General features: G+C 42.9%; 1 protein-coding gene across 1 annotated transcript; it reads right to left on the reverse strand.

The window, feature by feature from the left end:
• Positions 1-39213: 39213 nt before the first annotated feature.
• Positions 39214-41757, reverse strand: LOC124657213 (inositol 3-kinase). Its single transcript, XM_047195798.1, is given in 3 exon segments — positions 39214-39412; positions 39414-39590; positions 40861-41757. Coding segments are annotated over 3 exon segments (1233 nt in total). The 3' UTR covers positions 39214-39253.
• Between the last annotated feature and the right edge of the window lie 30332 nt (positions 41758-72089).

Consider the following 72089-nt stretch of genomic DNA (forward strand, 5'->3'; position numbering starts at 1 on the left):
CAGCTACCGGCGAAGGAGTTTGGTTAACGAGTCCCAAACCGTTGTCGTGGTCGGGGTCCATCCTTAATTGGTATAAGAGGACCGACGAGGACCCAGTGGTCGGGGTATGCAACAAAGGGTGGGTGTGCGAGGTAGCGGAGGAACATGATTGGCTAGACCTTATACCGGGCCTCACACCGAAGGAAGTGTGGACGGGAAAGCTGCCCGGTTGGCACCAAGGTTAAGATCTCTTATGGGTAAAGCAACACACCTCTCGCGAGTGTAAAGAACTGTGACCTGTCACTCCCTGTTCCGGGATAAGGAACTGCGAACGCGGCCGGAAAGGAGCTCCATGAAGTTCTAGTAAACCGGTGAAGGCTGACGGACATAGCTTTTTGAAATAAAAGCAATCACTTGAAGAAATGTTTACCAAAACCTGCATTGGTGTTAGACTTTCTGGTCTAATATCGTAGCTAGTGCATAAAACACCTCTTATCTATAATGAACTTGTTGAGTACGCTCGTACTCATACCACTCTTAAATCTCATGCTTAGATTGTCTGAATCGTCTGGAGGAGGACTACGACAACAATGAAGGAGCCGAGATCATCGGCTACGAGGAACCAGACCTCTCAGGAGGTGTTGAAGGCGTAGACTACATCATCGTCTACGGATCCGGGGAGGCTTCCGGAGGAGAACAAGCCTAGAGATATCCGATAGTAGTAGTAACCGAGCAGCCCGAACTCTTAGTATTTAGCTGCTCGAGGAAATAAATGTTTAGTTTAATGCGACTCTTATATTGTAAATTAAGTTGGGTTCGCTCGAACCCAGGAGTATTCCTCTTAGGACCCAAGAGGAGCTCCAAGATGACATGTGTATGATAGTTGTAATAATCAATGACCGAGTTATGGACCCCGCTATGTTCCGTTGTACTACTCTGAGGGATGTAATATTTGCGGAATGGTACTTCGTGAATGTTATATCAACGACTGGCATACTACAACATGCAGTGGTATGCAGGGTCACCACACTTGTCAGGGTTGTCGAAGGTTTCCTTGAGATCCTCGATCAGCGTTGCCCCCTTTTTTGATGTTATGACGACATCATCGATGTATACTTGCACGTTTTTCCCAACTCGTGTCGCCAAACACTTCGCATCATCCTCTCGATATGTTGCTCCCGTATTTTTCAGACCAAAGGGCATTGTTCTCAGTAGCAAAACACGCCGTATGGTGTAATAAACGCGGTCTTTACTTCATCTTCTTCTTTCAATCTGATCTGGTTATAGCCGAATATGCATCCAGGAAGGAAAGACGTTCGCATCCAGCCGTGGAGTCGATAATTTGATCGATCCTCGGAGGGGAAAGTGATCCTTTGGACAATGTTTATTGAGACACGTAAAGTCGACGCACATGCGAAGGACTGTCGTGTGTTTCTTCGGCACCATCACCGGGTTAGCTACCCATGTGGCTTCGTAGATATCTCTTTGATAAAACCAGCATCCTTCGCCGATTTATTTCTGATAACATAGCTTTGCGGTTTGGTTCCGAAAACGCCGCAAGGGTTGTTTGATTGGTCTCGCGAGAGGATCTAAGTTGAGGTGGTGCTCGGCAAGTTCCCTGGGTACTCCTGGCATGTCAGCTGGACACCATGCGAAGATTTTCCAGTGCTCACGGAGGAACTTGACGAGCGCGCTTTCCTATGCGATATCCATATTTGTTGCAATGGACGTCGTCTTTTTCGGGTCTGTCGGGTGAATCTGCACCTCCTTAGAATTTTTCTCGGTATTGAAAGTTGATTCTTTATTTGGCCTTCCAACGTCCGGCAGCACGTCGTAGTCAGTCATGCTTTTTGACGCCAAATACTCAGCTTTGCATCCCGAAAGTTTCGATAGCCGATGAAAATCCTTGTCGCACTTATCGGCTAAGGCGAAGCTTCCTTTGACCGTGATTGGTCCCTTTGGTCCAGTGCAATCTCCACAACAGGTATGTATAGTGTGGCACCGCCATAAATCTAGCATATGCTGGTCGTCCCAACAAAGCGTGGTATTGCGACGGAAAATCCACGACTTCAAATTCCAGCCTCTCGATTCTATAATTTTCTCGGTTCCAAACCGAACGTCGAGATTGATTTTCCCCAATGGATAACTTGGTTTCTCCGGTGTGATGCCGTGGAACCTTGTGTCCGTTGGCTTCAAGTTTGCTAAGGATATGTTCATCTTCCTCAATGTATCCGCATACATAAGGTTTAGGCTGCCGCCACCGTCTATGAACACTCGAGAGACATCAAATCCCGCGATAACCGCCGGCGAATAAGTGCCGACCGCCCCGGTCGAGGAACTTGCTGCGGATGATCCGCTATGGTGAAGCCAATATCTTGTCCCGACCAATTAAGATACTCAACCGTTGGTGGAGGCATTTTTTCTGCCATAAACACCTGTCGTGAGATTACTTTCCGAGCTCTATTGGACGGCCTTCCCTTCCGAATCATCGACACCGCTCCGTTGGAGTTAGGATCAACATAAGGTGGTGGTGGAGGTGCTGCCGCTATTCCGAGCCGATGCCGATTGTCGTCTCGTAATCGCGGGAGGAGGCGGCAAGTGAATCTCGCTCCCGGGTTCTCGAGGATTTCTCTGTGTTGCCCGCGCATTAGCGTGCTCCGCATACCTTAGCATTGCCCTGAAAATTTCGACAGTCTTTCTGCAGGTGCCCTGACTGTCTTTTACCGTTGCTGTCGGGGAAAAAGTGCATTTGACACGGCCCATTCATCATCTCTTCAGGGGACACGAAAGGCCTTGGGAACCTAGGGCCGCTATTTTTCCTGTTATTGCGAGAATCATCCCTGTTATCACCTCTCTGTTCACTGCTTCTCTGATAATCATCTCTGTTGTTTCCTCCTGTGTTTGCCCGAAAACCTGCCGAAATTTGCCCTGGAGCGTCATAGTTCGGGTACTGCCGAGGAAATCGTCGCCTCGGTTGATAGTTTCGACCACGGTCCTCCTCAGGCGACCTGTGCCGTTTGTTGTGGACATCGTCTTCTCCATCTGCCCATCTGTTTGCTATCTCCATTAACGCGGATACTGTCTTTGGATTGGTCCTTCCCAAGTCTTCGACAAAATCTCCACGCCTGATTCCTGCGACAAACGCATCTATTGCTCTCTCATCAGATATATTTTCTGCCGAGTTTTTGATGATATTCCACCTTTGGATGTACTTTCTCATTGGCTCATCTGGCTTTTGTCGACATGCTCTCAACTCCTCTAACGATGCAGGTTTTTTGCACGTGGATCTGAAGTTCTTGACGAACACGTCCTCGAAACTTTCCCAGCTGTCGATAGATCCTGGAGTGAGTTTTTTTATCCAAGATCGTGCGGCTCCACTCAAATGCACCTGGATGCTTTGCATAGCTGTTGCCCCGGTTCCTCCCGTGAGCTTCACCTGTCTCGAGATAATCAACTAGCCAATCCTCTCGGATCTTGAAGGCCGTCGAACTTCTTGAAGTTGTCGGGTAACTTGAATCCTGAGGGGACTCGAGTTTTTCGGACTCTCCTTGTGAAGCATGGCAAGCCGCACATATCTTCGTCATTAAGCTCCGGAGATTGCCGATGATCCCTCTCGCTTTGCCGCGCTCTCGTCGACCCTTGCTTGTGCTGCTGTGTCTCTTGCTCCACTTGGTCCTTCAGTGCCGCCGCCGTTGCTACCGCAGGTCGTGGACTATTTTGCCTTGCCGCTCCTTCGGGAGGCGTTGATACAAACGCCGTCCCCATAGCTCCAACTCCTGCTACCGCCATATTGTATAGTGTTTCCCTTGGATCACCTGGAGGTGGTTTAGATGCAAGGATAAAAGCATGTGTCGCCATATACCCAGCCTCTGGTGTCTTAGGGATGATGTTTCCTCTTGTATCTATCGACATAAAGGACATGTCGAGGTTTTGGACTAAGTGCTCTCTTTCTGCTTCGGGTATATGTTGCAACCTTGATCTTGCTCTCGTTCCGCGCCTCCCCGTGGCTATCACCCGAAGTTCTAGATTGTCGACTTAGATCTGCCCTTCTCCTCGCTAGATGCGAAGCTGCCTCCTTTCTTCTCGTTTAACTCAGCCGTCCGTTTTTCTAATTCTCTTGCAGCTCGTGCGAGCCTATATTGATATGCTTGCAATTCCTCTGGTGTGGCTGTGGTGGCCATTGGTTCTGAACCGTTCATAGCTCTCGCGGCTCTATCCCACGCTGCTTGCGAAAGTTGAACTCTATCTCACGGCTGTGGCCCGACGTATTTATTGCCTAGGCCTTGTCGCAGATTGGAGGGATCGACGTATGGATTTCCCAGATCGTCGAAAGCCTCAGATGTTTCCTCTTGATCTTCAATGGCATAAATCTGATGATATTTTGTATTCAGATCTATGTTGGGTTTGGTGACATCATCGTTGAGATTGATGAAGACCTTGCCCACCGTGATAGATTTGTCGATGAAGTCGTAATCGTCGACATCGCTTGAGCCATCGCTTATATATGAGTCCGCAGATGACTCAAACGACATGTCGTTGAAGATTTTGGCGAGTTTCTCTCTTGCTCGGTGTCGACGTAGCGTGTCGACGAAGTTTCTTCTTCTCCCGACTCGGTTGACGATGTATAGCTTGAAAATCGGAATCGACCGCCGACGATCCCGACAAAATCGGAATTTCGACACGATACGATCCTTCCTTCTCGACGCGAAAGTGAAACCTTCCGAACGTCATCTCCATGGGCTCCGCCGCATACGCATATGCATCCAAACGGGAGGGTGGGTGAGGAACAAAATCGACAGACCAGCGAGCCGATCCGTTTACGTCGATCCATTGCGTTGCTTGCGGTTGACGATGTCGAAGATCTTGAACGTGCCATCGAGATCGGATCCTTACGCCTCTAGTTCCCACGAGACGGCGCCAATTGACAAGGTATCAACTTGTCAATGCCTATGGATTGTAGGCTAGGGTTTAGTTTGAAGTAGAGGGCAAGTAGATCTCGAAGGTTTCAGCCGAAAAGTACTCGACGATTATGAAAACTAGGGTTTGTAAACAATGATTCGATGATCTCTTCGTCCCTCGACTCCCCCTTTATATAGGAGGCGGAGCCGAGGGTTTCGTTTTGTACAAGTTATAGAGTCCGGGACGGTTTCTAACTCATCTCGCCAGATTACAAATAACACTTTCTATTACAACTCTAACTTTCCTTAATATATCTTGGGCTCCCGAATCTTCTTATTCTTCGGATAATGGGCCTTCAGTAAACCCCGGGTACTATCTTCGGCAGGCCCATTTGGGATGCCTATATCATCGGTGGCGGACCAGAGGGTGCGGGCGTGAGCTCCTGCCTCTGCTCAACGTCCCATGCTCTTGCTCGGCCGTCGGGAGAGGAGAAGGGCGGGAGGAGGGCCGGCACGGGAGCTTCTCATCGGCGGAGGTGGGTTGGAGCGAGAGGACAATGGGGGGATGGGGAGAGATTGAGGTGGGGGTGGAGGTCTGGGGGGCGCGTGCGGGGCCTGCTACAGTGTTCCGTCGCTGAGTTCGGCTCGGTCGGGCTGTGAAGCTCGATTTGAGCTTCTCCACCCGGCCTGGGAAATATTCTCATCTCAACCTAGCTGGAGTGTCTATTTCTTGTTTGTTAGCCCGGGTCGGGCTATCTCAGTAGTGCTGAACGCATACGGAAAACGCCTCTCAGCCAGGCCGGGTGGAGAAGCTCAAATCGAGCTTCACAGCCCGACCGAGCTGAACTCAACCCGCAGAACACTGTAGCAGGCCCCGCACGCGCCCCCAGACCTCCACCGACGTGAGGACCCTCGCCGACGAGAGGAGCGCCCTCCAGAAGCCCGAGACCCTCCTGCTCGCGCGCGGCGAGGCCGAGCTGTGCATCCTGCTCGGTTGCTCAGTCGGCGAAGGAGGCTCGAGTCATCGGTGGTGGACCAGAAGGTGCTGGCGCGAGCTCCTTCCTTTGCTCGACGTCCCAACAAACTTTATAGATAGACTAATCATAATGTATCATCCATCGGATCCCAACAAACACAACACCGATTACATCAGATGGATCTCAATCATGTAAGGCAGCTCATGAGATCATTATATTGAAGTACATGGGAGAGAGAGTACCAACTAGCTACTGCTAGAACCCGTAGTCCATGGGGGAACTACTCACGGAGCATGATGGAGGCGATGGCGTCGATGGAGATGGCTTCCGGGGGCACTTCCCCGTCCCGGCGGGGTGCCGGAACAGAGAGTTCTATCCCCCGAATTGGAGTTTCGCGATGGCGGCGGCGCCCCTGGAGTCTTTCTGGAGTTTCGTCAATTCGTATCGAGTTTTTAGGTCAAAAGGGCTTATATAGGCGAAGAGGCGGCGCAGGAGGGGCAACAGGGTGCCCTCCCCATAGGCCGGCGCGGCCAGGGGCTGGCCCGCGTGGCCCTATGGTGTGGGGGCCCCGGGCCTCCCCTCCGACTCCCCTTCGGTGTCCTCGGTCCGTCTCGGTGAATTATGATGTTTGGTCTTCGTTTCGTCGAATTCCGAGAATATTGCCCGAACAGCCTTTCCGGAACCAAAAACAGCAGTAAAACAGAGAACTGGCACTGTGGCATCTTGTTAATAGGTTAGTTCCGGAAAATGCATGAAATCATCATAAAGTGCAAGCAAAACATGTAAGTATTGTCATAAAACAAGCATGGAACATCATAAATTATGGATACGTTGGAGACGTATCATTAGGCAGCTCACAAGATCTAACAATGATAGCACAATTAGGAGAAGACGACCATCTAGCTACTGCTATGGACCCATAGTCCAGGGGTGAACTACTCACACATCACTCCGGAGGCAACCATGGCGGTGAAGAGTCCTCCGGGAGATGATTCCCCTCTCCGGCAGGGTGCCGGAGGCGATCTCCTGAATCCCCCGAGATGGGAAGGGCGGCGGCGGCTTCTCTGGAAGGTTTTCCGTATCGTGGCTCTCGGTACTGGGGTATTCGCGACGAAGATTTTAAGTAGGCGGAAGGGCGGAGTCGGAGGGCTGACAAGGGGGCCACACACTAGGGCCGTGCGAGCCCCTCCTGGGCCGCGCCGCCCTAGTGTGGCGGCGCCTCGTCGCACCACTTCGGTTCCCTTTCGGTGTTCTGGAAGCTTCATGGAAAAATAGGCCCCTGGGCGTTGATTTCGTCCAATTCCGAGAATATTTCCTTACTAGGATTTCTGAAACCAAAAACAGCAGAAAACAACAACTGGCTCTTCGGCATCTCGTTAATAGGTTAGTGCCGGAAAATGCATAAATATGACATAAAGTATGTATAAAACATGTGAGTATCATCATAAAAGTAGCATGGAACATAAGAAATTATCGATACGTTGGAGACGTATCAGCGTGAGGGAGCGCCGTGGCCCTCCTCCGCCGATGAGAGGAGCGCCCTCCAGATGCCCGAGCCCCTCCTGCTCGTGCGCGGCGAGGCCGACCTGCGCATCCTGCTTGGTTGCTCCGCCAGCGAAGGAGGCTCGAGTCGTCGGTGGCGGACCAGAGGGTGCGGGCGCGAGCTCCTGCCTCTGCTCAACGTCCCATGCTCCTGCTCGGCCGTCGGGAGAGGAGAAGGGCGGGAGGAGGGCCGGCGCGGGAGCTTCTCATCGGCGGAGGTGGGTTGGAGCGAGAGGACAATGGGGGTGATGGGGAGAGATTGAGGTGGGGGTGGAGGTCTGGGGGGCGCGTGCGGGGCCTGCTACAGTGTTCTGCTGCTTGAGTTCAGCTCGGTCGGGCTGTGAAGCTCGATTTGAGCTTCTCCACCCGGCCTGGCAAATATTCTCATCTCAACCTAGCTGGAGTGTCTATTTCTTGTTTGTTAGCCCGGGTCGGGCTATCTCAGCAGTGCTGAACGCATACGGAAAACGCCTCTCAGCCAGGCCGGGTGGAGAAGCTCAAATCGAGCTTCACAACCCGACCGAGCTGAACTCAACCCGCAGAACACTGTAGCAGGCCCCGCATGCGCCCCCAGACCTCCACCCTGTGGTGACCCGGCATACCACTGCATGGTGTAGTATGCAAGTCTGATATAACACCAATAAAACACCGTTCCACTAGTATTATATCGCTCAGAGTGGTACAACAGAAACATATGCGGGTCCAAGGCATGTCTATAGAATTACAACATTGACTCTTTACAAAAGATCCACACAGACCTCCTACTTTACAATGAGGTAACACTCGCAAATAAACTCCAGAAGAACGACTCGTGATCTAATCCTATCACGAACTCTATTTGTAGAGTATTTAACTAGCTATAGAGGTTATGAATAGATTCTAGCTAAATAAGAGCTAGGTTTAGGAAGCTAGTTCCCTTCTATGGATAATCTAGGTTTTATCCTTGTGTATTGTGATATCTGACTCCTCTGACAGGTCCTGTCTCCTGAAGTAGTTGATGACTCCTCGATCCTCGAGTTGCACTCGTAGATCCTCCTTTGATGCCTCCATATCTAAGCAGGGGATTTAAGAGTGGGATGAGTACGAGCGTACTCAACAAGTTCATTATAGGAAAGAGGTGTTTAATGCACTAGCTACAGCATTAGACCGGAAAGTCTAATACCAATGCAAGTTTTCATAACCATTTCTTCAAAAGGTTGCTTTTATTCGGAAGAACTATGTCCGTCAGCCTTCACCGGTTTACTAGAACTTCATGGAGCTCCTTTCCGGCCGCGTTCGCAGTTCCATATCCCGGAACAGGGAGTGACATGTCACGGTTCTTTACACTCTGCAGAGGTGTGTTGCTTTACCCATAAGAGATCTTAACCTTGGTGCCAACCGGGTGATCTTCCCGTCCACACTTCCTATGGTGTGAGGCCCGATATAAGGTTTAGCCAATCATGTTCCTCCGCTACCTCGAACACCCACCCGTTGTTGCATGCGCCGACCTTGGGTCCACGTCGGTCCCATTATTCCTGTAGATTTCAAGGTGGACCCCGACCACGACGACAGTGTTGGGCTCTACCATACACTCCTACGCCGGTGGCTGCAACCCATCATAGACCGCAATACCGTGGGGACTTAAGGCTTCCCCAGCCTACCGCTTGTTCTTCGAGCGACAAGTGTCTACGGACTATGCCGTGGGGACTTAAGGCTTCCCCAGCCTACCGCTTGCCACCGACGGATACAAGTGTCTACGGTAAAGCGCATCCGTTGATGAACGAGAGGTGGAAACACTTTTGACTACTCCGTCCCACTCCGGATCTTATGGTTAACACGGGTATTACGGCACAAGAATCACTCGGTGACATTTGTTGTTTAATCCTAGATGGATATAAACCCGTGCAATGGAACCTCCACCATATCAACACAATCCATGGTTCCATTGCCCACCACATAGTCATATTCATAGTTATGAAAGTAGTGGTTTTGAATTTTATGCAATAGTGATAACCATAATACTTTGCAAGTAATTTGCTAGAAATACTCAAATGACATGAGCAAGTGATGAACTTGCCTTTCTTGACTCGCAAGATTATGCAGCAAGGTCTTCGATACGCAATAACTCCAAATTCTGAAATAGCAGCATCGTCCGGTAAGGACGATGTTTAAAAGATTGGCAAGGATGCAATAATGCATAAGTATGAGATGCAATTGCTCTTAGCGTGACCTAACCCCGATGATTTAGGATTAGTGAGTTGTAATAATTGATTCAGGGTGTGTTGCACTTTTAGAGTGATTCACAAACAAGGTTCTTATTCAGGTGTGATTACTTGGTATCATGAACAGGTAGATAATAAAGCACAGTAATCAATTGAGCATACAAAGAATGATAATTGGCATAATGTTAACATGTAAAGAACAGTTGTCAGTTTTAGTACTATATGGCATGGTTAATGATTACTTGTTATATTCTTTAAAAGAATAACTTTTGAAGAACATGTTCTTTAATAAAGAACAAGTATGACAATTGGGTTTGTGGTTTGTTATAATTTATTCTGGTTTCAAGTAGTTTCTGGAGTAAGTATAAGATGGATCACAACATAGTTGGATTCATTAGCAACTAGGCTTGATTGGTCTTGTTTAAGCATAAGCAACTTAAGCAATTAATTATTCATGGTTGCTATCATGGTTGGTATACCTTGCTGGTGATAGCTGGTCATTGGCTATAGGTTCTATTAGGCAGGATTGTTGATGATTCCTTATTTTCTTCAAAAGAATAACTTTTGAAGAACATACTTCTTAAGTAATAATAAGTATTGCAATTAGGTTGAGGTTGTCTAGGGTTTGGCTATTGGATCTACTAAGTAAGGAATGATTGGCTCCTAAGTAAGATGGTTCATAATTATGAACTACTTGTAGGGTTCAGTGGACTATGGCTATTTAATGGTAGACATTGGGTATATATACTATTGGAGTTCATCACAATGGTGTGATGCTAAGCATGGATAATTAAAGATGATGGTTTTGGTAATGGAAGCTAGGGTTTAGATTTGGTTGATCCTACTTGAGCAACTAGGTTGAATAGGTATGCATACATTAAATTATTGATAATAGGACTCCTAGATTTTATGTGAACATAGTAAGTATTAATTTGCTAATTATGGTTCTATGAATCAAGAGGAAGTACATGATCTCATGTTATATCTAGTGTTTAGGTTTTGGAAACAATTTAGGGTTCACACATACAATAGTGGAACTAGGGTTTCTAATTAAATTAGGGTTTTGGTCTTACCCATGAAATGATGAGTTCCAAGTTTTCTTCCTTATGGAACCAGGGTTTACTATTTACCATGAAATTTTATGATTAATAACTTCATTTTGAATTTGAAGTTATTAATAACTTCTAAATAAAAATAATATTGAATTTGGCATTTATCATTTTTTTAAATAATTAATAATTAAGGTAATTATTAATTAGGGTTTGAATTCCACTAATAAAGATTTAACAATTAACAAATAAAGAAAATTAGCTTTAATGTTTTCTTTATTTTCTTACTGGTTTTTATTTATTTTAGAAGGTTTTCTTAATTATTGAATTTTAATTCAATTTTAGAATTAAAGAAAAGGCTTATTTAATAAGTACTAATTAATTAAATTTTATTATAAATAAAATTTTCATTTTATATTTTTATTGGGTAGATTTTTCGTTTATAAGATTTGTGGTATCTCATTTGTATTTTTATGAGCTTTTATGAATTTTCTACAATTATCTAAAGTTGCAGCAATTTATTGAATTGAAATTAAAATGAAAAGAACTGTTAAACGTACCCTGCTGGTTCTACCCGCGGTCACTGACCTGTGGGCCTTGGTCCACGTCGGCTGCCACCGTGGCCTTGACCAGTCAAAATTGGTTACGAGGCCAGGGGAGGTTCTGGCCGGCGGCCAGTGGCGAGGATCGCCGGCGTTTCGAGGCGCGAGAGGGCAGGTGACCATGTTCATACGATCCGGCACGCGAAATCGAGCTAACTGGTGGCGGCGCCGCTCCGGTATGGTCACCGGAGCGTGCTCGCCGGCGAGGCCAAGCGGCGGGGCTCGCGGACGTGCGACGCGACGGCGATGCAGGGGTTAATCGAGGGAAGCGAGGGTACTGGAAGGTTCGTGTGCTCACCAGGAGCATGATGCGCATGACGGCAAGGCTTGGGGAGGCTTCAGTCGACGGTGAACGTCGACATCTGGTGGTCACCGGCGCGGACTTGAGGTCGCGATTCGACGACCTCGAGACTTCCCGGCATGCGCGCGTCGACGAGGTGGTTGCTGGAGACGAGACGGAGCTCTGGGGCTTCACGGCGGTGCTCGGGGAGGCCCCTAACGGCGGCGACGAGCAAGACCGGCGAGCTAGGGTTTGCGTCTGGGAAGAAGTAGAGCAGAGGAGGAAGAAATTCGAGGATTAGGGTTCGTTGCGGCCTTTATATGGCTCGAGACGAGCCTCGTCACGCTGCCGGTGAAGGAGAGCTCGCCAGCGCCGCGACGAAGACGATCACGACATCGCGCTGTCGACCATGCGCGGGGAGAGGATGAGGACGACCCCCCTCACCTCTGTTCTTTTTTTTAAATGAAGGGTTATGGTGGGCTGGTCTGGGCCGTGTTGGGCTGAGATTTGTTGGGCTGCTGGTGGGCTCGGCCGAACAGGTAAGGTCTAGTAAGGTTTTTCTCTCCCCTTTTCTGTTTTTCTTTTTCTTTCTTGTTTTACAATTTCATTTATTGAATTCTGTTTTGAATCTAATTTGTTTTCAAAATTTTCTTGCAGGTTTCTTATCATGTTAATTCAATTAAGAGGTAGTGTGATGTATCACACCACACTCCAATATGAAGCAAGTATTTTATATTTGTTTACATGTCATGCTTGTTGGTTTATTAAAAATAAATATGCATGAGCTTATATTCTTATTTTTAATTTTCTTTTTCCTTGTGAATCCAATTATTTGGATTATTATTGTTGATACTTTCAATTCAAAGTATTTTAAAGGTTGTGTTAAGACTTGGTTTCAATTTAGGGAATTGGTCACTTGCACAAGATTTTATGTGAGCACCAATGTATTAGGGTTTCATAGTATCTATGATAAACCACTTGTTAAAGTTAATACTTATCCTTATCTTTGAAAGTATTTATGTAGGTATTGTTTCAATCATGGTTGATCTTGGTTACCAAGATAAATAGTTGATCACTTCACATATGGTCTTAACCATATATTGTAGCACAAGGTTTTTCTTATGCTCAAGCATTGAAGCATAAGATTTATTTGATGTGCAATTATAGGGTTCAAATGCTATTTACCTAATGACACATGGGTTGAATCTTAATGGTGGTTTAAGTTTTATTTGTGATAACCCAGGTGATACTCAAACTAGGGTTGAGATTTAATTCTAGGGTGTAGAATTGGGATGACATCATATTGCATTTGTTAGGGTTTACTCTCCTCTATACATGATGAAATGGTTGTTTACTTAACATTTTATGTTCTCCTCTAGTTACTATGATATTGAGAATTAGTTTTATCTTCTACCAATTGGCTTCTATTATTAACCTCAATTTATCATTTAATGAACTAAATTGGTTATAGTTCTTTTTATAGTTAACTTTGGTTATAATGATGGATGGTTTCCCACCATATAGAGTATGGAGTTTGACTCTAAGGTTTGCTTAGGTTCTTTAATTCATGAAATATAGATGTGGTAGGATTCCACTTATGATCACCAAGTGGTCACAAGTTAAGGTTAGGGTTTTAGCCTAGGTTTGCTTACTAGTTACCTCCCTATAATTGCATGTGGTGAATGATATCTAGTTATCCTATTAGGGTTTAACTTATCCTCACATAGCTCAAGAGCATGATCATGGATTAGGCATGATCAACTTGTTCTTAATATCTTTACCTCAAGTTCTTAGGGTTTATGATCATTACACAATTTATAATGATCAAGGTTTGGCTTCCTAAGGTATCTTTCATGAATTGGGTTTCTCACTTCTAAGATCAAGTATTTTCTTGATCAACTAAGATATAGAACTTCTTTTTATAGCTTCTTGGATGCCCATGGTTATGGTTGTCTCAATAGATTATATCCCAGGAGAATGCCTGAGATATTATGTTAGGGTTCTATTTAAACCATGATGATATAATCATCCGGGTTTATATGGATAGTTCTCTCCCTCACATTCAATTGTTGGCTTAACTTTCTTGAGTGTAATACCTTAGCTTGAGCTCTCTTACAAAGGTATGGTTTATTCTAGGGTTTATGGTGTATTCCCATATCTCAATGAATATCAAGTCTAAACTCCACTTGGCTATCTTGGTTGAATTAATCTCCTCCTTACTTTATCAATTAATGGATATGTTATTATTCCATGTGATATTAGGTTATCTCACCACTCCAAGGGAAATGGTTTGCAAGCTATTACTTTAGCTCAAGGTTGTTATTGCTTCTCTAGTAATTAATAGAACTCTCACCTCTCTAGGTTTGATGCTTAATAATTTGGAATAGAGAAGAGTTATATTCCTTAGTTGGATCTCCTTGTCTTGTTCCCAAGATTAAAGTAGAATGGATATCATAGGGTTTATGATAAGAGCATGGATTAGTTTAAGACATGGAGGAGATGAGTGAAGAATAGTTTCTCCAATTATTGTTACTGGATTTACAATTGAATTGGTGTTCATGTGTTGTGGCAATGATTACCATATTATGATCTGTTATAAGATCAAGTAATTGTTCATTGAGTAAAGTGTTGTTGTGTTGATTATTAGTTCCATTTGATCTAACCCCTTAGATCAAATCATCTCTTCCCAAAACAAAGTTTTAACAAAGTCACATTGAAGTTTATAGCGCTTGACTTGATGAGCTACTTCAATTCCACCAAGGTCAAGTGAAACTTCAGTTACTGTGACTGTTTTACTTTAAAGCGCGAAAATTCCCAGATTTTCTATGCATGAATGCAATGCACACATCTGTTTCCTCTATTTTTGTAACCCCATTACCTGGGATATTACAGTCTCTACCCCTTAAACTAAACTTCGTCCTCGAAGTTTGATCTCTCTCACGTTTCCGGAGTGTGGTTCTGACTTATGCAGACTTAAACTTTTCTCGAACTCTATGGTGATCTTACTGGATATAATTGAATATATCCATCATCCAGATTCTTCCTGGAATCCATTTGGGTTTGTCTCTGAACATTAGTTTCTTACTCCAGTTCTACGATACTTGTCTCTGAGCCATGGCTTCTAACTTTAATTATTTGATTTCTTTCAACTTTATATTCTTGTTTCATTTCTCATTGAAAAATCAATGATGGGACTTATTCTGATGCTGCTAGTCTCAATTGAAGACTAATTTAACAACATACTCCTAATTGGTAAATAGATCTTTGTTTTTCCTTACTACCAAAACTGCAATAATGGTACTAAGTAAGGTGCTTAACAAGGAATGGTCGTGATGGTTTATTTTCCTAAGAATGGATTAGACTCATTTAGTCCATCCAATCATGGTTTATAGTTGATACCTATAACTATTTTGGGTTATTTAGGTTCCATGAAAGGAATCATTCAAATAGACTTTAGTTTTGGTATAGTCAATCTCCTTCGGTCTTTGGCCTATTTGAGCTTTATTAGGTCTCTGATATCACCTTAATTCAACTTCTTTATCCATGACTTACTTGAGCTTCCGTACTTTTGAGTAGATATTACTCACTTTCTCAAGTTATAGTCAAATTCTTACTTCCTCGAGGTATGAACCTCGGCTTCTGGTCTGACATCTTTCTGAAAATAGTGCTCGATAATCTTATGAAAATAAGATCGAACTTCCTCTTAGTTCAGACCTTCATCAACTATCTGGCTCAAAGTATTGAGTTATTGTATATCCAACTCCATCATTACTCTACCCCTTAGAGTTTTCTTATGTTCTTCCACTCCTTTTCTTCAAACCATTGTGCTTATGGTTATAATATTGGTCTGGTTCTAACTTATGGTTTGTATTCTTCTAAGGCCTTGTGAAGAATCCTTGTGGTGTATCCACTCAATTTGTGGACATCCAAGGTTAATCCTTCGACTAAATGATTATAGGTCATTGTTAATTGGTTGACAAAATTATCTGTTCACAACTTCTTGGTACAATTAATCCAATGGTGGACTACTTGATACCAATTGTGGCTATTTGTTTTCTAAAAATGGATTCTATTATAGGTTCTGATCAACTGGACGAGACATCTTCTACTTTATCTCGCAGTTTTGATCCTATACCAATTGTGATCTTCTGATATCAACTATGGTCTTATTATATCTGCTATAGTTTCATAGGTTATCTACCTTCCTTCAGGGTTTATTTTGCAAGAAAACCACTAGCTGACACTATGAATATAGTATCCTAAATGATTTCCCATGCATTCCCTCTCCTATGTTGACTATGGATCAGCTTCAGCTTCACCATAATCACAAGATTTCTCACCTTCATGCTTCTTTCGTACTAAAGTACTCCTCTGTTGAGGCAAAGCATGAGTTTTGATTGATACTATCTTCAGAGTATTGTGGTGACTTCCCACAACTTTACTTCCTTTCTCTGATGAACCTTCATCTTGTCTTCGGAATCTTCCAGAATTCGTCGCTTCCTCACACGAATACTATTACCCTCTAGATCCTTAGCATCAAGTAAGAACTTGATATTGCAACATGCATTTGCATATCGAAGTCAAACTTCATGTATGGATCTAGTCAAACAATGAAAATCCAATAAAATCCAAGAAGATTCAGCTTTGTGCATATAATACACACCATCATAAGTCTGATTATAATAGTTGAGTAATACATCTCTGAACATCAGGCTCTGATGTGTAGTATATAACACCACATAAGATAGGTTTATATCGTGATACTTAGCACGAGTATATGGGATTCTACTATTTGTCTCAACCTTTACCTTAATTGCACATTTGCAATGAGATAAACTTGAAACAAAATGGTCTAGGATAGTTAAGGTTAACCTAATTTTCTCCGGAAGTACTAATTAACTTGCATTTTGTTGAGGACTACCTCACATGATATGTCTAGGTTCTAACATTGCTACTCTAAATACATAACTATGGAAATATAGCTCCTATACTTCCAAGTGTTTCTACAATAAGACTATAGTCATGATGTGCTTGGCACACCTCCCATATTTTTGGAACACAGTTCTTGAACTATTGTCTTGCTTCTTATTGTTCTCCTCATAAATGTTTATGATGTTCTATTCCATCACATAACGATTCTCGGTGATTCATATATGATTAACAACTCTACCATGTAAATAAACATATGTTATTCATATCTCTCTTCCTTACTTCCCATGATTGACTCATCATGGTCTATACTACTTCATATAACTCATAGTTATCACTTACTATCAATTGTTTCACATGTCTAGATAATTTTACTTACTCATTACTTAACTTGGTCTATATCTTCTGTTAGGATATCTTAATTATCTGTATCACTTGATACTACTCCTATTATAGGTCCGGATAACTTTTATTTATTCATGACAGGTGTTGGTACACATCTTCCAATAGGATATCTTCCTTATGGTTGTATCCTCTCTTTGGACTACCATGTATTGTATACCAACTGTGATCTACTCATCTATTGTTTTAAGAACTTATTGATGTTCTACATGTTTAGGATTAGCTAACTGACTTCACTTAGGAAAGATAGGTAGGTAATGTTGACTCAAGTGTGTCAGGATTATTCACAAGTGAATATCCATCTCAAGTCATAAGAAGTATTTGGTTTACCTAGGACAACTTCCTATAGACACTACCAATCCTATAGGTCTCCTTTTAAAGGGTTTTAATCCTAGGGTCAAAGCATTTGCTCTGATACCAACTGTGGTGACCCGGCATACCACTGCATGGTGTAGTATGCAAGTCTGATATAACACCAATAAAACATCGTTCCACTAGTATTATATCGCTCAGAGTGGTACAACAGAAACATATGCGGGTCCAAGGCATGTCTATAGAATTACAACATTGACTCTTTACAAAAGATCCACACAGCCTCCTACTTTACAATGAGGTAACACTGCAAATAAACTCCAGAAGAACGACTCGTGATCTAATCCTATCACGAACTCTATTTGTAGAGTATTTAACTAGCTATAGAGGTTATGAATAGATTCTAGCTAAATAAGAGCTAGGTTTAGGAAGCTAGTTCCCTTCTATGGATAATCTAGGTTTTATCCTTGTGTATTGTGATATCTGACTCCTCTGACAGGTCCTGTCTCCTGAAGTAGTTGATGACTCCTCGATCCTCGAGTTGCATTGTAGATCCTCCTTTGATGCCTCCATATCTAAGCAGGGGATTTAAGAGTGGGATGAGTACGAGCGTACTCAACAAGTTCATTATAGGAAAGAGGTGTTTAATGCACTAGCTACAGCATTAGACCGGAAAGTCTAATACCAATGCAAGTTTTCATAACCATTTCTTCAAAAGGTTGCTTTTATTCAGAAGAACTATGTCCGTCAGCCTTCACCGGTTTACTAGAACTTCATGGAGCTCCTTTCCGGCCGCGTTCGCAGTTCCATATTGTCAACACCCGGATTTTTAAGTCCGAATGCCTATTATGTCATACATCGCAATCCCAGGAATATTGTTGTTGTGAGGCATAATAGTTAAGTATCACAGTCATCATTCATTACAAACCATAAGTCTTACAAATTGGAATCACATGATCCATATTACACGAATAGTTGATCTATTGATCAACGAACAAACACAAGTTCATAGTTCAACATAGCGGAAGCGTAAGATACAAGGACTCTCTAGTCCACGAGGCCAACGCTTGACGTCGGAAGGCGCTTAGTTGTCGTAGGCGTCCTGTTGGTCATCTCCTTGGTCATCTTCATACTCTGGCCATTTGAATAGCCAGGGACAAAGCCGTGAGTACATTGAGTACTCGCAAACTAATACTAATGTAAGTGCTAGACATTCTAGTATGGTTTGCTAAGCTCTAGTTTTATTTGCATAAAGCTAGTTTTAGTTCACAAAGTTTGAGAAAAGCTTAATCAAGTGCTAACTAACTCAAGTGGGAACATTGGTGTCATTCCCACCAGTCAAGTGGTGATTTCAATTCAATTCACCACAAGTCATTTCACCATCACCCTTTTTAACATCATTTTCAAAGATATGACACCGGAAACTGTGTGGCCTTTCCAACCGTCTGTAACCGTGGACGCGGCTATTCGAATAGGTTTACACTCTGCAGAGGTTGCACACTTGTGCCACAACATTTGATTTCATCCGTCGGGATTTCCCCGAATCATCGTAACACAGTACGCGGATCATCAACCATAACCTTTCACTTACGAATCCTAGTATGAGCACCTCTCCCCATGAGCTTGGCCTCCCAGTGAAGACGAGACAGATCAGCCTGGGAACCGCACGAGGCTTGGGCCGGACATTCACCTCATTTCGCATCATACCATATCGTTTCTTTTGTTGTAGAGGCAGCTTTCGGCATAACCCCGATGACGCTTGTTTAGAGGGAACCCATACTAAGACGCATAAACTTCCAGTTAAGCCCTACCCATAATCAGGTATTGTGGGGGTACTTAAGAATTGGAAAGGTATCGCATTCAAACCAACATCATTGTTTTATCAAAAATCACCATCTTCTCTTGGTCATGTTCACCTTCAAAAATCATTCAATGGAATGCATCTTCATTCCAAGGTTTCAAAAATCCTTCAAATTCACATTGTTCCCATCTAGAGTAGTCAAGTTTTAATTCATTAGCACTAGCTCTAATTCATGAGGGGTGCTAACTTGCTTTGCTTGGAGAAGACTAACTCACTACTCTAGTAATCAACTTGTACTTTGACCAAAGTTAACTATAAAAGTAACTCATTTAGAAAACAAGTAAAAACTTGTTAAGTAAAAACTTGGGATGGGTTCATATAAGAAAAGGTAAGTAACATGGTGCCTTGCCCCAAGGGGCTTTGCACTTTGCAAGAATATTAGCTTGCCTTGGTAGTTCTCAAACTGTTCCTCCTCCTCCTCTTGGTAGCAACCTTCTTCTTCGGCGTACTCTCCGGTGCTACCGTCTAAATTTAAATACGAGTATAATTACTCACTAATCCAATGGCTATTCCATACATCACATATAACACACAAACTATTCTATGCACACAAATAAATTAACTAGGGTGCATGGGTTGTGGGGTTTAAATAGGATTCACTTCTTTGTATCTCATATGTAAATGATAGTTTCCATAGGGTTCTTGAGAAATAATTTCCTCTCATTGAAATCTTCTTAAGATTTAATTTCTCAAACAATCATGTATGAACTCATATTGACCTAAGTCAAATGTTCATCATCATCATCATTTGGGAAAATGACTTAAATGAGGTGGATCACCTCATACTATTTAAATAACACTACCTTTGATTTAAATCTCAAGTAATTCATATAAGAGAGTTTGGGACCAGGGGTCCAAACATCCCATGAATCCATGTGAGACAAGTTTAAATGAAGTGTAAGACTTCACACAATTTAACTTTAATAGTTTTGGACAATATCAACTAGTTAAACTAGTCAAACTATCCATTCATTAAACCATGGCATGATCATGCAAAGTGACCACACCATTTTATTGCATAAACAATTAGTGTAAGTCAAATGTGAGCTATTAGAGTTGGAATTAACTTAATATCTATTTTGGTTGATTTTTAAGAATTATTTGAATAGGGAAAAGTCCCTGTCTTGTTATTTTTATCATATTTATTCTACAAATAATCTGACCATGGGGCCAGTGGCATGTTGTAGAGAATTTCAGTGGCTTTCTAACAATATAAAATTCACTAAATTTGGTTTAGCCAATTTGAAAATATTCAATTTCAAAGTTTGGGCAGTATTCAAATTCATTTGCAATTTATTAAACCTAGTTTGAATTAAAAAGGCCGGCGGGAAAACTAAACGGGCCAGATTCAATTTAAACGGCCCAAGGCCAGCCCAGCCACGGTCCAGTGCCGCGCGGGCTGCCTGACAAAGGGTCCCGCATGTCAGCGGCTCATCTAACCCGAATCGGTAAGGAGACGTGTGGTGCGTTGGATTAGAACAGGATCGGACGGTGCCAGTGCATCGTCTTCTCCGGCGAGATGCCGAGGGTCTGGCGGCGAGGGTAGGGGGTCGGAGAGCTTACGGCGGCTCCAGCAAGGGTTGGCAATGTGCTCGGGGAAGGTGTGGACGACGGCGAAGCAGCTGGTAGCAGTGGTGGAGCTCGAGGTGGCCTGGATCAATGGCGATTGCTCCAGGGCTTCCGCGGCTCCGATCTTGCAATTGGCCTGGCTCCAGCGACGATCGAGGTGGCTAACGGTGCTAGGCGAAGTGGTGAAGGGTGGGGAGTGAGGTGGTGTGCTCAGTTGCTTCCAGGGAACGCTCTATTTATAGGATTGAGCAAGGGTTGCGGGGCAGGGTGGTGGTCGACATGGGCGCGGCGATTCCGGTGAGCTAGCGAGCTAGGCGAGGGTACGGCAGTGTTCTACGGTTCCTGGCGAAGCGAACGGTGGCGACAGCTTGGTCGGGCGGCGTCTGGTTTGGTCGCATTGCTTCCACGACGGCCGCGGCGTTTACGGGAATAGGTCGTCGTCTCCGGCGCCGGCGGTCACGGGTCTGGGCTGGGCGCGTGTCTGGCGGCGTCGCGGTGTCACTGCGGTGCTCAACGCGTTCACAGGGGGTCCAGGGAGGGCTCGAGGTGGTGGCGCGGCGCGTGGCCAGTGGCGTCCATGCGCGACGCGAGCGGCATCCAGGGCTGATCTTGGCGCGCGATCTCCGGCGATGGTTGGCGTCGAGCTCGACCGTGGCTTGGCTAGGGTGGTGTAGGAGTGTGCGGTGGCGAGTGTGGGCACCAGGGCCAGGGCTGAGGTGCAAGGATGAGAGGGGGAGAAGAACATGGCCGGCATGGGCCGGCATGGCCATGTCTTGCTTGTTCTCTCTCTCTCCCTAGGGTTTCTATGCTGGTGTTAGTGAGAGAGGGAACCAGGGGACCATTTAGAATAGGTTGGGGTAGGTTAGTTAGAGTAGAATCACTATTTGCAATAGTTGCAAATAGTGCCCAATTTTGGAATTTACAAAATTGTCCAAATTTGAAATAATTCAAAAGGTGAATGTGTTTGAAAAGTGAGTGTTGAAATTAGTTGTAAATGACCAGAGGTGATTTGAGGTGGTGGTGGAAAAAGTAGAATTCAAGAATTGCAAAAATTGACAAGTGTGAGATTGTTCCACTTGTTAAAATGTTGCAACTTTGGATGAGCATAGCTATTGATCAAAGGTGAATTTGGCAGGGTGATCTTCATCAAAGTTGTTCACCTTGATGTTGACTTTGAAATGGTGCAAAGAGTTAGCAAGAATTGGTTTGGGAAAATTGAATTGCAGGGGCTCAAAGTGGTGATCAGACTATAAAATTCAGTTTTGACCATTATCATATGTGAGTGGAATTTGTGTTTGAATTTCATTTGAATTGTGAAACTTTGGTTCCAAAAGTTGTAATAAGTGTTTAATAACATTATTCAACTAATGGTGAAGACCAAATAGGTCTAGGGTCAAAATTTATAAAAATGCCATAGGGCATATGTGAGGGTTTTTAGGGTTTTGCATTTTATGGATTTTCATCCTCTTTGCTTTATTTGGTTGGTGATCTTCCTATGATCACACTAGGGTTTTAGAGCATAGCAAATACAAGTAAAAGCAATCATCATGGCATATCACTCAAATGCACAAGTCCTATGCATGGTACTATATGCAAAAAGAAAAGTTTTTGTTGGTTTGAAATTTTGTTTTCTGGAATTCTCTAACTTTCTTTTTATTGAAATTTGGGGTGTTACACATATCCCGGAACAGGGAGTGACAGGTCACGGTTCTTTACACTCTGCAGAGGTGTGTTGCTTTACCCATAAGAGATCTTAACCTTGGTGCCAACCGGGTGATCTTCCCGTCCACACTTCCTATGGTGTGAGGCCCGGTATAAGGTCTAGCCAATCATGTTCCTCCGCTACCTCGAACACCCACCCGTTGTTGCATGCGCCGACCCTGGGTCCACGTCGGTCCCATTATTCCTGTAGATTTCAAGGTGGACCCCGACCACGACGACAGTGCTGGGCTCTACCATACACTCCTACGCCGGTGGCTGCAACCCATCATAGACCGCAATACCGTGGGGACTTAAGGCTTCCCCAGCCTACCGCTTGTTCTTCGAGCGACAAGTGTCTACGGACTATGCCGTGGGGACTTAAGGCTTCCCCAGCCTACCGCTTGCCACCGACGGATACAAGTGTCTACGGTAAAGCGCATCCGTTGATGAACGAGAGGTGGAAACACTTTTGACTACTCCGTCCCACTCCGGATCTTATGGTTAACACGGGTATTACGGCACAAGAATCATCGGCGACATTTGTTGTTTAATCCTAGATGGATATAAACCCGTGCAATGGAACCTCCACCATATCAACAAAATCCATGGTTCCATTGCCCACCACATAGTCATATTCATAGTTATGAAAGTAGTGGTTTTGAATTTTATGCAATAGTGATAACCATAATACTTTGCAAGTAATTTGCTAGAAATACTCAAATGACATGAGCAAGTGATGAACTTGCCCTTCTTGACTGCAAGATTATGCAGGCAAGGTCTTCGATACGCAATAACTCCAAATTCTGAAATAGCAGCATCGTCCGGTAAGGACGATGTTTAAAAGATTGGCAAGGATGCAATAATGCATAAGTATGAGATGCAATTGCTCTTAGCGTGACCTAACCCCGATGATTTAGGATTAGTGAGTTGTAATAATTGATTCAGGGTGTGTTGCACTTTTAGAGTGATTCACAAACAAGGTTCTTATTCGGGTGTGATTACTTGGTATCATGAACAGGTAGATAATAAAGCACAGTAATCAATTGAGCATACAAAGAATGATAATTGGCATAATGTTAACATGTAAAGAACAGTTGTCAGTTTTAGTACTATATGGCATGGTTAATGATTACTTGTTATATTCTTTAAAAGAATAACTTTTGAAGAACATGTTCTTTAATAAAGAACAAGTATGACAATTGGGTTTGTGGTTTGTTATAATTTATTCTGGTTTCAAGTAGTTTCTGGAGTAAGTATAAGATGGATCACAACATAGTTGGATTCATTAGCAACTAGGCTTGATTGGTCTTGTTTAAGCATAAGCAACTTAAGCAATTAATTATTCATGGTTGCTATCATGGTTGGTATACCTTGCTGGTGATAGCTGGTCATTGGCTATAGGTTCTATTAGGCAGGATTGTTGATGATTCCTTATTTTCTTCAAAAGAATAACTTTTGAAGAACATACTTCTTAAGTAATAATAAGTATTGCAATTAGGTTGAGGTTGTCTAGGGTTTGGCTATTGGATCTACTAAGTAAGGAATGATTGGCTCCTAAGTAAGATGGTTCATAATTATGAACTACTTGTAGGGTTCAGTGGACTATGGCTATTTAATGGTAGACATTGGGTATATATACTATTGGAGTTCATCACAATGGTGTGATGCTAAGCATGGATAATTAAAGATGATGGTTTTGGTAATGGAAGCTAGGGTTTTGATTTGGTTGATCCTACTTGAGCAACTAGGTTGAATAGGTATGCATACATTAAATTATTGATAATAGGACTCCTAGATTTTATGTGAACATAGTAAGTATTAATTTGCTAATTATGGTTCTATGAATCAAGAGGAAGTACATGATCTCATGTTATATCTAGTGTTTAGGTTTTGGAAACAATTTAGGGTTCACACATACAATAGTGGAACTAGGGTTTCTAATTAAATTAGGGTTTTGGTCTTACCCATGAAATGATGAGTTCCAAGTTTTCTTCCTTATGGAACCAGGGTTTACTATTTACCATGAAATTTTATGATTAATAACTTCATTTTGAATTGAAGTTATTAATAACTTCTAAATAAAAATAATATTGAATTTGGCATTTATCATTTTTTTTAAATAATTAATAATTAAGGTAATTATTAATTAGGGTTTGAATTCCACTAATAAAGATTTAACAATTAACAAATAAAGAAAATTAGCTTTAATGTTTTCTTTATTTTCTTACTGGTTTTTATTTATTTTAGAAGGTTTTCTTAATTATTGAATTTTAATTCAATTTTAGAATTAAAGAAAAGGCTTATTTAATAAGTACTAATTAATTAAATTTTTATTAAAAATAAAATTTTCATTTTATATTTTTATTGGGTAGAATTTTCGTTTATAAGATTTGTGGTATCTCATTTGTATTTTTATGAGCTTTTATGAATTTTCTACAATTATCTAAAGTTGCAGCAATTTATTGAATTGAAATTAAAATGAAAAGAACTGCTAAACGCACCCTGCTGGTTCTACCCGCGGTCACTGACCTGTGGGCCTTGGTCCACGTCGGCTGCCACCGTGGCCTTGACCAGTCAAAATTGGTTACGAGGCCAGGGGAGGTTCTGGCCGGCGGCCAGTGGCGAGGATCGCCGGCGTTTCGAGGCGCGAGAGGGCAGGTGACCATGTTCATACGATCCGGCACGCGAATTCGAGCTAACTGGTGGCGGCGCCGCTCCGGTATGGTCACCGGAGCGTGCTCGCCGGCGAGGCCAAGCGGCGGGGCTCGCGGACGTGCGACGCGACGGCGATGCAGGGGTTAATCGAGGGAAGCGAGGGTACTGGAAGGTTCGTGTGCTCACCAGGAGCATGATGCGCATGACGGCAAGGCTTGGGGAGGCCTCAGTCGACGGTGAACGTCGACATCTGGTGGTCACCGGCGCGGACTTGAGGTCGCGATTCGACGACCTCGAGACTTCCTGGCATGCGCGCGTCGACGAGGTGGTTGCTGGAGACGAGGCGGAGCTCTGGGGCTTCACGGCGGTGCTCGGGGTGTCCCCTAATGGCGGCGACGAGCAAGACCGGCGAGCTAGGGTTTGCGTCTGGGAAGAAGTAGAGCAGAGGAGGAAGAAATTCGAGGATTAGGGTTCGTTGCGGCCTTTATATGGCTCGAGACGAGCCTCGTCACGCTGCCGGTGAAGGAGAGCTCGCCAGCGCCGCGACGAAGACGATCACGACATCGCGCTGTCGACCATGCGCGGGGGAGAGGATGAGGACGACCCCCCTCACCTCTGTTCTTTTTTTTAAAAATGAAGGGTTATGGTGGGCTGGTCTGGGCCGTGTTGGGCTGAGATTTGTTGGGCTGCTGGTGGGCTCGGCCGAACAGGTAAGGTCTGGTAAGGTTTTTCTCTCCCCTTTTCTGTTTTTCTTTTTCTTTCTTGTTTTACAATTTCATTTATTGAATTCTGTTTTGAATCTAATTTGTTTTCAAAATTTTCTTGCAGGTTTCTTATCATGTTAATTCAATTAAGAGGTAGTGTGATGTATCACACCACACTCCAATATGAAGCAAGTATTTTATATTTGTTTACATGTCATGCTTGTTGGTTTATTAAAAATAAATATGCATGAGCTTATATTCTTATTTTTAATTTTCTTTTTCCTTGTGAATCCAATTATTTGGATTATTATTGTTGATACTTTCAATTCAAAGTATTTTAAAGGTTGTGTTAAGACTTGGTTTCAATTTAGGGAATTGGTCACTTGCACAAGATTTTATGTGAGCACCAATGTATTAGGGTTTCATAGTATCTATGATAAACCACTTGTTAAAGTTAATACTTATCCTTATCTTTGAAAGTATTTATGTAGGTATTGTTTCAATCATGGTTGATCTTGGTTACCAAGATAAATAGTTGATCACTTCACATATGGTCTTAACCATATATTGTAGCACAAGGTTTTTCTTATGCTCAAGCATTGAAGCATAAGATTTATTTGATGTGCAATTCTAGGGTTCAAATGCTATTTACCTAATGACACATGGGTTGAATCTTAATGGTGGTTTAAGTTTTATTTGTGATAACCCAGGTGATACTCAAACTAGGGTTGAGATTTAATTCTAGGGTGTAGAATTGGGATGACATCATATTGCATTTGTTAGGGTTTACTCTCCTCTATACATGATGAAATGGTTGTTTACTTAACATTTTATGTTCTCCTCTAGTTACTATGATATTGAGAATTAGTTTTATCTTCTACCAATTGGCTTCTATTATTAACCTCAATTTATCATTTAATGAACTAAATTGGTTATAGTTCTTTTTATAGTTAACTTTGGTTATAATGATGGATGGTTTCCCACCATATAGAGTATGGAGTTTGACTCTAAGGTTTGCTTAGGTTCTTTAATTCATGAAATATAGATGTGGTAGGATTCCACTTATGATCACCAAGTGGTCACAAGTTAAGGTTAGGGTTTTAGCCTAGGTTTGCTTACTAGTTACCTCCCTATAATTGCATGTGGTGAATGATATCTAGTTATCCTATTAGGGTTTAACTTATCCTCACATAGCTCAAGAGCATGATCATGGATTAGGCATGATCAACTTGTTATTAATATCTTTACCTCAAGTTCTTAGGGTTTATGATCATTACACAATTTATAATGATCAAGGTTTGGCTTCCTAAGGTATCTTTCATGAATTGGGTTTCTCACTTCTAAGATCAAGTATTTTCTTGATCAACTAAGATATAGAACTTCTTTTTATAGCTTCTTGGATGCCCATGGTTATGGTTGTCTCAATAGATTATATCCCAGGAGAATGCCTGAGATATTATGTTAGGGTTCTATTTAAACCATGATGATATAATCATCTGGGTTTATATGGATAGTTCTCTCCCTCACATTCAATTGTTGGCTTAACTTTCTTGAGTGTAATACCTTAGCTTGAGCTCTCTTACAAAGGTATGGTTTATTCTAGGGTTTATGGTGTATTCCCATATCTCAATGAATATCAAGTCTAAACTCCACTTGGCTATCTTGGTTGAATTAATCTCCTCCTTACTTTATCAATTAATGGATATGTTATTATTCCATGTGATATTAGGTTATCTCACCACTCCAAGGGAAATGGTTTGCAAGCTATTACTTTAGCTCAAGGTTGTTATTGCTTCTCTAGTAATTAATAGAACTCTCACCTCTCTAGGTTTGATGCTTAATAATTTGGAATAGAGAAGAGTTATATTCCTTAGTTGGATCTCCTTGTCTTGTTCCCAAGATTAAAGTAGAATGGATATCATAGGGTTTATGATAAGAGCATGGATTAGTTTAAGACATGGAGGAGATGAGTGAAGAATAGTTTCTCCAATTATTGTTACTGGATTTACAATTGAATTGGTGTTCATGTGTTGTGGCAATGATTACCATATTATGATCTGTTATAAGATCAAGTAATTGTTCATTGAGTAAAGTGTTGTTGTGTTGATTATTAGTTCCATTTGATCTAACCCCTTAGATCAAATCATCTCTTCCCAAAACAAAGTTTTAACAAAGTCACATTGAAGTTTATAGCGCTTGACTTGATGAGCTACTTCAATTCCACCAAGGTCAAGTGAAACTTCAGTTACTGTGACTGTTTTACTTTAAAGCGCGAAAATTCCCCAGATTTTCTATGCATGAATGCAATGCACACATCTGTTTCCTCTATTTTTGTAACCCCATTACCTGGGATATTACGGTCTCTACCCCTTAAACTAAACTTCGTCCTCGAAGTTTGATCTCTCTCACGTTTCCGGAGTGTGGTTCGACTTATGCGGACTTAAACTTTTCTCGAACTCTATGGTGATCTTACTTGGATATAATTGAATATATCCATCATCCAGATTCTTCCTGGAATCCATTTGGGTTTGTCTCCGAACATTAGTTTCTTACTCCGAGTTCTACGATACTTGTCTCCGAGCCATGGCTTCTAACTTTAATTATTTGATTTCTTTCAACTTTATATTCTTGTTTCATTTCTCATTGAAAAATCAATGATGGGACTTATTCTGATGCTGCTAGTCTCAATTGAAGACTAATTTAACAACAAACTCCTAATTGGTAAATAGATCTTTGTTTTTCCTTACTACCAAAACTGCAATAATGGTACTAAGTAAGGTGCTTAACAAGGAATGGTCGTGATGGTTTATTTTCCTAAGAATGGATTAGACTCATTTAGTCCATCCAATCATGGTTTATAGTTGATACCTATAACTATTTTGGGTTATTTAGGTTCCATGAAAGGAATCATTCAAATAGACTTTAGTTTTGGTATAGTCAATCTCCTTCGGTCTTTGGCCTATTTGAGCTTTATTAGGTCTACGATATCACCTTAATTCAACTTCTTTATCCATGACTTACTTGAGCTTCCGTACTTTTGAGTAGATATTACTCACTTTCTCAAGTTATAGTCAAATTCTTACTTCCTCGAGGTATGAACCTCGGCTTACGGTCCGACATCTTTCTGAAAATAGTGCTCGATAATCTTATGAAAATAAGATCGAACTTCCTCTTAGTTCAGACCTTCATCAACTATCTGGCTCAAAGTATTGAGTTATTGTATATCCAACTCCATCATTACTCTACCCCTTAGAGTTTTCTTATGTTCTTCCACTCCTTTTCTTCAAACCATTGTGCTTATGGTTAGAATATTGGTCTGGTTCTAACTTATGGTTTGTATTCTTCTAAGGCCTTGTGAAGAATCCTTGTGGTGTATCCACTCAATTTGTGGACATCCAAGGTTAATCCTTCGACTAAATGATTATAGGTCATTGTTAATTGGTTGACAAAATTATCTGTTCACAACTTCTTGGTACAATTAATCCAATGGTGGACTACTTGATACCAATTGTGGCTATTTGTTTTCTAAAAATGGATTCTATTATAGGTTCGATCAACTGGACGAGACATCTTCTACTTTATCTCGCAGTTTTGATCCTATACCAATTGTGATCTTCGATATCAACTATGGTCTTATTATATCTGCTATAGTTTCATAGGTTATCTACCTTCCTTCGAGGGTTTATTTTGCAAGAAAACCACTAGGCTGACACTATGAATATAGTATCCTAAATGATTTCCCATGCATTCCCTCTCCTATGTTGACTATGGATCAGCTTCGACTTCACCATAATCACAAGATTTCTCACCTTCATGCTTCTTTCATACTAAAGTACTCCTCTGTTGAGGCAAAGCATGAGTTTTGATTGATACTATCTTCAGAGTATTGTGGTGACTTCCCACAACTTTACTTCCTTTCTCTGATGAACCTTCATCTTGTCTTCGGAATCTTCCAGAATTCGTCGCTTCCTCACACGAATACTATTACCCTCTAGATCCTTAGCATCAAGTAAGAACTTGATATTGCAACATGCATTTGCATATCGAAGTCAAACTTCATGTATGGATCTAGTCAAACAATGAAAATCCAATAAAATCCAAGAAGATTCAGCTTTGTGCATATAATACACACCATCATAAGTCCGATTATAATAGTTGAGTAATACATCTCCGAACATCGGGCTCGATGTGTAGTATATAACACCACATAAGATAGGTTTATATCGTGATACTTAGCACGAGTATATGGGATTCTACTATTTGTCTCAACCTTTACCTTAATTGCACATTTGCAATGAGATAAACTTGAAACAAAATGGTCTAGGATAGTTAAGGTTAACCTAATTTTCTCTGGAAGTACTAATTAACTTGCATTTTGTTGAGGACTACCTCACATGATATGTCTAGGTTCTAACATTGCTACTCTAAATACATAACTATGGAAATATAGCTCCTATACTTCCAAGTGTTTCTACAATAAGACTATAGTCATGATGTGCTTGGCACACCTCCCATATTTTTGGAACACAGTTCTTGCACTATTGTCTTGCTTCTTATTGTTCTCCTCATAAATGTTTATGATGTTCTATTCCATCACATAACGATTCTCGGTGAATCATATATGATTAACAACTCTACCATGTAAATAAACATATGTTATTCATATCTCTCTTCCTTACTTCCCATGATTGACTCATCATGGTCTATACTACATCATATAACTCATAGTTATCACTTACTATCAATTGTTTCACATGTCTAGATAATTTTACTTACTCATTACTTAACTTGGTCTATATCTTCTGTTAGGATATCTTAATTATCTGTATCACTTGATACTACTCCTATTATAGGTCTGGATAACTTTTATTTATTCATGACAGGTGTTGGTACACATCTTCCAATAGGATATCTTCCTTATGGTTGTATCCTCTCTTTGGACTACCATGTATTGTATACCAACTGTGATCTACTCATCTATTGTTTTAAGAACTTATTGATGTGCTACATGTTTAGGATTAGCTAACTGACTTCACTTAGGAAAGATAGGTAGGTAATGTTGACTCAAGTGTGTCAGGATTATTCACAAGTGAATATCCATCTCAAGTCATAAGAAGTATTTGGTTTACCTAGGACAACTTCCTATAGACACTACCAATCCTATAGGTCTCCTTTTAAAGGATTTTAATCCTAGGGTCAAAGCATTTGCTCTGATACCAACTGTGGTGACCCGGCATACCACTGCATGGTGTAGTATGCAAGTCTGATATAACACCAATAAAACACCGTTCCACTAGTATTATATCGCTCAGAGTGGTACAACAGAAACATATGCGGGTCCAAGGCATGTCTATAGAATTACAACATTGACTCTTTACAAAAGATCCACACAGCCTCCTACTTTACAATGAGGTAACACTGCAAATAAACTCCAGAAGAACGACTCGTGATCTAATCCTATCACGAACTCTATTTGTAGAGTATTTAACTAGCTATAGAGGTTATGAATAGATTCTAGCTAAATAAGAGCTAGGTTTAGGAAGCTAGTTCCCTTCTATGGATAATCTAGGTTTTATCCTTGTGTATTGTGATATCTGACTCCTCTGACAGGTCCTGTCTCCTGAAGTAGTTGATGACTCCTCGATCCTCGAGTTGCACTGTAGATCCTCCTTTGATGCCTCCATATCTAAGCAGGGGATTTAAGAGTGGGATGAGTACGAGCGTACTCAACAAGTTCATTATAGGAAAGAGGTGTTTAATGCACTAGCTACAGCATTAGACCAGAAAGTATAATACCAATGCAAGTTTTCATAACCATTTCTTCAAAAGGTTGCTTTTATTCAGAAGAACTATGTCCGTCAGCCTTCACCGGTTTACTAGAACTTCATGGAGCTCCTTTCCGGCCGCGTTCGCAGTTCCATATCCCGGAACGAGGAGTGACAGGTCACGGTTCTTTACACTCGCGAGAGGTGTGTTGCTTTACCCATAAGAGATCTTAACCTTGGTGCCAACCGGGTGATCTTCCCGTCCACACTTCCTATGGTGTGAGGCCCGGTATAAGGTCTAGCCAATCATGTTCCTCCGCTACCTCGAACACCCACCCGTTGTTGCATGCGCCGACCACGGGTCCACGTCGGTCCCATTATTCCTGTAGATTTCAAGGTGGACCCCGACCACGACGACGGTCTTCGGGCTCTACCATACACTCCTACGCCGGTGGCTGCAACCCATCATAGACCGCAATACCGTGGGGACTTAAGGCTTCCCCGGCCTACCGCTTGTTCTTCGAGCGACAAGTGTCTACGGACTATGCCGTGGGGACTTAAGGCTTCCCCGACCTACCGCTTGCCACCGACGGATACAAGTGTCTACGGTAAAGTGCATCCGTTGATGAACGAGAGGTGGAAACACTTTTGACTACTCCGTCCCACTCCGGATCTTATGGTTAACACGGGTATTACGGCACAAGAATCATTGGCGACATTTGTTGTTTAATCCTAGATGGATATAAACCCGTGCAATGGAACCTCCACCATATCAACACAATCCATGGTTCCATTGCCCACCACATAGTCATATTCATAGTTATGAAAGTAGTGGTTTTGAATTTTATGCAATAGTGATAACCATAATACTTTGCAAGTAATTTGCTAGAAATACTCAAATGACATGAGCAAGTGATGAACTTGCCTTTCTTGACTGCAAGATTATGCAGGCAAGGTCTTCGATACGCAATAACTCCAAATTCTAAAATAGCAGCATCGTCCGGTAAGGACGATGTTTAAAAGATTGGCAAGGATGCAATAATGCATAAGTATGAGATGCAATTGCTCTTAGCGTGACCTAACCCCGATGATTTAGGATTAGTGAGTTGTAATAATTGATTCGAGGGTGTGTTGCACTTTTAGAGTGATTCACAAACAAGGTTCTTATTCAGGTGTGATTACTTGGTATCATGAACAGGTAGATAATAAAGCACTGTAATCAATTGAGCATACAAAGAATGATAATTGGCATAATGTTAACATGTAAAGAACAGTTGTCAGTTTTAGTACTATATGGCATGGTTAATGATTACTTGTTATATTCTTTAAAAGAATAACTTTTGAAGAACATGTTCTTTAATAAAGAACAAGTATGACAATTGGGTTTGTGGTTTGTTATAATTTATTCTGGTTTCAAGTAGTTTCTGGAGTAAGTATAAGATGGATCACAACATAGTTGGATTCATTAGCAACTAGGATTGATTGGTCTTGTTTAAGCATAAGCAACTTAAGCAATTAATTATTCATGGTTGCTATCATGGTTGGTATACCTTGCTGGTGATAGCTGGTCATTGGCTATAGGTTCTATTAGGCAGAGATTGTTGATGATTCCTTATTTTCTTCAAAAGAATAACTTTTGAAGAACATACTTCTTAAGTAATAATAAGTATTGCAATTAGGTTGAGGTTGTCTAGGGTTTGGCTATTGGATCTACTAAGTAAGGAATGATTGGCTCCTAAGTAAGATGGTTCATAATTATGAACTACTTGTAGGGTTCGAGTGGACTATGGCTATTTAATGGTAGACATTGGGTATATATACTATTGGAGTTCATCACAATGGTGTGATGCTAAGCATGGATAATTAAAGATGATGGTTTTGGTAATGGAAGCTAGGGTTTAGATTTGGTTGATCCTACTTGAGCAACTAGGTTGAATAGGTATGCATACATTAAATTATTGATAATAGGACTCCTAGATTTTATGTGAACATAGTAAGTATTAATTTGCTAATTATGGTTCTATGAATCAAGAGGAAGTACATGATCTCATGTTATATCTAGTGTTTAGGTTTTGGAAACAATTTAGGGTTCACACATACAATAGTGGAACTAGGGTTTCTAATTAAATTAGGGTTTTGGTCTTACCCATGAAATGATGAGTTCCAAGTTTTCTTCCTTATGGAACCAGGGTTTACTATTTACCATGAAATTTTATGATTAATAACTTCATTTTGAATTTGAAGTTATTAATAACTTCTAAATAAAAATAATATTGAATTTGGCATTTATCATTTTTTTAAATAATTAATAATTAAGGTAATTATTAATTAGGGTTTGAATTCCACTAATAAAGATTTAACAATTAACAAATAAAGAAAATTAGCTTTAATGTTTTCTTTATTTTCTTACTTGGTTTTTATTTATTTTAGAAGGTTTTCTTAATTATTGAATTTTAATTCAATTTTAGAATTAAAGAAAAGGCTTATTTAATAAGTACTAATTAATTAAATTTTTATTAAAAATAAAATTTTCATTTTATATTTTTATTGGGTAGATTTTTCGTTTATAAGATTTGTGGTATCTCATTTGTATTTTTATGAGCTTTTATGAATTTTCTACAATTATCTAAAGTTGCAGCAATTTATTGAATTGAAATTAAAATGAAAAGAACTGCTAAACGCACCCTGCTTGGTTCTACCCGCGGTCAGCGACCTGTGGGCCTTGGTCCACGTCGGTCTGCCACCGTGGCCTTGACCGGTCAAAATTGGTTACGAGGCCAGGGGAGGTTCTGGCCGGCGGCCAGTGGCGAGGATCGCCGGCGTTTCGAGGCGCGAGAGGGCAGGTGACCATGTTCATACGATCCGGCACGCGAAATCGAGCTAACTGGTGGCGGCGCCGCTCCGAGCGTGCTCGCCGGCGAGGCCAAGCGGCGGGGCTCGCGGACGTGCGACGCGACGGCGATGCAGGGGTTAATCGAGGGAAGCGAGGGTACTGGAAGGTTCGTGTGCTCACCAGGAGCATGATGCGCATGACGGCAAGGCTTGGGGAGGCCTCAGTCGACGGTGAACATCGACATCTGGTGGTCACCGGCGCGGACTTGAGGTCGCGATTCGACGACCTCGAGACTTCCCGGCATGCGCGCGTCGACGAGGTGGTTGCTGGAGACGAGGCGGAGCTCTGGGGCTTCACGGCGGTGCTCGGGGTGGCCCCTAACGGCGGCGACGAGCAAGACCGGCGAGCTAGGGTTTGCGTCTGGGAAGAAGTAGAGCAGAGGACGAAGAAATTCGAGGATTAGGGTTCGTTGCGGCCTTTATATGGCTCGAGACGAGCCTCGTCACGCTGCCGGTGAAGGAGAGCTCGCCAGCGCCGCGACGAAGACGATCACGACATCGCGCTGTCGACCATGCGCGGGGGAGAGGATGAGGACGACCCCCCTCACCTCTGTTCTTTTTTTTTAAATGAAGGGTTATGGTGGGCTGGTCTGGGCCGTGTTGGGCTGAGATTTGTTGGGCTGCTGGTGGGCTCGGCCGAACAGGTAAGGTCTGGTAAGGTTTTTCTCTCCCCTTTTCTATTTTTCTTTTTCTTTCTTGTTTTACAATTTCATTTATTGAATTCTGTTTTGAATCTAATTTGTTTTCAAAATTTTCTTGCAGGTTTCTTATCATGTTAATTCAATTAAGAGGTAGTGTGATGTATCACACCACACTCCAATATGAAGCAAGTATTTTATATTTGTTTACATGTCATGCTTGTTGGTTTATTAAAAATAAATATGCATGAGCTTATATTCTTATTTTTAATTTTCTTTTTCCTTGTGAATCCAATTATTTGGATTATTATTGTTGATACTTTCAATTCAAAGTATTTTAAAGGTTGTGTTAAGACTTGGTTTCAATTTAGGGAATTGGTCACTTGCACAAGATTTTATGTGAGCACCAATGTATTAGGGTTTCATAGTATCTATGATAAACCACTTGTTAAAGTTAATACTTATCCTTATCTTTGAAAGTATTTATGTAGGTATTGTTTCAATCATGGTTGATCTTGGTTACCAAGATAAATAGTTGATCACTTCACATATGGTCTTAACCATATATTGTAGCACAAGGTTTTTCTTATGCTCAAGCATTGAAGCATAAGATTTATTTGATGTGCAATTCTAGGGTTCAAATGCTATTTACCTAATGACACATGGGTTGAATCTTAATGGTGGTTTAAGTTTTATTTGTGATAACCCAGGTGATACTCAAACTAGGGTTGAGATTTAATTCTAGGGTGTAGAATTGGGATGACATCATATTGCATTTGTTAGGGTTTACTCTCCTCTATACATGATGAAATGGTTGTTTACTTAACATTTTATGTTCTCCTCTAGTTACTATGATATTGAGAATTAGTTTTATCTTCTACCAATTGGCTTCTATTATTAACCTCAATTTATCATTTAATGAACTAAATTGGTTATAGTTCTTTTTATAGTTAACTTTGGTTATAATGATGGATGGTTTCCCACCATATAGAGTATGGAGTTTGACTCTAAGGTTTGCTTAGGTTCTTTAATTCATGAAATATAGATGTTGTAGGATTCCACTTATGATCACCAAGTGGTCACAAGTTAAGGTTAGGGTTTTAGCCTAGGTTTGCTTACTAGTTACCTCCCTATAATTGCATGTGGTGAATGATATCTAGTTATCCTATTAGGGTTTAACTTATCCTCACATAGCTCAAGAGCATGATCATGGATTAGGCATGATCAACTTGTTATTAATATCTTTACCTCAAGTTCTTAGGGTTTATGATCATTACACAATTTATAATGATCAAGGTTTGGCTTCCTAAGGTATCTTTCATGAATTGGGTTTCTCACTTCTAAGATCAAGTATTTTCTTGATCAACTAAGATATAGAACTTCTTTTTATAGCTTATTGGATGCCCATGGTTATGGTTGTCTCAATAGATTATATCCCAGGAGAATGCCTGAGATATTATGTTAGGGTTCTATTTAAACCATGATGATATAATCATCTGGGTTTATATGGATAGTTCTCTCCCTCACATTCAATTGTTGGCTTAACTTTCTTGAGTGTAATACCTTAGCTTGAGCTCTCTTACAAAGGTATGGTTTATTCTAGGGTTTATGGTGTATTCCCATATCTCAATGAATATCAAGTCTAAACTCCACTTGGCTATCTTGGTTGAATTAATCTCCTCCTTACTTTATCAATTCATGGATATGTTATTATTCCATGTGATATTAGGTTATCTCACCACTCCAAGGGAAATGGTTTGCAAGCTATTACTTTAGCTCAAGGTTGTTATTGCTTCTCTAGTAATTAATAGAACTCTCACCTCTCTAGGTTTGATGCTTAATAATTTGGAATAGAGAAGAGTTATATTCCTTAGTTGGATCTCCTTGTCTTGTTCCCAAGATTAAAGTAGAATGGATATCATAGGGTTTATGATAAGAGCATGGATTAGTTTAAGACATGGAGGAGATGAGTGAAGAATAGTTTCTCCAATTATTGTTACTTGGATTTACAATTGAATTGGTGTTCATGTGTTGTGGCAATGATTACCATATTATGATCTGTTATAAGATCAAGTAATTGTTCATTGAGTAAAGTGTTGTTGTGTTGATTATTAGTTCCATTTGATCTAACCCCTTAGATCAAATCATCTCTTCCCAAAACAAAGTTTTAACAAAGTCACATTGAAGTTTATAGCGCTTGACTTGATGAGCTACTTCAATTCCACCAAGGTCAAGTGAAACTTCGATTCTTGTGACTTGTTTTACTTTAAAGCGCGAAAATTCCCCAGATTTTCTATGCATGAATGCAATGCACACATCTGTTTCCTCTATTTTTGTAACCCCATTACCTGGGATATTACACACCCCCACCTCAATCTCTCCTCATTTCCCCCATCGTCCTCTCGCTCCAACCCACCTCCGCCGATGAGAAGCTCCCGCGCCGGCCCTTCTCCTCTCCCGATGGCCGAACAGGAGCATGGGACGTCGAGCAAAGGAAGGAGCTCGCGCCAGCACCCTCTGGTCCGCCACCGATGACTCGAGCCTCCTTCGCCGACTGAGCAACCGAGCAGGATGCGCAGCTCGGCCTCGCCGCGCGCGAGCAGGAGGGTCTCGGGCTTCTGGAGGGCGCTCCTCTCGTCGGCGGGGGTCCTCACGTCGGCGGAGGAGGGCCACGGTGCTCCCTCACGCCGCCACGGCCGAGAGCCACGGACCCATGGCCATCGCTCTGTTGTAGACCACCTAGCACCGCCCTGGTGCGTCCTCACGCCGCGCGCCCTGGTACCTTCTCGTGCCGCCCTCCAGAGCCTCGTTGTCCGGCGCCCAGCGCCGCTAGGGTCGGCATCAACCGACCAGCTGGGATCTGATTGCCTTTTATCTTTCTGTCCAAGGTTGTTTCTGTAAAATTTTGGACCTTTTTGCAATTGGATAGTTTCTGTAAACCAGTGAATGGGTTGAGCTCAGCTTGGCACACCAAACAACATCCTTACTCAGCATGGCTGAGCAGACCCGACCTACCAAACATGTGACAAATTCTCAGCTCATCTCGTGTGAGATCAGCTTGTATGAGATAGGAAAGTCGTTCTCTAATGACACAGGCTACCAAACACACCTTTAGATCACCGCATCGTTCCGGTCGCTCCAAGTTTGTTTACCCGGTGGCTACACCTTCTGCATGTTTTCTTTTCCTTTCTCTCTCTCAAAATGTTCGGTCTTCCGGTTTGTGTGTATTGGCCGTTCGATCGTCCCTGGAAAGAGCCACGTATACTTCTCTAGCATTTTTGGTCAAAGCGGTGCCCAACCTTCCACCAGATTCGGGCAAGCGGATCCACTTTGCCCCATCTTGTTCATTTGTCTCTCTCTTTTTTGTCGTCTTCATCTTCATTTTCTCTGCCATCATCCTTTTCTAGGGCTGGCACCCACATTTTTCCTCGACGCCATTGCCACATGTTCCTACCATTGCCGGTCCGGTTCATCCCGTCGCGCGGTTGATTTCGTGTGCTTCGCTTGTAGACACATTCAAATTTAAATAAATATAAGATATCTTTTTATGGATAGAGGGGGTAAACAAGACTGAGCCCTCCCTGCCCCCGTGTGATGGCTGCCGATGCGTCCTCCTAATCGTCCACTCCTGCCGTCGGGGATGCACTGGCCACTGGGCAAAGCCCGTGTGGAGGATTTCCTCGGCCGCGGATCGCGTCGTAGTAGTGGCATTCGCCGGCCCTCCCTGTGGAAGTGGTATAGATGGCGGCGGCAAGGAGGGTTTGACGAACTAGCGGTGGCGGGCAGCACCTGGAGGTTCTCCGTGGCTAGGCCCGCAACATGAGGAAGTCCGAGGCTCCGGCCCGAGCATGGAGGTGGTGGCCTCCTTCTCCTCCGTCGGAGGCAATCAGTCGGTTGGGTGTGGCGGATCCCTTGATCCCACATCTATTTTTTGCTGCAAGTTGGGGAGGTACAACTGCCCGTGAAAACCGAGCTCCGCCTAGGTCATGGTGGGCGATGTCGGCGTCTAGGAGTCATTACCTTGTTAAAGGAATCGCAGTCGCAACCGTTCGTCTACTCAGTCGTGATGCTTTGGGGGAAACCTAGATCTAGGTATCTGGATTGGTCGATACCGCCGCTCTACCTCTTGAGAGCATTGTTTTGAAGCAGACTGATGGATGACGGAGGCAAGAGGTGGAGTGGTGTGCATCTACCATGCCAATAATAACGAGTCTATGGCAGTGTCGACGGCATGCCTGGCAAGACGAACCGCACGAATGACTGAAAGCTCTAACAGAGCAAATCTATTAAACGAGCATCAGGACACATCTGTATTGTATACACGCTTCATTTGTTGGCCATATACAGTACAGATCTCAATGTGAAATCTGGGAAGGCAGTTTCCCATAATTTTGCAGGCAAACTTCAACTCAGCATCCACTTGCGATTCAGTCGGCTCTTGCGCCGAGCAAACATTAGTCACAGTTATCAGTTGCCGGATCGGTTTGCTTCTGCTCGCACATCAGTCTCGCCGCTTCCTCCAGAGATGCGTGTAGCTCATCATGCATAATTGATCTCTGGAAGGTAAACATAGCGCCGTTTATACATGGACTAGACCGTTGTATCGCCTTGTCCTCCAGTATTTTTTTGACAGCCTGCAACAAATCAAAATAAACGAAAGGTCATTAACATTTGGTAAATTCGAATTGCTGAATCTGAAAACACAAAATCTTAGTTAAATCACAAACAATATCTGTATAATCATTATGATCTATGAACCACAACAACAGGTCTATTTTGGGTCAATACAAGACAAGGTTGTACTGTGTTACCTAATACAACACTTGACCGTCAAATTTGTAAATCTGATTTGTCATATATTCATTAATCCTTGTGGAATGAGTAAATATACACCATATATAATTACATAACTGATACACCAATTTGCAGTATTTACCAATCATTACAAAACCAACACATTATAGGTAACACTAGGCACATGACTGTTAGGTGTAAAGTGATACCAAAATATCGATTTGTCAAACTTTCAGTGTACTAAGTTCTACCAAGTTTGCAATAGATTATCACACATGGTTATAGAATTCCTTGAGGCAACCAAATTTCCCAATGTGGACTGTAAGGTACATTTAGGAAAGCAGAATTGGGGTCCCTTGCTGCTTAGTTTCATGGCAAAGAGGATATAAAGATACACATTATGCAAAGCTGAGCAAACACGAACTGAGCTTGCATTGCATGGAAACAGGACACATAGGATGATCTGTAGGACTCCATGGCTGAATCCGTCAATTGCCTAGTTTTCACCAGCTTTCAAGCATTATCTACAGAGCTGACCACACCGTATGCCATGCTAAATTGCTAAGTGCTAATGCATCGCATGAAGATCTTCCAGGAACTAATCTGGATAAACCGGCTCAAGAACAGGTCTAGGCCTACAATACTCCAATCTGATCTGGATGGCATTTAAATCATCCGGATGAGTGAAAAGGTTTTCGAGAACATGCCAAAGAGTTGTGTGTCTTTTGCAAATCCAAAAAGTGAACTCATAGAGGAAATGGAACATCATATAGATCACAAGAGTGGAATGAATGAACGGTAGATAATCGATTTCACTAATTTGAGTGGCATTTTTATTATAGTGCCATTTCTTCGATGTCTTACCCAGAAGGCCAGAAGGATGAATTTGGTCCCCTCTTTATTTTTAAGAGTGCTACAGCTTGAGCTTACAATGCTGTAGAAAATTACTCCGACATGGCGACATGTAGCATCACATAGGCCGCTCAAATCACGCAAGTTTCTAAATATCAATTGCTGCTCCCTTCTGAAATGCTATTGATGAAAATGCATGTACATATTGCAGGTAGTTTTAGGTTGTGCCTGGTAAAGGCTACTATCATGGGCGCAAACCTGCAACATCTCGGGATGGAATGTGGGAACGCCAATTTGGGAGACAGCAGCTGCGCCGAAGAAGTTGCCGATCAGCGCGGCATCCGTAGCTGACAGCCCCCATAGCAGCCCGGCGGCGAAACCAGCGAGGTAGCTGTCTCCGGCGCCGGTGGGGTCCACCTGGACGGCGGAGAAGGGCGCCACGCGTGCCTCCCCACCGTCCCAGTACAGCCGGCACCCTTCCTTCCCCTCCGTCACGATCACGCAGCAACGCCGCCTCGCAGCCTCCACCCCTATGTACGGCGCCTCCTCCGACGACGCCTTGAGGAACGCAACTCGCTGCAGGAGCGGCGCATACGGCGTGCCCTCCAGCGCCACGTGACGGACGCCCTCGGCGTCGAAGACCCGGATGAGCGCCTGCGCGTCGACGAGCACCGCGCGGCAGAGCCGGACCATCCGGTCGAGCGTCTCCGGCAGCACCTCCCCGGCGACGCCGACGGCGAGGCCGTACGCGAAGCGGCGGTCCGGGAGGTCGTCGGGGTAGATCGGGTCGCAGGCGTGGACGCGGCTGAGCTGGCGGTCGGGCGCGTGCGCCGACGCGCCGGCGGCGTCGGAGAAGCGGGCGTGGAAGGAGGTGGTCGGCGCGGGGCAGAGCAGCGCGGGGTGGCGCGCGGGCGCCGGCGCGGAGGCGTAGGCGAAGTCGGGCCCGACCTTGGACACGACGGAGAAGGAGGCCCCCGGGGGCGACGCGGCGTCGAGCACGGTGGAGACGAAGGCCGCCGCCCCGCCGAGCGTCTCGCCCACGACGCGGCCGCCCCGGAGGAGCACGTCGTGGCAGTAGCTCCCCACCACGAGGCCCTCGAGCGCGGGGCCTCCCTGCTTCGTCTGCTGCTGCTCCTCGTCGCCGACGCCGGGCATCGCTGCGGGAGGCATGGTGGGCGCTACGGCGGCGGGAGAGGGCGCCAGGGTGAGAGGCGTGGTGGAGGAGCGGCGGGCGGTGGGAAGGGCATGACGCGGGGAGGAGGGGAATAAATGCGCGGGTGGTGGGAGAGGACGGATTCCGGGCGGCGACAAGGGGGGCTTTACAGATGCCCCGGCGGTGCTTGGTGCGGCGCGACACGTGGTGGCGGCCGCACGTGTGAGCTGGAGCGGCGGCGGCCGCTGGCCGCTGACTCCTCTGCGTGGAAGGTTGGTGGGCGTTGGTTGTGCCGGCGATCACCGGCTTGACGGCTTCGCCGTGGAGTCCAACTTGTAGCAATTCGTTGAATTCCGTTTCATTTTCTCGCGAAACAAAAAAAATCCAATTCTTATTAGGTGGTACCAATGCAAAGGAATTTCATGGTAGTATTCTAATTTCACTTTTTGACCTTGTATACTTGTCATTCCCCCTTAAAATTATGTTGGGAATCTCTAACCACTCACTTGGTAAATGCTCGCTCTGGCAAACTAATTTCGGCCGGAGCGAGCAACAAATTTGGTCCTATAAATAATGTGTTTATTGTTGTAGAAAAACTGTCATTTGACTAATCAAACACGCTATGAACACAACATGTCAACCGCTAACCTATTACTTTTCCGTTGTCAAACCCATAGGCAGTGTTTGGATGCTTAGAAGTGGGCTCTAAATTGGGGAATCTGGAATTGAGGGCCCAATTCTGCTGTTTGGATGTACTCAATATTGGGCCGTAGAATTCGGAACCAATTCGGAACCCCTCCCCCCGCGAGGCCAACTTACCGATTGGGCAATTCAGAGGTCCGGACCTCTGAATTGCCTCTGAATTGGCCCGTCGCTAACTCATTCTCTCTCCACCGAGCAAAGTACGAACCGTCCCCGCGCTGGAGAAGGTGAGCACGGCGGCGCCGCCCGGTACGACCGCCGCCAACCCCCCTCCCTTCCCACTCCGCCCCTGCCCTCCCTCTTCCCTGTCGTCCCGTTCCCCCTCGCTGCGCCCTCCCCGTGGAACCCTAGCTAGTGGAGCGGCGGCGTGCGCAGCTCGTGCGGCAGCGTGCTCCCCGCCAAGGAAAATGATTCAGTTTGATCCAGCAAATAGGATCTCAGCTAAAGCCGCCATGGACCATTGCTACTTTGACAGCCTTGACAAGTCCCAGTTCTAGCTGTTGTTGTCTTGTGCTTTGGCGATGAAGCGGGGAGATTTGCTTGCCATCTAGGCAACCTGATCTTAAGTTATCAGCTAACAGTTTTGTTAGTGAGCGTATAACCGATGTGCCTATCTTTTTAGGAAACTGCTGGCGTCCCCGGGGATCCGATTTCCCGGCCCGGGTTGCCGGCCGTCGGATCGGCCATCTTGGACGGCCAGATCTGCTTTTACTCGAATGTAGCAAAAACACTTCCCGGCAGCAAAAAATAACCCGCTTTTGCTACATTGTAGCAAAAAACGGTTCAGTTACGAAATCAAATAAAAAGGCTGAGCTCGCCGGAGACCTCGCCGGAGAGCTCGTAGCAATTTTTTAAATTAAAGTAGCAAAACAACAAAAAAATTATAGCAAAAAAAATAGCATCACATGGTGATAATATGTTTGCTACGTTGTCTCCGGCGATGTCTCTGACGATTTTCATCTTTGCTACATTATTATATTTTTTTTGCTACGTGGTCTCCGGGGAGGTCTCCAGCGAGCCCAGCCTTTTTACTTTTCTTTTTCTGAACGAACCGTTTTTTGCTTCAGTCATTTGCTGCCGGGATGATTTTTTGCTGCCGAAGATGTTTTTTTTGCTATATGCAAATCTAACCATCAAAATGGTTGATCCGGCGGCTGGGGACCCGGGGGCTGGGAGAGCGTTATCCCCCGGGGACAACGGATCATTTTCCATCTTTTTATGTGATTGTTGTATGGATTCGTGAGATCGAAACCTGAACTGCCACTCAGTAAACTATTCAGTTGCATTGCGATGTTATCTCATTTTCTGCCAGTGTTCTTCTTTATCGTACGGTAATCCTTTTTCGTCTTTGAGGTTTGAGACTGAACTGACACTCAGTAAACCTGATCGTACGCGAGCACAGCCATGTCAGCCCGCGCCAGCATCTCGCGTTCCTGGGAGTTAGGCTGAACCAAAGTGGTCATGTAGGGTATCGTTGGTTGCAAAATTCTAACAGGAACAACTTTGCTTTCGACACTCTGTTCTCTGTGTGATCTTACACACTCTGGTACCTAAAAGCTGGAATTAAATTTTCTTTTTTTGCATTAGCTTCAACTTGGCTATATTTTGGGTCGATTTTCATTTATATTGCAGCGGTTATTTTGTTCAAAGTCAAAAATACTCTCATTTCCACACATGTGACATCCAAACAACATTTGGTATTCCATTGAAACCTGAATTCTATAGCTGAATACCACACGCATCCAAACATCATTTGTGGTATTGGATTGAATTGGTTGATTTGGTTTTCCATTCCCAATTCAATTCAGAGCCCAATTCATTGCAACCAAACACAACATATAGTGTATGTTTAGGAGCATTTGACTAATCAAACACGCTATAAACATAACCTGAAGCATGATAATTACGTTGTGTTCAACGTTACGATTTTTTTACACCCATGATCAATAAATTTCCCGTGTCCATCTGATGGTGTGGCTAATATACTTCTATGGCATACTCATGTGATTTAAGTTTTCATTGTATCTAACATGCGGCGGCATCTATTTTTACATTTTTTTATCGATGTGTTATTTGGAATCTTTCAATCAATGAGCCATTAGCTCCACAATTTCAAGAGCTATCACATACTTTGCATAACATTCTTGTCACGTGTGAATGATAACTCTAGAATTTGAACGCGATGAGGCGGTGCTCACAGAGACCTCGTTGTCTCTTGCGTCCTATTATGGCACGATAGAGCGTATCCTCCATGTCGAGGCATGACGGTTCCTCCTCGTCCTCCTCTTTGGCAAGATCTACTCGTGATGGGCATGACGTGGCCTGGGAGACGATGAAAATGAATCCGACCGACATTGGGTGCATCTAGCTAGTCCTGGAGCATTTGAAGTCCTCATTGATACGTCTCCAACGTATCTATAATTTCTTATGTTTCATGCTACTTTATTGATGATACTTACATGTTTTATACATACTTTATGTCATATTTATGCATTTTCCGGCACTAACCTATTAACGAGATGCCGAAGAGCCAGTTGTTGTTTTCTGCTGTTTTTGGTTTCAGAAATCCTAGTAAGGAAATATTCTCGGAATTGGACGAAATCAACGCCCAGGATCTTATTTTTCCACGAAGCTTCCAGAAGTCCGAAAGGGAAACGAAGTGGGGCGACGCCACAGTAGGGCGGCGCGGCCCAGCCCCTGGTCGTGCGGCCCTAGCGTGTGGGCCCCTCGTGGCGCCCCCTGACCTACCCTTCCGCCTACATAAGCCTTCATCGAGAATAGTTCCAATACCGAGAGCCACGATACGGAAAACCTTCCAGAGACGCCGCCGCCGCCAATCCCATCTCGGGGGATTCAGGAGATCGCCTCCGGCACCCTGCCGGAGAGGGGAATCATCTCCCGGAGGACTCTTCACCGCCATGGTCGCCTCCGGAGTGATGTGTGAGTAGTTCACCCCTGGACTATGGGTCCATAACAGTAGCTAGATGGTCATCTTCTCCTAATTGTGCTATCATTGTTAGATCTAGTGAGCTGCCTAACATGATCAAGATCATCTATTTGTAATGCTACATGTTGCGTTTGTTGGGATCCGATGAATAGTAAATGCTATGTTATGTTGATTATCAATCTATTATCTATGTGTTGTTTATGATCTTGCATGCTCTCCATTATTAGTAGAGGCTCTGGCCAAGTTTTTACTTGTAACTCCAAGAGGGAGTATTTATGCTCGATAGTGGGTTCATGCCTCCATTAAATCTGGGACAGTGACAGAAAGTTCTAAGGTTGTGGATGTGTTGTTGCTACTAGGGGTAAAACATCAATGCTATGTCTAAGGATGTATTTGTTGATTACATTACGCACTATACTTAATGCAATTGTCTGTTGTTTGCAACTTAATACTGGAGGGGGTTCGGATGATAACCTGAAGGTGGACTTTTTAGGCATAGATGCATGCCTGGATAGCGGTCTATGTACTTTGTCGTAATGCCCAATTGAATCTCACACTACTCATCATAACATGTATGTGCATGGTCATGCCCTCTTTATTTGTCAATTGCCCAACTGTAATTTGTTCACCCAACATGCTATTTATCTTACGGAGAGACACCTCTAGTGAACTGTGGACCCCGGTCCATTCTTTTACATCGAATACAATCTACTGCAATACTCGTTCTACTGTTTTCTCGCAAACATCATCATCCACACTATACATCTAATCCTTTGTTACAGAGCAAGCCGGTGAGATTGACAACCTCACTGTCACGTTGGGGCAAAGTAATTTGGTTGTATTGTGTAGGTTCCACGTTGGCGCCGGAATCCCTGGTGTTGCGCCGCACTACACTCCGCCGCTATCAACCTTCAACGTGCTTCTTGGTTCCTACTGGTTCGATAAACCTTGGTTTCTTACTGAGGGAAACTTACTGTTGTACGCATCACACCTTCATCTTGGGGTTCCCAACGGTCGCGTGTTGAACGGAAAGACACACGTCAACTACGCGCAGCAAGTAAATTTCTGGCGCCGTTGCCGGGGAGATCAAGACACGCTGCAAGGGGAGTCTCCACTTCCAATCTCTTTACTTTGTTTTTGTCTTGCTTTACTTTTATTTACTACTTTGTTTGCTGCACTAAAACAAAACACAAAAAAATTAGTTGCTAGTTTTACTTTATTTGCTATCTTGTTTGCCATATTAAAAACACACAAAAAATTAGTTACTTGCATTTACTTTATCTAGTTTGCTTTATTTACTATTGTTAAAATGGGTACTCCTGAAAATACTAAGTTGTGTGACTTCACAAACACAAATAATAATGATTTCTTATGCACACCTATTGCTCCACTTGCTAGTACAACAGAATTCTTTGAAATTAAACCTGCTTTATTGAATCTTGTTATGAGAGAGCAATTTTCTGGTGTTAGTTCTGATGATGCTGCTGCCCATCTTAATAATTTTGTTGAACTATGTGAGATGCAAAAGTATAAGGATGTAGATGGTGACATTATAAAATTAAAATTGTTTCCTTTCTCATTAAGAGGAAGAGCTAAAAATTGGTTGCTATCTCTGCCTAAGAATAGTATTGATTCATGGACTAAATGTAAGGATGCTTTTATTGGTAGATATTATCCTCCTGCTAAAATTATATCTTTGAGAAGTAGCATAATGAATTTTAAGCAATTGGATACTGAGCATGTTGCCCAAGCTTGGGAAAGAATGAAATCTTTGGTTAAAAATTGCCCAACCCATGGACTGACTACTTGGATGATCATCCAAACCTTTTATGCAGGACTGAATTTTTCTTCACGAAACCTATTGGATTCAGCTGCTGGAGGTACTTTTATGTCCATCACTCTAGGCGCCGCAACAAATCTTCTTGATAATATGATGGTTAATTACTCTGAATGGCACACGGAAAGAGCTCCACAAGGTAAGAAGGTAAATTCTATCGAAGAAACCTCTTCCTTGAGTGATAAGATTGATGCTATTATGTCTATGCTTGTGAATGGTAGGACTAATGTTGATCCTAATAATGTTCCGTTAGCTTCATTGGTTGCTCAAGAAGAACATGTTGATGTGAACTTCATTAAAAATAATAATTTCAACAACAATGCTTATCGGAACAATTCTAGTAACAACTATACGCCATATCCTTATAATAATGGTAACGGTTATGGTAATTCTTATGGGAATTCTTACAGCAATAATAGTAATACACCTCCTGGACTTGAAGCCATGCTTAAAGAATTTATTAGTACACAAACTGCTTTTAAAAAATCTGTTGAAGAAAAGCTTGGCAAAATTGATATACTTGCTTCTAAAGTTGATAGTCTTGCTGCTGATGTTGATCTTTTGAAATCGAAAGTTATGCCTAATGTAGATAAAGATATTAAGTCATTTGCTACAGCAAATGCCATCCAAGTTAGAATTAATGAGAATATAAGATTAATGGCCGAATTGCGTGCTAGGTGGGAAAAAGAAGAAAATGCTAAAGAAGACAATATAGCTAAAGTTTGGACTATTACCACCACTAGTAATGCTAATGATCCACATGTTGCTGCACCTCCTACTATCAATGGTAAAATAATTGGTGTTGGCAATGTTTCTACTTCTAATGCAAAGCCTGCAAAACTGCCAGAACCTGCTAAAACTGCTAAAACTGCTTGTGATAAAACTGCTGAAATTTTTTCCAACATTGGGAACAATGATCCCATTGCTTTAGATTATAATGGTTTGGATTTTGATGATTGTCACATCTCTAAAGTTATAAAGTTCTTACAAAAACTTGATAAGAGTCCTAATGCTAGTTGACAAGGTATTAACTTGTCAATGCCTACGGGTTGTAGACTAGGGTTTAGTTGGAAGTAGAGGGCAAGTGGATCTCGAAGGTTTCAGCCGAAAAGTACTCGACGAGTTATGAAAACTAGGATTTGAGAGACAATGATTTGATGCTTTCTTTGTCCCTCGACTCCCCCTTATATAGGAGGCGGAGCCGAGGGATTCGTATTGTACAAGTTACAGAGTTCGGGAAGGTTTCCAACTCATCCCGCAAGATTACAAATACTGCTTCCTATTACAACTCTAGCTTTCCTTAACAATATCTTGGGCTTCCGAATCTTCTTATTCTTCGGGTAGCGGGCCTTCAGTAAACCCCGGGTACTATCTTCGGCAGGCCCATTGGGGATGCCTATGTCAGTAGCCCCCGAGATTTTGCTTGAATCGTAGAGTCAGGGAAAATCTCCACTGTTTATTTTTACTCGACAACTTAAAACTTTTCTATATTTCTTCACATAAATTTCTATATTTTTACAGGGATAATGGTAGTTGGGGCTAGTTCATCTGGTACTAGTTAACTGCTCTAGTGGCAATCCGCAAAAACCTACTTCAAGATCACGTCCCTGGACATGATCTCGGGATACTGGTGTAAACTTCGACAGGTGCCGCTTAAGGTCTTACCATTCTGTCGAGTCCCAGTCATATTTATCGGGTACCTAACGCGTCCGTTAGGATTTTTCTTCGTATCTGTTGATACGGATAAAAGTAGCAAACCGACGTCAGAGACGGCGCCACGCCTCACAGAACGGATCTGGGGTCTTACCTTCGCAAAGTTTTGCGGCATTCAGAAATTGTTCGCAACGTCGGCGTTCTGAGAATATATTGTCGAGTGCTTATTCGGCTGTTGGAATGGCACATTTTATTGAGTCAACGGATGACTTTATATTGCTCTCCTGATGGGAGTATATGTAGAGTTAATTATAACTCGAAATATACTCTTTTGCTCTTCTATCTTTCTTTCTTTTTTATAATTTCAACAGGCACGCGGACAGCGTTCCCGATGGGAGTAGCCCCCGAGGCTACAGCCAAGGACTTGTGCTTGGGTGTAGGCTCCACGCCTTATGCTGCTATATTTTCTTTCTCTCCCGAAGTTTACAAATTTCTCGGGTGCGCGAACAGCGCTCCCGATGGGAGTAGCCCCCGAGGCTATGAGCAAATATTTGTATTTGATCATAGGCTCACGCCATTTCTATTTTGTCTTTCTTGATCTTTTTATTTTTTCAAAGTAGCCCCCGAGCATTTGATCAAAAACTTGTATTTGATCAAAGGCTCTCCAATATTCTCCATGTCGCCTTTTTATGAAGCTGTTGAGTGACGTTATTGCTGACGATAGCCACGATTGTAAGTCCAAAAATCGCGAGAAGTCTTCTCCCGCTGCCGTGCGGACCCAAATTATCCATTATCTTGACACGTCGTGCAGGTGGGGGACACATGTCCTCCGCTTTTCCTGGAGCATCTACTGTAACTTCTCCAGAGTTAAAATACCTTTGTACCCCTATTCCACGTGGTTATCATCTGCCGCACAATTTTTCCATCCAACGGTCCGCCGCTTCGCCGCACCTCTATATAAGATCTCCTTCTTCTTCCTCGAGCACTTCTGCTCGCGCCGTTCTCCTGCTCTCCTCTGCAAAACTTCCTCCTGCGCCCCACAACTCCCTGAGCTCATCTTCTCCAAGCTGCATTCCTGCGCCATTGTTGATGCCACCGCGTAGGTTGATCAAACACAGCACGCCGGAATCGTCAATGGCTGCCGTAGATCTGGGAAGCGCGGAGTGGGAAAGGTCCAAAATTTCCACCCAGGACATCAACCTCTTGAAGAAGTTGGGGATCAGCAAGAAGCCCAAGGCGCTGTGCTTCCCTAGTGAAGAAAGCTACCCAACCCCTCCAATGGGGTATCGGGTAAGTTTCGTCGACCATCTCATCCGCGGACTTTCCGCCCCCATTCATCCTTTCCTCCGCGGATTGCTTTTTGTTTATGGTCTGCAACTTCACCACCTCAGGCCCAATTCTATCCTCCACGTTTCCATTTTCATCACCCTCTGCGAAGCCTTCCTTGGCGTCCAGCCTAACTGGGCGCTATGGAAGCGCATTTTCTTTTGTCGCCGTAATGGCTCTCCCAATGTCGCCTATAAAATAGGCGGCATTGTTATCTCCGTTCGCCCCGCAGTCGATTACTTCGACGTCAAACTCCCTGACTCAGTTCAAGGGTGGCGCAAAAAGTGGCTGTACATTCAGGAGGAAAACCATGGATGTGCTGAATACAACATCCCTCCTTTTGATGGTGCCGAGAAAATCTTTTGCCGCCGCTCCTGGGATGCAGAGGCTTGATACGTCCAATTTGCATCACTATTTTGTATCATAATTTGCTGTTATTCATTGATATATTTCATATTTGGATACAATACTTATGTTATTTCATCTATTTTGCATGTTCCATCATTATTGGAGGATCAAGCACCGGAGCCAGGATTCTGCTGGAAAAAGCACCGTCGTAACGCAATATTTCGGAAGATCAACTGTGGAAGGAAATTATACCAAAAATCCTATTTTTCCAGATGACGAAGGAAGCCAGAAGGGGAGCCGAGAAGGCCCAAGGTGGGGCCGGACCACGGGCGGCGCGGCCCATGGCCTGGCCGCGCCACCATGTGGTGTGGGGGCCCCATAGCCCCTTTCGCCTCCTTTTCTTCGCGAAACCCTTCGTCCCGAAAACCTAAGCCACAGAGGGTACCTCACGAAGAGTTACAGCCGCCTCTGCGGGGCGGAGAACACCAGAGAGAAAAGAGCTCTCCGGTGGGCAGGAATCCGCCGGGGAAATTCCCTCCCGGAGGGGGAAATCGACGCCATTGTCACCGTCATCGAGCTGGACATCATCTCCATCACCATCATCATCATCTCCACCATCATCACCGCCGTCTCCACCGCTGGACACCGCCACCGCCATAGCAATTTGGGTTTGATCTTGATTGTTTGATAGGGGAAACTCTCCCGGTATCGATTTCTACTTGTTGTTGATGCTATTGAGTGAAACCATTGAACCAAGTTTATGTTCAGATTGTTATTCATCATCATATCGCCTCTGATCATGTTCCATATGATGTCTTGTGAGTTGTTCGTTTATTTCTTGAGGACATGGGTGAAGTCTAAATGTTAGTAGTGAACTATGGTTGAGTAATATTCAATGGTATGATATTTAAGTTGTGGTGTTATTCTTCTAGTGGTGTCATGTGAACGTCGACTACATGACACTTCACCATTTATGGGCCTAGGGGAATGCATCATGTACTCGTTTGCCAATTGCGGGGTTGCCGGAGTGACAGAAACCTAAACCCCCGTTGGTATATCGATGCAGGAGGGATAGCAGGATCTCAGAATTTAAGGCTGTGGTTAGATTTATTCTTAATTACTTTCTTGTAGTTGCGGATGCTTGCAAGGGGTATAATCACAAGTATGTATTAGTCCTAGGAAGGGCGGTACATTAGCATAGGTTCACCCACTCAACACTTATCATAACAATGAAGATTATTTAGCCGTATGTAGCGAAAGCACTAGACTAAAATCCCGTGTGTCCTCGAGAACGTTTGGTCATTATAAGTAAACAAACCGGCTTGTCCTTTGTGCTAAAAAGGATTGGGTCACTCGCTGCAATTGTTACTCTCGCACTTTACTTACTCGTACTTTGTTCAATCTGTTACATCAAAACCCCCGAATACTTGTCTCGTGAGCATTTACGGGGAATCCTTCATCGAAACTGCTTGTCAACACCTTCTCGCTCCTCGTTGGGATCGACATTCTTACTTATCGAAAATACTACGATACACCCCCTATACTTGTGGGTCATCAAGACTATTTTCCGGCGCCGTTGCCGGGGAGTGAAGCGCTATTGGTAAGTGGAATTGGTAAGGAAAACCTTTACTTGTTTGTGCTGATTTTATTTCTCGCTCGCTGCTATAAGTCATTATGGAGAGATCTTCTCTTCAATTTTTATTTGGGAAATCTACCACTACCGCAACGGTAGTGGATGAGGCGCCGAGTGAGGAAGTGATACCATATAAAATACCTATGAAAATTATTGAACGTGTTATGGATAACCGCTATGAAGGGGATGGAACTGTCCACCCTGGAGATCATTTATTGTTCTTACATGAATTATGCGGTTTATTCAAGTGTGCAGGTATTGCTATGGATGAAGTGAGGAAGAAACTATTCTCTATATCGCTGTCTGGTAAGGCGGCGCATTGGTATAAATTATCGGATAATGGGGATTCTCTTGAATGGAATGATATTGTGCCCCGGTTTTATTCTAAGTTCTATCCTCCAAGTGAAATTCACAAGGATCGGAATCGCATATATAATTTTTGGCCTCATGATGGAGAGAGTATTGCCCAAGCTTGGGGGAGATTGAAGTCTTTAATGCTCAAATGCCCCATTCATGAGCTTCCTGGTAATGTTATTATTGATAATTTCTATGCAAGACTTTCTTTTCAAGACAAGACCTTGCTCGGATACTTCTTGTTCTGGATCATTTACGCGCAACAAAGAAGAGTTTAAAAGGGACCTTCTTGATCGGATCCAAGAAAATACCGAAGGTTGGGAGAACGACAAGGATAGAGAATCGGGTATAATTTATGATTATAAATGCATTGAAGCTTTTATGGATACTCGATAAATTTCGTAATATGAGTGCTACTTATGGTCTTGATTCTCAAGTTGCTGCAAATCTTTATAAAGCTTTTGCCTCTCATTATGAATTGCCTAAGAAGAATTTTGATAAGTATCATGAACCGTATAAAGATAAAATTGATTCATCTATTAATAAATGCGTTGTAGTTGAAACTGCTGATCATGTTATTCCCGAAGCTTATATTGAAAAAACTCCTTTCCTCGCTAAAATGAAGGAGTACTCTGTTATAAATAGTGCGGTTCATAAAAGTGAAAAGAAACCTGTAGAACCCGAAGAACAAATAAAAGTTGAACCTCGTCGTTGCAATAGTTAAAGATCTTGTGACTGAAAATGTGGAGGATGGTCATATTATTTTCTCGTGAAGATGCTTCTAATATTGTTTCACATCCTAATAAACCCAAACAAGTTAGTGTTCCTATGCTATCTCGTTAGAATTGGTGATCATTGCTATTATGGATTATGTGATATTGGTGCAAGTGTTAGTGCTATTCCTTATGAGCTTTACACGGAGATTATGCACGAAATTGATTCTTGTGAACTTGAAGATATTGATGTGGTTATTCAGTTGGCTAATAGAGAAACTATTTCTCCAATTGGTATTGTTCGAGATGTGGAAGTTCTATGCGGTAAGATTAAATATCCTGCTGACTTTTTGGTACTTGGTTCAGCTTGCTAGTGATTATTGTCCTATCATTTTTGGTAGACCTTTTCTAAATACTTGTGGAGCTATTATAGATCGCAAGAAAGAGAAAATTTTGACTAAATTTGCTGGTGAATCTTATGAGTTTAACTTCTCTAAATTTACCAAAACTCCTTATAAAGCTGATTTGCCTAATAATGATTTTAAAATGGAACAGTGTGCATCTATTGTTCTTGTTCCTAATAATCCTTTGCAGCAACATTTGGAGGATAGCGAGAGTGAAGTTTTTAGGAAAGAAAGAGATGGGCTTGAGGAAATTTTTCTCCGCCAACCTACTCTCAAGCATGATTTACCGGTGGAAGATTTGGGTACAACACCGCCACCAAAGGAAGATCCTGTTTTTGAATTAAAGCCTTTGCCTGATAATCTTAAATATGCTCATATTGATGATAAGAAAATATATCCTGTTATTATTAGTTCTAAGCTTTCAGAGATTGAGGAAGAAAGGTTATTGGAAATATTGAAGAAACACCGAGGAGCTATTGGCTACACTCTTGATGATTTGAAAGGGATTTCTCCTTCTATTTGCCAACATGCTATTAATATGGAAGATGATGCAAAGCCTGTTGTTGAACATCAGCGTCGTCTAATTCCGAAGATGAAGGAAGTGGTATGGAATGAGGTATTAAGACTTCTTGAAGCTGGTATTATATATCCTATTGCTGATAGTAGATGGGTTAGTCCTGTGCATTGCGTTCCCAAGAAAGGAGGAATGACCGTTGTGCCTAATGATAATGATGAGCTCATCCCTCAAAGAGTAGTTGTAGGGTATAGAATGTGCATTGATTTTCGAAAAGTTAATAAAGTTACTAAGAAAGATCATTACCCTTTACCATTTATTGATCAAATGCTAGAAAGATTGTCTAAAAATACTCATTTTTGCTTTCTTGATGGTTATTCTGGGTTTTCACAAATTGCTGTTAAAACTAAAGATCAAGAGAAAACCACTTTTACTTTTCCCTATGGAACTTATGCTTATAGGCGTATGCCTTTTGGTTTATGTAATGCTCCTGCTACTTTTCAAAGATGCATGTCTGCTATTTTTCATGGTTTTTGCGAGAGTATTGTAGAGGTATTCATGGATGATTTTTCCGTCTATGGGAATTCTTTTGATAGTTGCTTGCGAAACCTTGATAAAGTTTTGCAGAGATGTGAAGAAACTAACCTTGTTCTTAATTGGGAGAAATGCCACTTTATGGTTAATGAAGGAATTGTATTGGGACATAAAATTTCTGAGAGAGGTATTGAAGTTGATAGAGCTAAAGTTGAAGCCATTGAGAAGATGCCCTATCCTAGGGATGTTAAAGGTATTCGTAGTGTTCTTGGTCATGCTTGGTTTTATAGGAGATTTATTAAAGATTTCTCCAAGATTTCAAAGCCTCTTACTAATCTTCTTCAAAAAGATGTACCTTTTGTTTTTGATGATGATTGTAAGGAAGCTTTTGAAACTCTAAAGAAAGCCTTAACAACTGCTCCTGTAGTTGAACCTCCCGATTGGAATTTGCCTTTTGAAATTATGTGTGATGCTAGTGATTTTGTCTGTAGGCGCTCGTTCTTGGACAGTGAGTAGATAAAAAACTGAATGTTATTCATTATGCTAGTAAAACTCTTGATGCTGCTCAAAGAAATTATGCTACAACTGAAAAAGAATTATTAGCTGTAGTCTTTGCTTGCGATAAATTTAGATCTTATATTGTTGATTCAAAAGTTACTATTCATACCGATCATGCTCGCAATTAGATACCTTATGACAAAGAAAGATGCTAAGCCGAGGCTTATTAGATGGGTGCTTCGTTGCAAGAATTTGATTTACATATTGTAGATAGGAAAGGTGCTGATAATCCCGTTGTCGATAATTTGTCTAGATTGGAAAATATTGCTTATGATCCTGTTCTCGTTAATGATAGTTTTCCAAATGAACAATTGGCTGTAATAAAGGTGAGCTCGCGAGACAAGTCCTTGGTATGCTGATTATGCTAACTTTATTGTTTCCAAGTACTTGCCTCCAACCTTTTCAGCTCAAGCAAAGGAGGAAATTCTTTTATGACTTGAGGCATTATTTCCGGGATGACCCACACTTATATAAAGAAGGAGTGGATGGTATTATGCGAAGATGTGTTCCCGAATATGAACAACAGGAGATATTGAGTAAATGTCATGGTAGTGCTTATGGAGGACATCACGCGGAGAAAGAACCGCGCAAAAGGTTCTACAATCAGGTTTTTATTGGCCAACTCTCTTCAAGGATGCGAGAAAGTTTATTTTATCTTGTGATGAATGCCAAAGGGTTGGCAATATCTCCAGACGTAATGAAATGCCTATGAATTATACTCTTGTTATTGAACCATTTGATTGTTGGGGATTTGACTTCATGGGACCTTTTCCGTCTTCAGAAGGTAACACTCACATACTTGTTGCCGTTGATTATGTTACTAAATGGGTGGAAGCCATACCTACAAAAAGTGCTGATGGTGAGACCTCTTTAAGAATGCTTTTAGATATTATTTTTCCTAGATTTGGAGTGCCTAGATATATTATGACAGATGGAGGTTCTCATTTTATTCATGGAGGTTTTAGAAAAACTCTTGCTAGGTATGGTATTAATCATAGAATTGCTTCCGCTTATCATCCTCAAACTAGTGGGCAAGTAGAATTATCAAATAGAGAGATTAAATCTATCTTGCAAAAGACTGTTAATAAAACTAGAAAGAATTGGGCTAGTAAATTGAAGGATGCGCTATGGGCTTATAGAACTGCTTATAAAAATCCCATGGGAATGTCACCTTATAAAATGGTTTATGGTAAAGCTTGTCATTTACCTTTAGAACTAGAGCACAAAGCTTATTGGGTCGTTAGAGAATTAAATAAAGATCCTAAACTTGCCTGGTAATAAGAGGTTGTTGCAATTGAGTTCTCTAGATGAATGGAGAAGTGAAGCTTATGAAAATGCTAAACTCTTTAAAGAGAAAGTTAAAAAATGGCATGATAGAAGGATTGTCAAAAGAGAATTTAATATTGGGGATAAAGTCCTATTGTATCGGTCTCGTCTCAGATTTTTTGCAGGGAAATTACTCTCGAAATGGGAAGGACCATATGTTGTCGAGGAGGTGTATCGTTCAGGAGCAATCAAAATTAGCTCTCTCCAAGGCAATGCTACGCAAGTGGTGAATGGACAAAGACTCAAGCATTATATCTCGGGTGATTCTTATAATGTTGATGTTGATATTATTCAAGTGGAAACACCAGAGGCTTTCATCAAAGGGCAAATTGACAGTCCGCCAGAACTCGACTTTGAATAGGTAACAGTACTGGTAATGAAAAGTACGCAATTTACTTTCCGAACAATATTTTTGCTGTTTTTGGAAAATATGAAAAATTACGAGTTCGAAACGGAGTGGAAAAGACGCACGAGTGCGTGCCACCATAGGCCGGCGCGGCCTGGCCTGGGCCCGCGCCGACCTATGGTTTGGCCGCCTCGTCGCCCCTTTCTGACTCTGGTTCGATCTGGTACTTTCCTTTAGTCGTGAAATTTTTTGCTATATAATCCCCCGGACCCCTGGAGGTCCGTATATCGTTTTCTCGACGTGTTTTGTTTCGAGCTGTTTCGCCGGGATCCGTTTTCGGTCTAGAAGCACCATGGCCTCCAACAACAAGGGCAAGGGGCTTTCGGAGGAAGAAGTGAAGAGGGTGCCATCAAGACAAGAGCAGCAAGCCGTTGGGAGCAAGCAAATCTTGGTGGGATCTGTTGACACTCGACGTTCTTTTTCTCATAACTTGCAGGGACCTTTACCACCCGCTCTTAGCCTCGACTCCTTCCCTGTGTTGGAAGAAGCTCTACGAACTACCGATGAGTTTTGTGATCAATATCGGGCTCTAAGAAGAGAAGTGGAGATACTCCAGGAGGAGAATTGCCGTCTCCGAAGAATGCTGGAATACCACTCGATTCACATCACAAGGTCATCATCGCCAACTTCAGATAACAATGAATCTCTTCGAGTCTTAGTGCAGAATTGCCAAGCTGAGAAACTGAAGCTGAAGGAGATCTGTAAGAAGCGCGGGAGGAGTTCATCACCATCATCGCCAAAGGAGTAATTCATCATCGGTATTGGCATCCCCTTGGTTTGTTCCAAGCTTGGGGGAGTGCCGCGGTATCACATCATCACTACCTTTTACTTTTTATTGTCAAGTAGTGTCATATCATGAGTAGGGAAGTTATCATATAAGATGGGTTGCGGTTTGGAAGTATCTCTCCTTTAGTTGGTTATCTATGTATCCCTTGGTGTGAGTTATCGTTATGGAATATTAATGAGAAGTCTTATCATTTACATATTGCACATCTTATTTTAGTTTGCAATCTCTATTATATGATTTATCTTGTCATTAGTATTGGTATCACTTTGGGAGCATTGAATAAATCTATTTGGTTTTGGCAAACTTAGCATTGGTCAATAGCAACAACACTTTGAGGTTTAAGTAGAAAAGAGAAATACATGTGGTTGTTTCATTGTCTTTCTTTCTTGGTAGCTCATAGCTTATTATTCTGAAGTTAAAATTGTTTGTGCTTACAAGGAAGATGCATGATTGTTTCTATCACATGTATATTTGTTTGTTTCCCTCAACTCTTATGCTTGCTAATTAACCTTGCTAGCCAAAAACCTGTACTGAGAGGGAATACTTCTCGTGCATCCAAATCTTAACCCAAACCTATGTCATTTGTGTCCACCATACCTACCTACTACATGGTATTTTCTGCCATTCCAAGTAAATACTTCATGTGCTATCTTTAAAACAATTCAAAACTTGTTATCTCTTATTTGTGTCAATGTTTCATAGCTCATGAGGAAGTATGTGGTGTTTTATCTTTCAATCTTGTTGGGCAACTTTCACCAATGGACTAGTGGCTTCATCCGCTTATCCAATAATTTTGCAAAAAGAGCTGTCAATGGGATTCCCAGTCCCAAATTAATTAAACTAAATAGACACTCCTCCATGGTATGTGATTGATGGACGGCACCCGAAGGATTCGGTTAGCCATGGCTTGTGTAAGCAAAGGTTGGTTGGAGTGTCATCATCATAATAAAACTAAAATAAAAAGGCACTCCTTCATGGTATGAGATTGTTGGCAGGCACCCGAGGATTCGGTTAGCCATGGTTTGTGAAAGAAAGGTTGGAAGGAGTGCCACATAAAATGAAAATAATATGGGAGCCGCTCTTTGAAGGTTGTCTGGCAAGGGGGTTAGAGTACCCGCTACCAGTCGTTGACAACAACAAACACCTCTCAAAATGTTACTTTTATTATCTCTATATGATTTCAAAACTGAAAAAGCTCTAGCACATGATTTAATCCCTGCTTCCCTCTGCGAAGGGCCTGTCTTTTACTTTATGTTGAGTCAGTAAACCTATTTCCCTCCATCTCAAGCAAGCATTTGAGTAGTTGTGATCAAACCATTATATTGTGATTTGCTTCATCATGTCTTTTATTCTTCCTTGTTTAGTTCAAGTTTTATCTGAATGAATATAGCTTTGCAAGTTATCAATGATTATGAGGAGACCATTATGATTGAGTATGCAAGTTGTGCCTTATAAACTTTAACATGAGAGCGCTGCTCAATGAGATAAATATAATCACGTTAATTGTTCTTCGACCAAGAACGAAGTTTGCCATCACCAACTATGATTTCTTATGCACCTTTATTTGTGATTACCTTATACTTGTTTCAAGTTGAGTTATATGAGGAAGTTGTTTACTATAATGTCTTGTGTGAATGAATATGATGCTTCTTGTCCGTATTTTATTTATCGACTCTTCACTCCATAAACATGTGGTCCTGTTTACCGAGTTCAGTTTCGCTTGGGGACAAGCGAAGTCTAAGCTTGGGGGAGTTGATACGTCCAATTTGCATCACTATTTTGTATCATAATTTGCTGTTATTCATTGATATATTTCATATTTGGATACAATACTTATGTTATTTCATCTATTTTGCATGTTTCATCATTATTGGAGGATCAAGCACCGGAGCCAGGATTCTGCTGGAAAAAGCACCGTCAGAACACAATATTTCGGAAGATCAACTGTGGAAGGAAATTATACCAAAAATCCTATTTTTCCAGATGACGAAGGAAGCCAGAAGGGGGAGCTGAGAAGGCCCAAGGTGGGGCCAGACCACAGGCCGGCGCGGCCCATGGCCTGGCCACGCCACCATGTGGTGTGGGGGCCCCACAGCCCCTTTCGCCTCCTTTTCTTCGCGAAACCCTTCGTCCCGAAAACCTAAGCCACAGAGGGTACCTCACGAAGAGTTACGGCCGCCTCGCGGGGCGGAGAACACCGGAGAGAAAAGAGCTCTCCGGCGGGCGAGGAATCCGCCGGGAAATTCCCTCCGGGAGGGGGAAATCGACGCCATCGTCACCGTCATCGAGCTGGACATCATCTCCATCACCATCATCATCATCTCCACCATCATCACCGCCGTCTCCACCGCTGGACACCGCCACCGCCGTAGCAATTTGGGTTTGATCTTGATTGTTTGTTAGGGGAAACTCTCCCGGTATCGATTTCTACTTGTTGTTGCTGCTATTGAGTGAAACCATTGAACCAAGTTTATGTTCAGATTGTTATTCATCATCATATCGCCTCTGATCATGTTCCATATGATGTCTTGTGAGTAGTTCGTTTAGTTCTTGAGGACATGGGTGAAGTCTAAATGTTAGTAGTGAACTATGGTTGAGTAATATTCAATGGTATGATATTTAAGTTGTGGTGTTATTCTTCTAGTGGTGTCATGTGAACGTTGACTACATGACACTTCACCATTTATGGGCCTAGGGGAATGCATCTTGTACTCGTTTGCCAATTGCGGGGTTGCCGGAGTGACGAAACCTAAACCCCCGTTGGTATATCGATGCGGGAGGGATAGCAGGATCTCGAATTTAAGGTCTGTGGTTAGATTTATTCTTAATTACTTTCTTGTAGTTGCGGATGCTTGCAAGGGGTATAATCACAAGTATGTATTAGTCCTAGGAAGGGCGGTACATTAGCATAGGTTCACCCACTCAACACTTATCATAACAATGAAGATTATTTAGCCGTATGTAGCGAAAGCACTAGACTAAAATCCCGTGTGTCCTCGAGAACGTTTGGTCATTATAAGTAAACAAACCGGCTTGTCCTTTGTGCTAAAAAGGATTGGGCCACTCGCTGCAATTGTTACTCTCGCACTTTACTTACTCGTACTTTATTCAATTGTTACATCAAAACCCCCTGAATACTTGTCTGTGAACATTTACAGGGAATCCTTCATCGAAACTGCTTGTCAACACCTTCTGCTCCTCGTTGGGATCGACATTCTTACTTATCGAAAATACTACGATACACCCCCTATACTTGTGGGTCATCAAGGCTACCGAGGAGGAAAAATTATCGACAGAAGCCCTGATGACTCGCATCCATGAGTTGCAGAATACTCGCGGCAAAGAGCTGTCAGGTATCCAAATCGCGGCGTATTTTCTTAGAACCAGAGTTCAGCCTCTTCAGGCTCGCAAATACCCTCTCTGGAAGTATGCTGGCGACAAGGACGCAGATCGGTTGTCGGCGGATTTAGAGGTCAAGGACTTAGAGAAGCTTGTCCGAAAAATCTCCTCCCTCAGCAAAAAGGATCCTGTCCCCTCTTCCTGCCGCGTAAAACCATACAGCGCCACCAATGTGCTTCCCAAGGTAACCTTTGTCAATTGATTTGCTACTGCCTTGCCATCTTTTTCGTAACTCTTTATTGACACCTCCCCCTGTTTTTTGCATAGAACCATCCAAACCTTGTCTCGCCTCCTCCCCTTCCTGAAGGTGGAGAAGTCGACAAACGAGCCGTTGTCACCGACGACAACCAAGATGCCCCTTCTTTTGAGAATGAACCCGTAGATTCTCAAAAATCTGCGGGATCTTCTGAAAAAAGAGGCCGCCTCTGAAGGCACTGCATCGGCACAATCTCCTCCTCCTGCTGTTTCTCCAAGGAACAAAAGGAAAAGGGCTGATGTCGAAGATTCCGGCACCTCCAAAGCCGAAGAAGCTGTTCCTTCTCGTTCGAAGGCAGCTTTTGATCCATACCTTGACGCCCTCATCAGCTCGTAAGTCACCTTTTATTTCCCCTTATTTTTGTACTCGAAGTTTTTTGTCTATCTTGCTTTTTATGCTGTCGTCATTTAATCGTAGTGGTGATGAGGAAGAAATACCAGCTTTTGATGCGACTGGTCGTACGAGTACGTCGCGTACTATAGTTGTCTCTGAGGCGCAAGTTGAAGGAGAAGAATCTTCGCCTCCTCAACAAAACCTCGACGCTCCTACTCCTCCTTCAAGCCCTCTTGTCCCTTCACCAAAAAGGACAAGAGTTGAAACAATCACGGAGCCTGCCCTCCAGTTGGGTAGCTCCTCTAGTCCTCTTTTGGATGATGTAAGTCCTTAATTTTTCTGTTATTGACTATCCTTTCTCTATTTTGCCTCGTTGTGCCTTCATATTTTTCCCATACCGACATTTTCTTTCTTTATCCTTCTTTGACAGCCTATGATCAAAGAGCTTATTCGCATCGGTGCCCAATTCATTGGGTACCGCGAGTATGCTAGCAACACAGAAGGTAATAACTCTTTGCTTGCCCTTGTTTATAACTTCTTGCTCCTGTTTTGTCGCAATTTTGACGATTCTTAACTATTTTCGCAGAAAAACTTGCGGAAGCCAACAAACTTGTCGACACGCTTGCTCAAAAACTAGAGCAAAGTGAAACGGCTCGCAAGAAGGCTGAACTTGATGCTGGCCAAGCTAAAGCGGAGGCTGATAAGGCCAAGGCAGAAGCCGCTGGTGTCGAAGATCTGCAGAAAAGACTTCAAGATGCCGAAACTTCTTTGAACGAGCATAAAGCCGCGTAGGCTACTCGTGAAAAGGCGATCATCAAGCGCTTGAACTCGCAGAATCGACGCTTTGTCGGTAAGTTTGTCGATCCATTCTATCTTTTTTAGACTTGCTTTTCTTTACTTGTTGTCGACCAACATATATTTTCTGCGTCAGGTAAAACAAACCAAGAATTTGAGCTTGAAGATCCCGACAACGATCCTCTTCTGGACGCACTCTCTGTCCTTGAGTTTCATGGAACCGAAGCTCGCGAAGGGATTGAACAGGCTGACGCAGGATTGTCGCGGCTGTTCCCCTACTTCTTCCCGAAGAAAACGGAACCCAAGACTTTCCTTGCTCTTGCCAAGGACTTCAATCCACTAGAGGATCTTGGACTGAAGATGCGCCAAGAAAACATGAAGATTGCTGTCGAGAGCACTATTGCCTTGGTCGCTGATAGCCAACAAACTATCGACTGGACGAAGGTTGGCGACACCGAAGAGATGGAGACCACGAAGTGGCGGGCACTGATCAGGGCGGCAAAGCCCAATACGAAGAAAATTCTTGCCTATCTTGGAATCAAGCCAACTTCGACTCCTAGCTCGTCGAAGCCGGAGGTCTAGTTGAATGCCCCTCCTTTTTCTTTCTTTGTTTTTTTCTCTTTCTTTTGCTATTGTCGCCATATTAGCTTTGGCGACAATTACCTTAGTAGTCCCTTTGAAGAACTCCTTCTGTAATATCCATGTAAATTTCCTGAAGATCAATGGAATTCTATCTTGTGCAATCACTTGATATTGAAATTTTCCTTTCCAGTTGATATTTGATAACTACTCTGCCAATCCTCATCCTGCCGATACTTCTCCTGCTTCCTCCTTCTCGAAGAAAACACTGGTCGATGATAACCTCATCGAAGGTTCTTCAAGCAAACATTTGTCGCAAGATTTGCAAGAACTTCGCCAACAACTTCAATCCATGAAAAAACAAACTCTGGCAATGATGGAACAATCTCGAAAAGCATCCGAAAGAGAGAAGATTGCTCTCCAACAAGCCAAAGAGGCCATAACTGCCAAGGATGCTGCTGTGTCGGAAGCTGAGAAAGCCATTACTCGAGAAAATAGCATGCTCGAGCTAATGTCTGAAGCTAGCGTGGATATGCTAGGTATGTTTTTCCAACCTCACACTGCTTCTTTTTTTTACTGTGCCTCCCCTTAGATTTCTTTCTTTGTCGCTTGATAGGCTCGGTTCTCGACGCTGCCACTGAAGATGAAAGAGTGAATGTCAGAATGAATCTCCTCGTCAATCTTTCTCTTAACCATGGTTGTCTGTTCTAGGCCACTCCTGAGCGAACCCAGCAGATTGTCAGGTTCCAAGATCGCGCTTGTCAGGTGCGCGAATTTCTTAATTTCTGCACGAGAACCTTGACCCTTGTTTACAAGACTTTATTTCCTCGAGATGAGGCTCCCGAAACTCTTCTTGGATTGATGGAGAAATTTAGAGATGCCCCTCGTATTCATAACTTTGTGCGAGCTCAATTAACTGCTGGAGCAAGGTTCGCCATGATTATGATACACATTTGCCATCCCAAATTGGACCTGACGAAGATTGTTGCTGATTGCTTGGCCAAGAAATCGCGGCGAAAAAATGATATTGACACAATCAATGAGATGGTGACTCCTGTGGCCGAGTCGATGATGGATAAACTTCTTCAGATGGATTCAGAATTCTTCGTCAAGGGGACCTATGCTGAACAGAAAACAACCAGAGGTTTATCCATAGATAGTATTTTAGGCCTTAACTGAGCTGTACTATATTGCGAGAAATTATGTCTATATTTTGTCGAACTCTTTTTGTTCCGAAGAATTCGTTTATATTGTAAAGTGGCCTATATTGTTGGAGCCCCCGAGCCTTTGGCTGGAGTTTATACTGTTTTGCTATCTCGAAGATTTTTCTCTTGTTGCAAGAAGATATATATATTTTGCTGTCGATAGGTTACGAGCCCCGAGTCTCTTTGTGGCGAAGTTCTATATTTTTGTTGCGAGGTTTTCAGACCAAAGCAATGGAAGTTTGACGAGTACACTATATTTATAGTTGTTAGCCCCCGATATTCTATTTTGCGAGGTATTTTTGTACCAAAGCGAAATATTTCGGTAAGTCTAGTTTATCTATATTTTGTATATCTCGTAACTTGAAGGCATTGAGCCCCCGATCGTGTCGAAGAATAAGAAGTATATCTCCACTATCTTTATTATATTGCAGCACCGCGAGCCTGCCTCATTAAAAACCTTTCCGGCCCCACTCGGTGCCCCGAAAAGGAAAAGAGTGCGTCTGAAAACTCGCGGGCGTTTCAGTACATTGTATTTTTACAGAGGAGGACTATATTTCAACTCTAAGCGTGTTGGGGGGATAACCCCCGGTATGCCAAAGGCATGCCAAACCGGATGGTTTGAGCCATCGAGATACCGGTTTAATGTTCTTACCGGAAAGTAAGGTAAGAGTTTGGGCTAAGTGAAGCCAAGCCGGCATCCCCAGGGGGGTACGCCGGAACCCGGTAAAGAAGATACCGGACTGAAGGGCCTGTCGGCAGGACTGGTCAAAGATTCTCTTCAGAGCAAGAAGACAAGGATGAGCTAAGCAAAGTGGCTTTAATCAGAGCCCTGGCGCCAAAGAGAGGGATGACGCTAAAAGAAGCCGGAGGACATCAGCAGCCCCGATTAAAGAGGACCCCGGCGTCATCTATGATTAAAGTAGCTTTGTAAAGTAGTTTGTCCAGTCAAAGATGCCATTAGGGTTTCTTGTTCTGTAAGCCACCCTCTCCCCTATATAAGGAGAGGGGGTACTGCCTCTTACAGGCGCGAGACCACAGAAGGGATCAGACGATAGAACTTGTAACCATGTTGAGATCAATGAAGCTAGCGATCTAGTAAAGAGTTCTTCCTCTTGTCTCTCTTCTTGTATACCGGCCTTTGGTTGTGTTCTTGAGGAAAGCATCCGGAAGTTCTTCCCATCTAATCGCAAACCCTCCCCGAATCCTCTAGCGTCCATTCGGCCCCAATCTAAGCCATCCTATGGCATCTGCTCGTTCACCACGACGACAGTTGGCGCCCACCGTGGGGCATGAAGTGGCGCTTGAAGGAGTTCACATTCGGGCGGGCGTCCTCGAGATCTCTGGCGAGCGTACGGTGTCCGCACTCGTGCAGCGCATCTACGCCATGGACTTCATCAACGACAACGCGGGCTGCTTCACCAACGGCGGCGTCTTCCCCAAGAACGGCCGCATCATCGAGTTTGGCAGCCACCGCGTCTACTTCGGCACCGTCCCTGTGCGCCAGCGCCTCTCGCCGGTGCTGGTGGCACCGGACCCGCCAAGATGGCTCTGTGCTGGCCGCGCCGCCGGCAGCGTCGAGGTAATGGTGACCGGTGTGGTTGGTGCAGGAAAAGAGGCTGTGGGTGAAGGTGTTGGTCGTGCGGTTTCGACCCGTGCGGCCAAGCCACCGCTGGAGCGTGACGCAGGCGTAGCGGGAGCATCATCCGCGCCACCGGAAACACCGCTCCAAGCGGCAATGAACGTCCTCGCCACCCCCATCGCGCAGAACATCGATCCGGCAGCGGCTCAGGCGGAGCTGGAGGCGCAGCGCCAAAAGGTGCTCGAGAGCGGCAAGGACATCATCCGGGCGCAGCGCGAGCTGAATCTTACCCTACGTGAGTACAACGCTGCCCATGGCTTTGCTTCTGTTAGCGCGCATGCTGCTAGGATGCTGGAAAACCGGCTAAAAGCTCGCAACCTAGATCAAGATTTGCGCAAAGAAATTCATGCCGGCAAAAGTACCTCTGCATCTGTTAGCATCGTGGAAAAACCTAAGTACAGCAGCCCGGATAAAACAATAAAAGCTGCTAAAGCTGCAGTAGAGTTGTGCGAATCGCTTTCCGGAGATGCTTTGGCAAAACAGCAAGAGCGTGTTAGAGAGCTGCTGGAAACTATTGAGCAGTAGAATGCTGAGCAGCTGGCTAAGCTGAACAAGGCCGCGGCCTCAAAATCCGCGCGTTCAACAAGGAATGCCGGAAGCAAGTCCCATGGGCAGGCATCGTCCCCCCATCCGGACAGAAGAAGAGAAAAAGAAATGAACGCACGGCGAGATGACCGTGTATGATCCGGTTCTTGCCGGAAAGCAACAAGCCGGGCAACATGATGCCGGTAGAAAAAGCCAAGAGGCAGAACGAGGCTACGCCAGAGGAGGCTATGCCGGAAACAATCATGCCGGTAGATATGAAACCGGGCAAAATTATCGAGCTGCAAGGGCAGCGTGCGATGAGGAGGAAATAGATCCCCCGAGGTACCGGCAGGCAAGGGCCGCGGTACCGGAATGTTATGATGAGGCTGATTCTGCAAGACCGGTAGTTTTCCGGAACCCATTGGGAGAGCGCCTGGGAGAGAGATACTTACCGGAACGGGATGCGAGGCACCGTCTGGATAGAGTGTACTTGTCAGAAATGATCGAGGAGGAAGGTCCCCCAGGCCCAAAGTGCTTTGGCCCAAGGATCATGAAAGAAAAACCACCAGTTCGCAACTTTATGTTGCCCCGTGACACAAAAACATACGATGGCACCACGAAGCCGGAAGACTGGCTCGCGGATTACGTGACCGCGGTATACGTCGCGGGCGGTGGAGGAACCGTAGCAGGAGGAGGAAATCGGCGTTGGGCCGTGAGGATCATACCATCGTTTTTAGTGGGACCGGCAAGAATCACAGCTAAACAACTTGCCGGCAGGAAGCATAAATGGCTGGCTGGATTTTGAGGAGGCTTTTGTGAGCAATTTCAGCAGCACCTATCAAAGGCCAAACAGGCCGCAGCAACTCGCTCTCTGCGTACAGCGCGCAAACGAAACAGACTGGGATTATCTGGCCCGGTGGAACACTACAAGGAACTCCTGTGAAGGGGTAATCGAGGCACAGGCCATTGCTTGGTTCAGCAGTGGGTGCAGAAGAGGTTCACCGTTGTGGCAAAAGTTGCAGCGGAACATGCCGACAACGTTGGCAGAGATGATACGTGTGGCGGATAGCTATGCGTTGGGAGACCCAACGCAGCCGGCAGTGCAACCTGAGCCGGAACAGCTGCGCCACGAACAACACCGGGATAACCGGAATAACAAAAGAAGAGAAGATTTTCCGGATCGAAGGTACTGTAACACCCCAACTTTTGCAACCTTGATTAATTGTCCATATTGCAAAAATTAGGGGGAACAAAAACTTTTTCTATAGACTAATTTAGATGAATTGCTGTGATTTGTTTGTTGTGATGAATTGCTTTGATCTGCCGCTAGATATATTGTCTTGATTTCTTGTTGAGTTCTGTCTTGAGTACCTCAAAGAACAACACCTCTAGTGGTCAGACATACAACTCACCTAATAAAACACATGTGTGACTTAGGTAAAATTGTTTTCCTTTTTACTACATCAAACTCTTCTCCCGATGGCAACATGAGTGTGCCATCTTGATATTCCTATTTGTGTTAGTCCAGCTCAAACCATCCTTGAATCCAAAATTTGGGATCATCTACCCTCATCACATCCTTCTCTTATACCCACTCATCATAGGTTGATTCTGAAGCCAAGTCAACAATCTGTTTTGGCAAGCTTATAAGTTCCGGACTTTGGCGGTTGATATCTAAGCAACCACCACTCGTTATTGTTGACCTCAATGCATGGATCTCATCTATGCAACATCCTCTTCAACCTCCACGTCTTGCATGTCTCAGTCAATCCTTGCAGCTCATATATTCAACTTGATCTTGTATCCTATTCAATGTTTCAACTCTAGATCACTTCCTTCAATTTTACCTCTTGTCTTTATTCAAGTTTAATCTTCACAAAACCAAGAGTGGGAATGGTGGGTACATTTTGTAGCCATCATCTACCCTTGAGAACACTTCTCCCTAAGTTAGTTTTCTCTCTCAAAAATCCTATTAATTTTCCTTCTCTAGTTTTGATCACAAAACTACTTCTAGTTTTATTAAATATTTTCAAGATAATTCTTCAAAGAGAACAAGGAACTGAAATGGGTTTTGTTTTCTCATCCCATTTCTACCAAGCACTGATTTCTAAAACATTACTCTCTATGTTGCTTTGTTTTTAACAAAAGGCTTGTTTATGGTACCCATACCATTTCTTGTTTACTTTAAATTTGAGAAAAACTCTACTTTACTTGAGAAAGTAGAATATGTTGAACCCCTATGTTCCAACTAGTTTTCTCTCAACATCTTCAAAATTCCATTCCACTTGAGTTCATTCCCAATTGTGTCTAGACAATTGAGGTGTTCCATATACTTTTCAAATGAATCCTTTCTCAAATGGCAAAACTTGCACATCTTATGCACATCTCTGATCTACCACATTGTATCCCCTCCATCCTCCAATTCTTGATCAAATGGATAATCATTTGATACTTTCAAATCACTCCCAATTGACCTCTTATTTGAAGAGCAACTTATATTTCATTATGCCTATCTCACTCCTCTATTATTTTCCATCATCACCTTGACCTCATGAATTGATGATGTATGTCAATATATTCATCCTTGTGAGTATATGGTTACTTCACTCACCATCTCTCCTAGCCTTGCTCTACCATTGTCTAAATCACCATCACCACCATCATCTCTTGGACACATCTTTTATCGAGTCAGAATGTCACCACCATCTACTTTAGCACCCTTGTGCATTAGTATCACTTTGCCTAAAATTGTATATCTTTTTAGGCCACCATTTTAGTAATTTGTGAGGCACTCAACCTTGGGTGTCATGCATGTGTAGCAATTATCTCTTGTTGATCACTTGTGCATGGCCAAAAATATGTGGCCGGCCATGCCATGGCACACATGCATCATGCCTCTCCATTTCCCTCTCTCTCACATAATTACTCCACCTTGGGATGCCTCTCCTCCTTTGTCCCTTCCCAATGCCACAAATAAATTCAGCTTGGGTCAAATATCTCTTCCCCAAACCAGCCTCCCAACTAACCCAATCAATGAAGAGGCTACCTCCCAACCAACCCAATCAATGAGGAGGCAGCCCACCCCCTCTCCCTCTATATAAAGGGCTTGGCAGCCCACCCCCTCCTCACTTGCTCTCACTTTTCCACTCCCCACTCTCTCCTCCACTCCCACACACTCTCCTCCTACCTCTCCCCACGAAATTGCTGCTCCTCCTAGCTTCATGGCCGGCCATGGCCATGGAAAGCTCACCACGATGCAGCTCCTTCCTCCCTCAAGCTCATCCTCACCATGAGAGCCTCCCCCTCCATCTTCTCCCCAACCTTAGATGGTTTAATCTCCTCTTCTTCTCCCTCCATTGCTAAGATTGGATCTTGACGCAGGTGCATGTTGGTCCAAGCATGGAGAAGATTCTGGTACGATCTTGTAAAATCGGCCAATTCTCGTGTGCGGATCCAAATCGAGTGGTTCAAAGTTCTGCAGATAGGTATTGAAAATATCTACAACTTGGCGTTTGTCTCATCCTCAAATTCGTTACGGATTTTGCATGATAAATAAAGTTCTGCAAACATGCAGAATCATTGTTTGTTAGATTTCTTCCGTTTTACAAAACCTTTTTGAGCAAACTCAATTTTGGGTGAAAGCCCTCTCCAGTACCTTCATTTTGGCGTTGGGTTCACTTCAAATAACCTAATGTAATTGAAATGGTTCACAGATCAAGATCTGGTCAGATCTGACTTTGTCAAATTAAATCAGGAGCTTGGAAACGAATTTTTGAATGAAACCAGTTGGGTAAGAACCACCTTTACAATACCTTTCAGATGCAGCTGACCTCATATTTTTATGAGTTGTGTACGATTTGTGGTGAATTAAACTTATTCTGTGTGTTCTGCAGACATGGCTGTTAGCTTTTAATTCATCAAAAATCCATTTTGGAACCTAATTGAGTGATTCCACTTCTGTAGGATTGCTGAATGTTTTCTTAATCATCTCAAACAAGTTTCAAACCTTTATCTGTTCTGCAACTCCATAGTTAAAGCAAATGGTGAAAACATGCAGTGAACTTGTAAATCCATTTGTGAGAGTTTCAGAAATATTTTGAACCCAAATCCAATTGCGTGTGAATCTCTGTTTAATTACCTTTCAAATGCCAGTGGCCTCATATTTTTAGGATGTATCTACGATTTATGGCTTACAGATCTTGTTTTCTGTACAGTCAGATTCAAAGAAATTCCTAAAATTGTAGGTTTGATATTTTTGGGTGTTTCCAATTGGGTTAGTCTTGTATTAGTACTGGCCATCTAGGAAAAATATTATTAGTCTCTGTTCATATATTTCTGTTGCTGTTAGTAATGTTTATGTGTGACATGCATTGTTGAAGCAAAACTTTTCGGTTTATTTAAAACCCTTGACCAACTCTTTTTAGTAGAGATGGGCAACCTTTGTTTTATGCTTGCAAAACAAAACCTCTGCAATTTAACTTTAGCTCTTTTGTTTTGCTTAAGTTTTCAAATGGTGGGGCATATCATTTGCTTCCTATTCTTGTGTAGTGTTATGTAAGCTTTATAAAATAGGGAGAATGATTGCCCGCTTTTGCAAAAATGTTTCAAATTATAATGTGAATGTTTTTGATGCCAAACTAATGCACTTGTCATCTTTATGATGTTATCTACCAGGGGATATTTGGTTGATACCCTGGTGATAAACGAGAGAGGCAATTGCTAAGTTGTGATACTCTCATACCTTTACTAGGTAAATAAAATGGGTTCTCTTTTAGTTGCTTTGTAGTATCTATAAGTTCTTTGTATGTTAGCCCGTAGTAAGGTGGTTAGCTATTGCTTGTTGATTGTTGAATGTTGCATGCTTGTTATGATTGGTGCAATGTGATTGATTGTGTTCCTTTTATATTTTTCGACGATAGATGCGAACGATTCCGGAGAAGAAGAAGAAGTGGTTCGGACAAGGATTTTATTTATATTGACGGGATTCTTATATTGATGAAGTTGAAGAAGTCCAGGGACAAATAAGCCAAGGCAAGCCATCTTTTGATCTCTGATATGATGTCTCTTTGGATGTCATCTTGTGCTATCAATAGCATCTTGGTTCTATGTGTGATGATCTCCATATTGTTGTCATCTATGCTTGGATGCAAGCATGGTACCTCTAGTAGTTTTATCTTGTCAAGGTCTTGGTAATTGGTTGGGTGTATGGTATCATGGCCATTGCTATCCAACTTGTTTTCTATATTTAGCTTGAATATGTTCCACCTCGGGACAAGATTCATACTACATCCCTTCTAGTGTAGATGTATCAATACCATGTTTTTGGTGTATTCTCAAATTGTGATGAGTATGCCTGATTCCCTTAATGGTGTTGGTGTTGGTCAATTCTCATCCCTATCTATTGATTGGGTTAGATAGCACCACAAATCTGAAAGTATATTTTCCTCTTGTGTTGTCATAATACATGCTTAGCTCAAGCAAGTATGATCCACTCCAATACCTCTTTTTCATACCTTCAATGGCGTGATGACCCTCATCTCGGCCATAGTGTTGTATTAGTT

This window comes from Lolium rigidum, chromosome 5 (assembly GCF_022539505.1).
Source record: "Lolium rigidum isolate FL_2022 chromosome 5, APGP_CSIRO_Lrig_0.1, whole genome shotgun sequence".
NCBI lineage: Eukaryota > Viridiplantae > Streptophyta > Magnoliopsida > Poales > Poaceae > Lolium > Lolium rigidum.